The 72,089-nt window shown below is 42.9% G+C and overlaps 1 protein-coding gene across 1 annotated transcript; it reads right to left on the reverse strand.

The window, feature by feature from the left end:
* Positions 1–22,575: 22,575 nt before the first annotated feature.
* On the reverse strand, positions 22,576–38,852 carry rwdd3 (RWD domain containing 3). The gene is made up of 4 exons (XM_060829947.1): positions 38,770–38,852; positions 33,262–33,746; positions 23,009–23,124; positions 22,576–22,893 (listed from the first exon to the last, which is right to left on the reverse strand). Exons 1-4 carry the CDS (start codon positions 38,840–38,842, stop codon positions 22,770–22,772), a joined length of 798 nt encoding a protein of 265 aa, XP_060685930.1. The 5' UTR covers positions 38,843–38,852; the 3' UTR covers positions 22,576–22,769.
* Positions 38,853–72,089: the final 33,237 nt, after the last annotated feature.

Raw genomic sequence — 72,089 nt, forward strand, 5'->3', positions numbered from 1 at the left:
AGGCATAAGTTGGCAGCAAAATATTTTATTTCAGCCCTTTAGGTCAACTGAGGGGCAACTGAATGTATTTTCATGCATTGAGACCACCTCTTGTGAACAGCTGCCGTGGTAGAAACTGCTTTCTCTTTCGCTCCAGAGGGGAGAAGATATCCAGAAACATTGAACTTACAGTAAGAATAAAGACTCTTCCTGTCTTTGGAAGTGATGCCCAGCTCCAAAGGAAGTGATCAGCCTTGAAGGAAAATCAACTGTGAATCAAGATCCTCAAAAATGTGCCATGTACAACGAGAGCTACCAACTCAACATAAAGCAAGAACCTTTTGCTGATTTGAGGAGCATGGACCATTGTGAGGAAGTTGAGAAATATGGCAAAATAAATGTAAAAAATTACCATGTTGCATCGATGAAACACATTTCCAATTTCCTTTTAGGTTTAAACAATGAGTTCTGAGTCCCATTGAACTACCTATTTCCATGCATTATTAGATAAAGGTGACCCATTTCAATGCATCTTCCAATTCTCCTCTCCATCTCTGAATGGGCACCACTTGTTTGTGGCAGCTTGCCACTTGTTTGGTTGCACCTTCAGACAACTCTGTCTTCACCACAGTGTCCCTACGTACTCCATGGACACTGTTTTCCACCACTCTTCATCCACACACACGTGCATTACCAAACCATATCAACATTGCTGCTCTTGGACCAACCAACACACTATCTCAGTCTTTCAAGACACGGAGCTTAGGGCCACATAAGATTGCATGTTTCTGCCAAGACACTTTGGCCACAGGGATCAGCAAGCATAAGCAAGTCTCTTACTTACCTCCTCGACAGTCATCACTTTGCCCTTACTTATAGGTTGCCAGTCTCTGTGGTTTGCATCGTTTTTATAGTTCAGAGGGAGATGCAGGCAACTTATCAGAGCACTGAGCGGTTAAGGGGATGGACATGATGTTGGATGGCATCATGCTATGTCACTGTCAAACCTACCATATGTGTGGAGGGTGGAATTGAACCCAGGTCCCTGGTGCTATGAGGCAGCAGTGCTAACCACTAAGCCACCATGTCACCCATAGACCTCTGTTTTCCATTTTGTTTGTATCTTGTTGGTTTTGCTCTTAGCAGTGAGGACTCATGTCCTCCTTTTCATACCTAACATTTACCTCTATTTTCCATCTCCATTACCACCATTAGCACTCTTTTTGCCTTTTGCTCTGGACACCTACACTATCAGTTCCATATGATCCCCTTCCCCTTTTATCAACACAATTTTTCACTCCTTTTAGTTTTGAAGAAAAGTCATAGCAAACTCGAAACATTTACTCTGCTTTTCCCTCCATCAATGCTGCCAATCCTATTGAGCTTCTCCAGTATTTTCAGTTCTCATTTCAGATTTCCAGCATCTCAGATTAAGGGTTCACCAGTTTAAGACAGAGATGTGGAGGTAAATTTTCTCTCAGAATCTATGTAATTCTTTGCTGCAAAGAGGTATTGTGGAAGGATCTTTAAGTATATGCAAGGCTGAGATCGACAGATTTTTATTGAGTAAATGGAATCCAACGGTTATGGAAAAAAGTGAGGTTAAGGATTATCAGGTCATCCATGATCATGCTGAATGGTGGCACAGAGAACAGCCAACTTCTGCTCCTATGCCTACACAGAAATATAGAAAACAGGAGTAGGAATAGCCCTCTCGGCCCTTTGAATTTGCTCTGTCTTTCGTTATGACCATGGCTGATCATTCAACTCATCAGACAGTTCTGACTTTTTCCCATACTCTTCAAACCTTTTAGGCCCAAGTGCTTTATCTAACTCCTTCTGTAATATCTTATGATCTTATTGATCAGAATTTCCTGCGTTTTCTGTTTTCCAAGAAAGAAAGGAAAATGAATTGTCATTTTTCATTTGTTTACTTGTTTCTCATCTTGACTGAAATCACTTCTGATTTGTTTTCATTTTGTCCATCAAACAGCTGAAGAATAGCATAACAAAAATGTCTTCATTCTAGATTCCCAATGGGTGTACACCACTGTGAGGTGGGATATCCCTCAGGCTGAACCTCAGCAGAATTTCATTATCAACTGTAACCCATTGGATTCATTCTGAATGTGAAACGTTGATATATTGATAAACTAAACCAATCTTTACTGAATGATTGGAATATTTTAATGATAGACTCCAGATGAGTACAGGGCATATAACACATCTGAGTGAAGAGTGAAGTCTAATGGTCTATACTGCAAAATGCATTGCTCCTGCTAATTCCAACTCAATGGAGTTTAAATTTAAAAGTGTTAAGTTAAAATTCCTGATGAAGGGCTTTTGCCCAAAATGTCGATTTTCCTGCTCCTCGGATGCTGCCTGACCTATTGTGCGTTTCCAGCACCACATTCTCGACTCTAATCTCCAGCATCTGCAGTACTCACTTTCACCTTTAAGTTAAAATGGCTTGTCAATGATGTGTGCTTTCTGGATTCATAATATTGTTGGGAATACGGACTTGAAAATGTGTTGCTGGTTAAAGTACAGCAGGTCAGCCAGCATCCAAGGAACAGGAAATGCAACATTTCGGGCAAAAGCCCTTCATCAGGAATTTTAACTTAAGACTTTTTAATTTAAACTCCATTGAGTTGGAATTAGCAGGAGCAATGCATTTTGCAGTATAGACCATATCTCCAGCATCTGCAGACTTCACTTTTTACTCGGGAATACGGACTTCCCCATTTTGGGCTTAAAGTGTCAACATCAGGTGAAATTTAATGTGTCATGGATCCTTCCATTCTGTTGCACTTCTGTAACGTGTCTCAAAACAAAACTATTGATCAACCAACACCTTCCTAGGCAGAATGACTTTTCCATTGTTTTGATTAGATCTCACCATGCAAGGGTGCAAACCAGAATTCAATTTTACATTCTGGTGAGCAATGTCGCTGTTCAGGTGCTTTTCAAAGGAGGACAGGTTGAGAAACCTTGGGAGGAGATGCAAGAGGTTAGGAGCTAGACAGGTGAAGGCATGGATTGCAATGGTGTGGGTACAACCAAATTGTGAAGTGGTGAAGGGAACAAAATTAGAGTTGTTGGGAGGCTGCTGGAAGTTACAGGGGTAAGAAGCATTAGGAATTTGGAGGGAATGTAATACATGGGTGAGAAGATTAAAATTAAGAGTTTGGTTTTCTGGGAGTCAATACTGGTCAGTAAACATGGAGCTGATGATGAATGGGACACATTCCAAATTAAGATTCAGGCAGGAGGTTTTTATATGATTTTATGCTAAGGAATGTAAAAGGTGGTAGACCAATGGTGAGCGCATTGTAACAGCTGAATCTGGAGATAAAAAAAAAGCATAGAGTCATAGAGATGTACAGCATGGAAACAGATCCTTCGGTCCAACCTGCTGACCAGATATCCCAACGCAATCTAGTCCCACCTGCCAGCACCCGGCCCATATCCCTCCAAACCCTTCCTATTCATATACCCATCCAAATGCCTTTTAAATGTTGCAATTGTACCAGCCTCCACCACTTCCTCTGGCAGCTCATTCCATACACGTACCACCCTCTGCGCGAAAAAGTTGCCCCTTGAGTCACTTTTATATCTTTCCCCTCTCACCCTAAACCTACGTCCTCTAGTTCTGGACTCCCCGACGCCAGGAAAAAGACTGTGCCTATTTACCCTATCCATGCCCCTCATAATTTTGTAAACCTCTATAAGGTCACCCCTTAGCCTTCAACGTTCCAGGGAAAACAGCCCCAGCCTGTTCAGCATCTCCCTATAGCTCAAATCCTCCAACCCTGGCAACATCCTTGTAAATCTTTTCTGAACCCTTTCAAGTTTCACAACATCTTTCTGATAGAAAGGAGACCAGAACTGCACGCAATATTCCAACAGTGGCCTGACCAATGTCCTGTACAGCCACAACATGACCTCCCAACACCTGTACTTAATACTCTGATCAATAAAAGAAAGCATACAAACACCTTCTTCACTATCCTATCTACCTGCGACTCCACTTTCAAGGAGCTATGAACCTGCACTCCAAGGTCTCTTTGTTCAGCAACACTCCCTAGGACCTTACCATTAAGTGTGAATAAGAGTTTCAGCAGGAGATGGCCGCAGGCAATAGCAGAAGCAAACAATGTTACGAAGGTGAAAGTTGGTGGCCTTGCTGACAAAAATCAAATGTAATTAGAAAGTCAGCTGAAGCCTAAGTAGAGTGTTGAGCTTACAAATCACCTGGTTAAACCTGAGACCATTGCTTGGGAGGGGGGGATGGAACTAATAGCTAACTAATGGAAGTTGGGTTGGAACCGAAGACAATTGATTTGACCTTCATAATGCATAGTTTAAAAGTAATTTAGTGAGTTGAGGATCATTTTTTTCAAGTAAGGATGGTAAAGACCTGTATCTCAAAGTCTGAAAGAGCAAGAGATGTAGAATTATTCATCACATCTGATAAATGATTAGCCATGCAGTCAAAATGTGATAACTTGCAGGGCTGCAGACAATGAGCTGGACAAATTAAGCAGATTGACACTTTTGAGACAATAGAAACAGGAAGTGGTGAAAGGTTTCCTTCTAAGCCAATAATTTTCTATGTTTTTACAACCATTTGCATCATGCACTGTTACTAGTTGGTTCCGAACTCTCTACTCTGTCCAAAACTGAAACAGCAAAAGTCAGCAAAAGCAACAAATTCATTATCAAATCTGTGAATGTGCAAAATTGTTTGCCTTTTATCTTTTATGGGACATGAAGGTCATTGGCCATTCTCACTGTCTTTGACAAGGTGGGGGTGAGCTGCCTTCTTGAACCACTGCAGTCCTTGGGGGTGTAGGTACTCCAGTAGAGCAGTGAGGAAAGGAATTCCAGGACACTAAAAGGACTGTAATATAGTTTCAAGTCAGGATATTGTGTGGCTTAGAAGGAAACTGGTATGATTTGGAATTAAACTGAAGTAAAATCAGGAAACATGTAAGCTTTTCAACAGGGAGTGGGAAGTTGCATTTTTGCAAATATGGATTTTGCAATGGCCAAGGAATCACGTTAGTACTGACGGGATTTGGATTGACATTTAGGAGAAATGTACTCCACGACTGTGCAGTAAGTACTTTTTTTTGACTACCATCTACTAAGTAAATAAATAAAATGTTTTTGTTACCACTGCAGTTATGTAAAGATGAAAATTGTCCTTTCATGTACCATAATTACATAAATAATATGAATGTACTGTACTATGGTCACTTTTCAACTTTATCGGAAATAACTGACAGCAAAAATGATGCAACTACATTTAAGAGCTTTTTATGTAGTCTCGGTACACTGCATTCATGTTTATTTATTACAACAGTGTTACGTGACGAGAACAAATTCACTTCTGTATCTAACTGCAATGGGTAAAGAAATACTTTAGCTATTTACTTACCACAAGCAGTCAAAAGATACTTCATGATATAGATGTGAATCCTTTTCGAACTTCGATTTAAAGTCTCTCAGTGCCCAGGGGCCGTTGCCCAGCCTAACTCTCAACTTTACAATATCTGAGTCTCCCATAAACACAACCGCCTAGCAGAGTCTCCCATAATTAGCACTGCTGCCTCATAGCGCCAGGGACCCGGGTTCAATTCCACCTCCGGGTGACTGTCTGTGTGGAGTTTGCACATTCTCCCGGTGTCTCCATGGGTTTCCTCCAGGTGCTCCAGTTTCCTCCCACAATCCAAAGGTGCGCAGGTTAGGTGGATTACCCATGCTAAATTGACCATAATGTCTCGGGATGTGAAGGTTAGGCGGATTAGCCATGGGGAATGCAGGGCTACAGGGATAGGGTTGGGAGGGCGGGGGGGTGTAGTGGAATATTCTTTGGACAGTCATTGTGGACTTCATGGGCCAAATGATCTACTTCCACACTGTTAGGGATTTTAGGATTCAATATAATGCTATTGGAGACAACCAACCTCTCGAAGTGAAAATCAACAAGGCATTTTTCCAGTGCCATCCCGGCCATACTCCCAATGTCCCCCACCCACCCCCCCCCCCCTCCCCATTCAGTATAGCAGCATTTCGACATTCTGAGCTAGCGTCTCAATAGCTGTGTTCCTTTAAAAAAAGATGAAATGTTTAATTAAAGAGGCTAAATCAATCGTGCTGCATGTGCTCACTGCACAGTGTAATTTGTGTGTAATTTCAATTAGGAAGTAAGTTTGTGGTCAAGTGATACAGTTAATGTGCTTATATAAGAATGTAAAGAACAGCAGGAACAAGCTCGTCCTTCCTGACCTATAAAAGACCTCATTCTGATATTTTCATATGCAAATTCGTGCTTGCAGCTGGATTCCACTTCAAATGAAACAGGGGCAAGCACAGGTCCTTGTAATGATCAGTTATTCGACTGGTTGGCTGCCAAATGGTTGCTAAGCAGCCGCATTCTCTTCAGCCTGTGCGGCACTGGAGAGGTTTCCTTAGTTTCCTCAATTTTGTACATAAAGACTTTCATGAGCAACCCTGGATAATCATTTTCCATTGTTGAAAATCACAGCCCCGAGTTTTCGTGCTCTACTGGATGAAGGAATAAAAGCTGAAGGCTCAATCCATGTTAACCATTTTGTCCCCATTTAGAGTTTAGGTTTCAGGTTCAAGTAATCACTTCATTGGAAGCTCTTCCCAGTTAAGAGCATGGCCTACTACAACACATTATGCTACAAAGTAATCTGATTCAGTGCGACTCACATATTTAACCCACAAAGTACCAACTTTTATATCACAAGTGGGAACAGTCATTCAGCTATATGCTGGATGAAATGGAAGAATTTCAATTAGAAACAAGCCAATTCAGACAATAACAACTGTAGCTCATTACAGAGTCATAGAGTCATACAGCACACAAATAGACCCTCAGTCCAACCAGTCCATGCTGAACACAATCCCAAACTAAACTAGTCCCACCTGCCTGCTCCTGGCCCATTTCTCTCCAAACCTTTCATATCCATGTACTTATCCAAATGTCTTTTAAGTGTTGTAATTTGTGCCCACATCAACCACTCCCTCAGGAAGTTCATTCCACACATGAACCACCCTCTGTGTAAATGATTTGCCCCTGGTGACTATTCTAAATCTCTCTCTTCTCACCTTAAAAATGTGCCCCGTAGTCTTGAAAACCCCATCCTAGGCAAAAGATGCCTACCATTAATCCTTATCTACACCCGTTAAGATTTTATAAACTTCTATAAGGTCACCCCTCAGTCTCCTACTCTCCAGTGAAAAAGAGTCCCCATTCATACCCGGCAACGTTCTGGTAAATCTCTTCTGAACCCTCTCCAGCTTGATAATATCCTTCCAATAACTGGGCAACTAGAATTGGACATAATATTCCAGAAGAGACCTCACCAACGTCCTCTACAACTTCAACATGACTTCCCAACTCCTCTATTCAAAGGACTGAGCAATGAAGGCAAGTGTATTGAGAAAGTGGAGTTGAAGTTGAAAGTTATTTTTGATCTTACTGAATGGTAGAACCATATATATCTACTCTGCTGCCACTTCTATCTTCCTATGAATTGTTGGACAGTACCCTCCAACATATCTGAATGTTTAAAAGTATCAATGTTAAAAATTCAATTCAATGCACACTTTGAGCAATAGAGTCAAAGAGATGCACAGCATGGAAACAGACCTTTTGGTCTAACTCATCCATGCCGATCAGATATCCTAACCTAATCTAGTCCCATTTGTCAGCACTTGGCCCATATCCCTCTAAATCCTTCCTATTCATATACCCATCCCGATGCCATTTAAATGTAGTAATTACATTAGCCTCCATCACTTCCTCTGGCAACTTATTCCACACACGCATCAACCTTTGCATGATAAAGGTGCCCCTTAGGTCTCTTTTATATTTTTCCCCTCTCACCTAAACCTATGCCTCCAAGTTCTGAATTCCTCGACCACAGGGAAAAGACTTTGTCTATTTACCCTATCCATGCCCCTCATAATTTTGTAAACCTCTATAAAGTCACCCCTCAGCCTCTGACGCTCCAGGGAAAACAGCCCCAGTCTAATCAGCCTCTCCCTATAGCTCAAATCCTCCAACCCTGGCAACATCCTTGTAAATCGTTTCTGATCCCTTTCAGGTTTCACAACATCCTTCCGATAGGAAGGAGGCCAGAATTGCATGCAAATTCCAACAGTGGCTGAACCAATGTCCTGTACAGCCGCAACATGACCTCCCAACTCCTGTACTCAATACTCTGACCAATAAAGGAAAGCATACCAAACGCCTTCTTCACTATCCTTTCTACCTGCAACCCCACTTTCAAGGAACTGTGAACCTGCACTCAAAGGTCTCTCTGTTCAGCAACACTCCCCAGGACCTTACCATTAAGTGTATAAGTCCTGCTCTGATTTGCTTTTCCAAAATGCAGCACCTCACATTTATCTAATTCAACTCCGTCTGTCACTCCTCAGCCCACTGGTCCATCTGATCAAGATCCATAGTACTCTGAGGTAACCTTCTTCACTGTCCACTACATCTCCAATTTTGGTGTCATTTGCAAACTTACTAACACCTCTTATGTTCACGTCCAAATCATTTATATAAATGATGAGAAGTAGTGGGCCCAGCATCAATCTTTGTGGCACAGAACTGGTCACAGGCCTCCAGTCTGAAAAACAATCCTCCATCACCACCACCCTCTGTTTTCTATCTATGAGCCAGTTCTGTATCCAAATGGCTAGTTCTCTCTGTATTCCATCAGATCTAACCTTGCTAACCAGTTGCCCATGGGGAACCTTGTCAAATGACTTACTGAAGTTCATATAGATCACATCTACCACTCTGCCCTCATCAATCCTCTTTCTTACTTCTTCAAAATACTCAATCAAGTTTGTGAGACATGATTTCCCACGCACAAAGCTGTGTTGACTGTTCCCAATCAGTCCTTACCTTTCCAAATACATGTACATCCTGTCCCTCAGGATTCCCTCCAACAACTTGCCCACCACCGACCTCAGGCTCACTGGTCTATAGCTCTCTGGCTTGTCCTTACCACTCTTCTTAAACAGTGGTACCACGTTAACCGACCTCCAGTCTTCCGGCACCTCACCTGTGACTATCAATGATACAAATATCTCAGCAAAGGGCCAGCAATCACTTCCTGAGCTTCCCACAGAGTTCTCGGGTACACCTGATCAGGTCCTGGGGATTTATCCACTTGTATGCATTTCAAGACATCCAGCACCTCCTCCTCCATAATATGGACGTTTTTCAAGATGTCACCATCTATTTCATGATAGTCTATATCTTCCATGTCCTTTTCCACAGTAAACAGTGATGCAAAATACTCATTTAGTATCACCCCCATCTCCTGCGGCTCCATACAGAGACTGCCTTGTTGATCTTTGAGGGGCCCTATTCTCTCCCTAGTTACCCTTTTGTCCTTAATGTATTTATAAAAAACCCTTTGAATTCTCCTTAACCCTATTTGCCAAAGCTATCTCTTGTCCTTTTTTTTTCCTCCTGATTTCCCTCTTAAGGATACTCCTACTGCCTTTATACTCTTCTAGAGATTCACTCAATCTATCCTGATTATACCTGACATATGCTTCCTTCTTTTTCTTCACCAAAATCTCATTCCTCTTGTCATCCAACAAGAATATATTGTCTCTAGACTCTTGTTACCTCATTTCTGAAGGCTTTCCATTTTCCAGCCATCCCTTTACCTGTGAACATCTGCCCCCAATCAGCTTTTGAACGTTCTTGCCTAATACTGACAAAATTAGCCTTCCTCCAATTTAGAACTTCAACTTTTGGATCTGGTCTATCCTTTTCCATCACTATTTTAAATCTAATAGAATTATGGCCACTGGTCCCAAAGTGCTCACCCCCTGACACCTCAGTCACCTGCCCTGCCTTATTTCCCAAGAGCATGTCAAGTTTTGCACCTTCTCTAGTAGGTACATCCACATACTGAATCAGAAAATTGTCTTGTACATACTTAACAAATTCCTCTCCATCTAAACCCTTAAAACTTTGGCAGTCCCATTCTATGTTTGGAAAGTTAAAATCCCCTACTCTATTTTTCTTACAGATAACTGAAATTTCCTGACATATTTGTTTCTCAATTTCCTGCTGACTAATAGGGAGTCTATAGTATAATCTCAATGAGGTGATCATTCCTTTCTTATTTCTCAGTTCCACCCAAATAACTTCCCTGGATATATTCCTGGGAATATCCTTCCAAAGTACAGCAGTAATGTTATCCCTTATCAAAAACGTTATTCTCCCTTCTCTCTTGACCCTCTTTCTATCCTTCCTACAGCATATGCATCCTGGAACATTCCTGCAAGTATAACGATTACTTCCAGTGTACTTCTCAATCATTCTTAATTATTATCGAATGGAAATTATGCTAAACTAAATAAATTACATTAAACACACATCAAACCTCATTTAGACCATGCTTCCAGTTTTGTTTTCAGTTCAGGTTCCCATAATATAAAAAGGACATCAAAGCAAAGCAGAAGGTGTACAGATGATTGATAAGGATGATGCAAGAAGTGCCTGGGTATATACATCAAGAAAATATTGACAGACTGAGTCTCTTCACACTTGAAAAGGAAGTCTGGAGGGGTAATTTAATAAATGTCTCTGGCCATTTGACATTCGATATAGAGAAGAGGCACATCAATCTATGACAGTCACACAAAACAAAATCTAATTGGAAATACAAAAGAAATTTCCACCAAACAGTGGTGAGAGTGTAGATCTCCCTATCACAAGGAGTGGTTAAAATGAGGAATATACATGTATTTAAGAGATAAGGGGGAAGCACAAAAGGAATAAATGGTGGTTAGGAATAGTAGACTTAGATAAGAAAAATGGGAAAAGGCTCAAATGGATTAAAAATGGTAGAATGGACGTTCGAATTGAATTAACTGCTTCTGTGTCTTTATATAATTCGTTATCCTCTCCTATGTAATCCAATGCTATGGATTATAATTATCCCAAAATGTATTACTTATCACGAATTAACAGATTCAGATGCATGCTCGGAGTATCAGTTCTCATTTCCATTTTCACAGGAATATCAGCAGACTAAAATCAGAACATATACGGATTGATCCGCATGAAGCTGCTGTGCATGCTCATTTTTTTTTGCCGATATGTCTAATTAAGCTTCCTTTCTCTAAGGCCCAGCAACATTTCTTCAGAGTTCCTGGTGGAAAATCACATGGATTCACAGTCTCCAAAGTCAGATTTAAAGCCAAGAAGTTTTAGTGCAAGTTGGTGAGGGGCTTCTCACAGGACAATGGGATAGACTTGATAGTGGGGTGGTGAAAGATTGTTTCTTCTTCTGCTCCACCCCTCCACACATTTGGGATCAAAATAAGGAATCAAGGGAGACAATGGCCTCATGGGATTATCGCTTGATCGTTAATCCAGATACTCAGGTCATGTTCTAGGAACCCATATTCGATTCCCACCAAGAAGATGATAGAATTTGAATTCAATAAAATAAATTTGGAATCAAAAGTCTAATGATGACCATGAATCCATTGAGAGGAAAAACCCATCTGGTTCACTAATGTCCTTTAGGGAGGGAAATTGCCATCCTTGTCTGGTCTGGTCTGGCCTACATGTGACTCCAGACCCACAGCAACATGGTTGACTCTTAATTGCCCTCTCATCAATTGGGATGGGCAATAAATGCTGGTGTAGCCAGCGACACCCTTGTCCCATGAAAGAATAATTTTTAAAAAGCCAACTCACCTAACAAAAGCCTGCCCCACAACCTTAACACACTACAGGTAGATGAAGTAAGCAAAGGAGTGAGACTTTGTCAGTGCCCATGACAGCTGTTTGCCATCTTCTCAGTTAAGATTAGCCTTCTGATCCATCTGAGTGCAACAGTGGGAACTGCAAGGAGTCTCACAAAGAACTTCGGAGGTAGATTTGCCCTGAGCTTTTAGGTTGGCAAAGGATGTGGTAGCCAAGAGATGAGGGGCAAGCATTGGGTGATTAGCAAAGGTCTTTTCCCCAGGGTAGAGGAGTCCAAAGCTAGAGGGCATAGGTTAAAGATGAGAGGGGAAGATTTACAAGGGACCTAGGGGAAACCTTTTTCACACAGAAGGTAGTGTGTGTATGGAACAAGCTACCAAAAGAAGTGGTGGAGGCTGGTACAATTATAACATTTGAAAGGCATCTGGATGGATAGAAGAATAGGAAAGGCTTAGAGGAATGTGGGCCAAATGCTGGAAAATGGGACTGGATTAATTTAGGATATCTGGTTGATATGGACGGGTTGGACCAAAGAGTCTGTTTCCATGACAAAGAAACCTATGACTCTAGATGAGGCTAAGGGGGAATAGGGTGACAGTGGGGGAGCACCTGGTCTTGAAGGCCAGTTGGGATGCAATGAAGTTGGGATGACATCTTTTGGGATGTACCCAATGTGCACAGGAATGAACTGCATCCACCTCCCTCTGCCTTTTTACAACTTTTGCCCAAGTGGTGGATTTCTCACTCCTGACCTCCTACGCATGCCAATGGTATTGTGGTGCAGGTAATATACTATTCAACCATATAGCATGGATCACTTGCCCTTCAATTATTTATTGAAACATGGTTGGTAGGTGATGTTAATTTTGCAGCTGCCCCCATCTATTGCATTATGGAGGATAGCTCCATGAAGCAAGAAAGGTGGTGGGCTGTGGGTTCCTCGTACTTCGTGGTGAGGGGGCCTGAAAATACAATCCAATGGACTGATTAATCCTGCAGGCTTTGGAAACTTGACCTCAGGACCATTTGCAGGTGGTTCTATTTGTGACTGTTTTAACCTTATGGCTCAGTCATAGGTCCACTTATTGCCATGAGAAAATGGCCGTTAATTGCGACCTTGATTGCCTGATGACTGACCTCCATAGTGCCAACTCCCAATGCCAGCCCAGCCTGGGAAACGTGCCCTGAGATAAGACAGTATCAGGAAGCCATCCCAACAGAGTGTCCCATGTCTTAGCTAACACTCTCTGCCCCCATCTTCAAACACATCTCCATAGGATGGGGAAAACACAGTCCAATGTGTGCATCTAGCATGACATTCATGAGTCGTGTCTGAAATTTGCATTACAATAGTCAAATCAAGTCCTAAATTTATGAAATAAGATATTATACAAGTTAATGAACAGGAGGACTTGGCAAGTGAAATGATTGGCTCCTGCAAAGTGTTGACCCAGGTAGGTAAAGACCCAAAATGACAATAACATTGTGAGTTTAAGAAATAAGTGTGCAAATTAAAGTAGGAAGCATTAAATTTCGCATAATGTTAGTTCGATCACAGGTAGAACATTTTGCACCATCTGAATACCACACTGTAAAGGGACAATAAAGCCACAACGTATGCATGAATTCATCAAGAATATGCCGCAGATGGAGAGCGATGGTCATGGAAAACATATTGAGATACCAGTATAACAGTCACTGTAGCAATAAAAGGTTAAAATCAGATTAGATGAGCTCATTTGCACTAAACACATTATCTATTGGCTTTGGCACTGGCTGTTCCGCTCAGCTAAACAGCTGGAAAGTGTAGTCCTCTCTACAGAACATTTGAACAGGACAAACAACTCTGGATTTCCATCAGCAATCAGGCTGAAGAGTCATAAGATCCCTACAGTGTGGAAGCAGCCCATTCTGCCCACCAAGTGCACACTGACCCTCCAAATAACATTGAAACAAGACCCAACCTGTTACCCTATTCCTGTAACCCTGCAATTTTCATGGTCAATCCACCTAGCCTGCATACCCTTGGATACTGTGGGCAAGTTAGTATGGTCAATCCACCTAACCTGGACATCCCTGGATACTATGGGCAATTTAGCATGGTCAATCCATCTAGCCTGCACATATTTGGACCATGGGAGGAAACTGGAGCACCTGGAGGAAACCCACACAGACAGTCACATGAGGCTGGAATCGAACCCGGGTGTCTGGCGCTGTGAGGCAGCAGTGCTAACCATTGAGTCACTGTGCAACCCTAAAATTGAAACGTCGCGACAGCCAGGTATCAAACCCAGGTAAACTGCTTGGAAGACAACTATGTTTACCACTACCACAATGCACTATGTCATTAATGAGCAACACAGAGTATGAATTAGGAAGGTTAAGATAAAAATATTATATTCAATATCAAATCAGATATAGAAAGTGAATTTTAAAAATGGGTAGTAAAATGGATTAGAGAAATAGAACTTTTTTTTCCAGTTATGTACAATGTCCAACTATTAAGATCTGAATAAATGAAACTCCACATTTTTAAAAGTTAATATTCAGTGTCTGATAAAGTGCTTGACAGTAATCAAGACTACTCTTTTTCAGGTACCTTCCTCTTGATGAGTGTTAGATACAAAGAGCAGGAGCATTTCTGCATTTCTGCATTTTTCTCATTTAATTGTTAACAAAGGCATGACATTGGTTGTGGTCCCAATATTTTCCGAAGTGGCGAGTCATTTAGTTAGGGGAGTGCCCTCGATGCGTTACACATCTTCCAGCTGTCCACTGTCAAAGCTACTGCCAATTTACAAAGATCATCTGACTCTTCCATCACTCACTTTGAATGGATTTTAGAAAATAATCATTCCTGCAATATGGGAGTTGCTGGCTACGCCAGCAGTTATTATGCATCCCTACATGCCAAAAGGGCAGTTGAGTCAACCCCATTGCTTTTGGTCTGGAGTCACATGTAGGCCAGACCAGTTAAGGGTGACAGTTTCCTTCCCTGCATGGCGTTAGTGAACCACATGGGTTTTCTCAACATGGTCATCATTAGCCAGATTTTTATTGAATTCCAATTCCACTATCTGCCATGGCAGGATTTGAACCCAGGACTCAAGAACATTAGGTGGGTCTCTAGGTTAATCATACAGTGATACTACCACTAGGCCATCACTTCCCCATATCCTCTAACTGCACCAAACAAAGCTGACAATACAGGGTACAACCTCGATCATCCAAAACACATGGGTGGGGATAATTTTGTTCAGATAATTGAATATTTGAATAATTGAATGTTCAGATAATACAGTTTACCCAGCACTGAGACCTTGAGATCTTGTTTGGATAATCTGAAAGTCAGATAATCATGTTTGGATAATCAAGGTTGCCCTGTACTCTCAATTCATTTAGCACATTAGCTCGGGAGAAGTACCAGGGTATGCCCACTAGGGGGCATTACCATCTGCTAGGAGACAGAAGTAAGAACTTCGAACTTTCAGAGACCAATGAATCGCACCCATGTTTAAAACTGGAGTCAGAGGCTGGGCAATGGATCAGAGGTACTCGTCCTGTCACAGAAATCTCCCATCTATCCAAATGAAGACTGATTTAAAACTATACTTCAACTAGAATGAACAAGCCCATAGCTTTTCCTGGTAAGTTTACTGGATACCTGGTAGACCCGGCTACTGCAAAAAATACAGAGGTATGGCATTGAGGGTGCGTTAGAGGTTTGGATTAGGAATTGGCTGGCTGGAAGAAGACAGAGGGTAGTAGTTGATGGTAAAGGATCATCTTGGAGTGCAGTTACTAGCGGTGTTCTGCAAGGATCTGTTTTGGGACCATTGCTGTTTGTCATTTTTATAAATGACCTGGAGGAGGGGCTAGAAGTGAGCAAGTTTGCGGATGATATGAAAGTCGGTGGAGTTGTTGACAGTGAGGAAGGATGTGGCAGGTTACAGCGGGATATAGATAAGCTGCAGAGCTGGGCAGAAAGGTGGCAAATGGAGTTCAATGTAGGTAAGTGTGAAGTGATTCACTTTGGTAAGAGTAACAAGAAGATGGGGTACTGGGCTAATGGTCGGATACTTGGTAGGGTGGATGAGCAGAGGGATCTTGGTGTCCATGTACACAGATCTCTGAAAGTTGCTACCCAGGTAAGTAGTGCTGTGAAGAAGGCATATGGCGTACTGGCTTTTATTAAGAGAGGAATTGAGTTTCGGAGTCCTGAGGTCATGTTGCAGTTGTATAAGACTCTGGTGCGGCCGCATCTGGAGTATTGTGTGCAATTTTGGTTGCCATACTATAGGAAGGATGTGGAGGCACTGGAACGGGTGCAGAGGAGGTTTACCAGGATGTTGCCTGGTATGGTAGGAAGATCGTATGAGGAAAGGCTGAGGCACTTGGGGCTGTTTTCATTGGAGAAAAGAAGGTTTAGGGGTGACTTGATAGAGGTGTACAAGATGATTAGGGGTTTAGATGGGGTTGACCATGAGAACCTTTATTCCACGAATGGAGTCAGCTATTACAAGGGGGCATAGCTTTAAATTAAGGGGAGGTAGGTATAGGACAGATGTTAGGGGTAGATTCTTTACTCAGCGGGTCGTGAGTTCATGGAATGCCCTGCCAATAGCAGTGGTGGATTCTCCCTCTTTATGGGCATTTAATGGGCGTTGGATAGGCATATGGAGGATAGTGGGCTAGTGTAGATTAGGTGGGCTTAGGTCGGCGCAACATCGAGGGCCAAAGGGTCTGTACTGCGCTGTGTTTTTCTAGGTTTTCTATGTTCTATGTTCTATAACAACATTAACTTCAGGTTATGGAATGTGTTTGAATGGTGCGTCGATTGATGCGATTCTATCCAAAGCGTAACTTTTGAAGGAGCAAATAATCTCAAAAGTTTCCTGATTTCCACATTTAACTGTCCAATTTTCATAAAAATAAACCTATAGCCTCACCCCTTCTTCTACCACAAAACCTAGGCTGCTGTCTCTTCCAAATTAACATTTTAATATGATCAATCCTTAAAAAGAGGTAAGATTTTGATTGGGAAAAAAATAGACTATTTCCTCTGGTTAAACAATCACTGACCAGAATTCTCTTTTTTAAATTACCATTTGGTGGTGAGGAGAGGGGTGTGGAGAAAGGGCTTCACACAGACTTGTTGCAGTATGGAACATTTTGTCACATGGAGTATCTGTGATTAGGGCACAGGCCACTGTACAATTCTTTAACGGAAATGAGGTAAATAACTGAAGTAAAGGAATTTATGGGGCTATGGAGTGACGGCAACAATGAAGTTACTTGTGTATTGTTCTTGCAAAGAACTGGCAAAGACGTTATGGCCGAAACCTCCTACACTGTGAACATCAAAAGTCTATCCCCTTTCCATTTAACCAAAAATTAAACTACTCCCCAAACTTCATGAATGGCCAAGCTGCAAAAACAAGTTGGAGATCACACTGAATCAGACCTGATTCTAAGACTGGGAATTAGATAAGCGTAATTTAAGGGAAGGCTGTTGAAGCAGCGAATATGTACTCACATCATTCAACTTGACAGATAATGAAAGTTAAAAGGACAGCAAGTGTAATAGGAAAGCTAGATGGGCATTTCACCATCCAGAGAGATGTAATTTCCGCCAGGAACAAACTCCATAAAACTGCAGTACAGAAACATTCAGAGCAGACCTTTACAGTTTATCAGAAAACTGAGTGCCGACAAGATATGTCCAATGAAGAAATAATCATGTACTAACTAGTAGTGGGAATAGATGAGGTTTTGAGTGCCCAACTGCAGTTAAAGGTATTGTTGTCAATTGTGAACGTGTACAGAAAATTCCATGATCACATATGGATGTAGGGTCAAAGGAGAAACTAACTGCATATCACTTGAGAGTGACATGAAAAACATATTGTCTGTTGTGCCAGCTTGATTGAAGAGGATGCTCTTAAAACTCCAAAAGTTATTCCAAGGCTTTCTGACAGAAAGAAATCCCAAGGCATACAGCAAAAATGAGAGAGGATTGCAAACTAAACACATAAATGTTGCCTTCCTGGCAAGATGGCAAAATGACACTCAACTATAAGGCGACAGGTGGCTTCTGGGGGCTTCAGAAAAACATCACTTTGGTCTTTCCATATAATATAGGCTGGTCCATCTCAACAATGTTGGTTATCTAAAAAGGGTTTCAAGAATTAAGATCTGCTCTTCTTCTTCTTCAGCAGTGTAGAAGACTTGCTCCCACTTGGGGGGGGTTGGGTTTTGAGGCAGCTACGTTGTCTAATCTGGAGCCAAAGAGTCTGCTACAGGTGGGGCAGATTATGTTTGATAAGGCGGGTGTGTGGGACCTTCTGGATTGTGCTCGGCCTCTATGTGCTCCACCCTATAAATCTCAAAGTGGTTGACAACTTCACAGGTGTTTCTTCTCTAATTTGTGCATTCCAGGGCAAGAGATTTTTGTGTGCCAAAGGGGATGTTGCATATGTTTAGGAAAGCTTTTAGGGCGTCCTTAGACCATTTCCTCCGCCTTCCTAGTGATTGCTAACCATGTGGAGCTTGGACAGCAGTTGTTTTGGGAGTCCTGTATTTGGCATTTGGACAACAGGCCCGCTCATTGCAACTGGTGGTGTGGAACAAGTGTCTCTATATGAGGAAGAGTGGCCTGGGAGAGAATGCTCAGGTTGGTACACCCTGCCAGTGGATTTGCAGGATTTTACAAAGGCAGTGTTGGGCATAATCTTCTACAGTTTGAGGTATTTGCTACAGATGTCCATATTTCTGATGCATACAGGAGAGTGAGGACCATGGCTGCTCTGTACACAGATCTCGATGCTGGGTTTGAGGTCTCATAGTTTGTACACTCTGCTCTTCAGGCATCCGAAGGCTGCCCTGGTATATTGGAATTAATGTTGGATTTCATCATCAATGTCTGCTCATAGTGAGAGAAGATTCCCAAGGTATGGGGAAAAATCCACATTATCCAGGAATGTCATGGATTTTGATGGTTAGGGGCAGTTTTGAGTGGTAGGAGCGGGTTGGTAGAGAATCTTTGTTTTCCGAATGTTTAGTCTGAGGCCCATTCTCCCATACATCTACGTGAAAGCTATGGTAGTTTGTATCTTGGCCTCTTGAGGCTGTGTATGTGCAGGTGACATCTGCATATTGCAGCTCAATGATATGTTTGGGTGATCTTGGTTCTAGCCTGGAGGCAAGAGTTCCCCACATCCAAAGGTTAGCGTTACTCTGGCAGGGAGCTTCATGGAGACGAGATGCAGTGCTGTGGCAAGAAAGATAGAGAAGAGAATTTGTGTAATAACACAGCCCTATCTGACCCTAGTCTGCACTCATAATGGGTCTGTGAAGATCCATTGGTGAGAATCACAGTTTGCATGTCATCATGAAGCAGGTAGAATGGTGACAAATTTCTGCAGGCAGTTGGATTTGAGGAGGATATTCTATAATGCCTCATGGCTGACAGACTCAAAAACCTTTGAGTGACCAAAGAAGGCCAAGTACAGAACTTAGTACTGGTCCATGCACTTTTCTTGGCTTTGTCCATTGTGCATTTTGATGGGCAGAAATTACATTCAGATTTGATGAGGGGTTATTCAAGTACTTGGAAGAGGAGCTTGAGTCGGATTCTCATGATGACCTTTCCCATAGTGGGCAGTAGGGAAAGCCCATGTACGTTCCACAGTCAGACCTGTCTCCTTGCTTGAAGGGGTGACAATTATGGTGCCTGTGATCTCCCAGTTTGCTCCCCTCCATCCAGACAAGGACAATGAGGTTATGGATTCATGTCAAGAGTGCCTTTCCGCTGCAATTTTGTCCTCCCACTGTGATTGCGCTGAAAAGGCCTCGCACATTGTGGTTATTCGAGAGTTGCTGAGCTTCCTGCAGTCTTTCGACTCACTATCGACTCTTTAGGTCATGGGTTTGTTGTTACACCTCAGTCTTCAGTTGCCAATTGGCTTGTTTCCTGTCTCTCATGTTTCGGTGGAGTTGCCAGTTCAGGAACACCTTGTGTTTGTTCTCTGGGAAATCCTGGATCTCCTCATCACTCTTGTCAAATTAGTCTTGGCAAGACAACTAAATGTCACAACTACAATGTGAGAAATTGTCTAGAATGTCCCGTCCACGAAAAGCAACACAAATAAAACCTAGCCAATTCCTACTCTACTTTGTCTACTTCCAATTATCAGGAAAGATGTCATCAACAGTCACCCACCAAAAGGCAATCTAGCTGCCTCCTACTGAGTGACAATGCCATCACCAACTCTCCAGCCATTAATATCCTGGGGGTTACCGCGGATCTGGAACTGAACTGGTCCAGCCATAAAATACAACGAGCAGGGAATTCTGAAGTAACTCACTCCCTAACTCGTGCCTCTTTCCTGTACATACATTTTCAGCAACAACAGATTGAATTGATTTTCACTTCCTAACGTGAAAGCATTGTCATAAAATGAATCTAATATAATGCAGTGTCAGCGTAACACTGAGATGACGACTTTCTTCAGTTCGAGGGTGGTAAATCTTTGGAAACTTCTACCTCAGAAAGCTGTGGAAGTTCAATCACTGAACATTTCAAGACAGATATCAATAGATTTATAGTTAGCAAAGACATCGAGGGACTTGGGGATAGCGTGGGAAAGTGATATTAAGGTAGATGACTGATCATAGAACATAGAACACAGAACAATACAAGTAGAACAGGCCCTCTATGTCATGCCAACCTGTGAACTAATCTAAGTCCATCGCCCCTACACTAGTCCATCATCATCCATGTGCTTATCCAAGGATTGTTTAAATGCCCCTAATGTGGCTGAGTTAACTACATTGGCAGGTAGGGCATTCCACGCCCTTACTACTCTGTGAGTAAAGGACCTGCCTCTGACATCTGTCTTAAATCTATCACCCCTCAATCTGTAGCCATGCCCCTGTGTACAAGCTGACATCATCGTCCTAAGAAAAAGACTTTCACTGTCTGTCCTATCTAATCCTCTGATCATCTTGTATGTCTCTATCAAAACCCCTCTTAGCCTTCTTCTTTCAATGAGAACAGACAGAAGTCTCTCAGCCTTTCCTCATAAGAGATTCCCTCCAGACCAGGCAACATCCTGGTAAATCTCCTCTGCACCTTTTCCAATGCTTCCACATCCTTTCTGTAATGGGGCGACCAGAAATGTATACAATATTCCTACTGCGGCCGCACCAGTGTTTGTACAGTTGCAGCATGACAATATGGTTCCTGAACTCAATTCCTCTACCAATAAAACCTAATACCTTCTTAACAGCACTATCAACCTGGGTGGCAACTTTCAGGGATCTATGTACTTGGTCTCCAAGATCCCTCTGCACATCCATACTACCAAGAATCTTTCCATTGACCCAGTACTCTATCTTCCTGTTATTCTTCCCAAAGTGAATCACTTCACATTTAGCTGCATTGAACTCCATTTGCCACCTCTCAGCCCAATTCTGCAGTTTACCCAAATCCCCCTGCAACCTGTAACATTCTTCCACGTTGTCCACTACTCCACCAACTTTAGTGTCATCTGCAAATTTACTAATCCATCCACCTTTGCCTGTATCTAAGTCATTTATAAAAATGACAAACAGCAGTGGTCCCAAAACAGATCCTTGTGACACACCACTAGTAACCGGACACCAGGCACTCGCTGCCTTCTTACAAAAAGTCAGTTTCTAAGCCAAACTGCTAAATCACCCTCAATCTCATGCCTCTGCATTTTCTTCAACAGCCTACCATGTAGAACCTTATCAAAGGAATTACTGAAGTCCATGTACACCATGTTAACTGCCCTACCCTCATCCACAAACTTGGTCACCTTCTCAAAAAACTCAATGAGATTTGTGAGACACGACCTGCCCTTGACAAAACCAGGTTGACTATCTGCAATCAAATTGTTGTTGTGGTTCTGTTCGCCAAGCTGGAAGTTTTTGTTGCAAATGTTTCGTCCCCTGGCTAGGTGACATCATCAGTGCTCTGGAGCCTCCTGCGAAGCGCTTCTTTGATGTTTCTTCCGGTATATATAGTGGTCTATCCTTGCCGCTTCCGGGTGTCAGTTTTAGCTGTCCGCTGTAGTGGTTGGTATATTGGGTCCAGGTCGATGTGTTTGTTGATGGAGTTTGTGGATGAATGCCATGCCTCTAGGAATTCCCTAGACACCCGGAAGCGGCAAGGACAGACCACTATAAATACCGGAAGAAACATCAAAGAAGCGCTTCGCAGGAGGCTCCAGAGCACTGATGATGTCGCCTAGCCAGGGGACGAAACGTTTGCAACAAAAACTTCCAGCTCGGCGAACAGAACCACAACAACGAGCACCCGAGCTACAAATCTTCACACAAACCTTGAATCAAATTGTTGCTTGCGAGATGATTATAAATCCTATCTCTTATAATCCTTTCCAAAACTTTTCCTACAACAGAAGTAAGGCTCACTGGTCTATAATTGTCTGGGTCATCTCTACTGTCCTTCTTGAACAGGGCACAACATTTGCAATCCTCCAGTCCTCTGGTACTAAACCTACAGACAATGACGACTCAAAGATCAAAGCCAGATGTTGCTGAATGGTGGAGCACGCTCGATGGGCAGAATGGCGTACTCCTGCTCCCAGGTTTCTATCAAACATTTTCCAGAATTGTCAAATGCACTTCCTTTTCTGTGCAGGAGCAGTTTAATAATTGACCGAACTGCAATCTTAAAGCTAAACATTTCAGAATATCAATTCAATGTACATTACAGAATAGCCATACAAAGTACACATTTAAACCCATCATTTTATTAACAAATTCAAACAAAAAAACGCATTCAACATTTTTTGAAGATTTCTTGCAAAGATTTACCTGTCCATGTTTCATGGGTTTGAATGGTTGTCAAACATCACTTAAATATTGGTTGTATTCAGTGAGACTAAGTCCTATTGAAATTCTATTTGCCTCACAAAGTCACAGTTGTGTGCTTTTATACTCATCCATCAAGTCAGGTTGCAGGAATCTTTGAAAATCTTACAAACTTGTCATACAAGCCTGACAAGCCCAGCGCTTCAAATTCTTGATGCAACTCAGCCCCTGATGTAAACTCTTTCACAGCAAAGCTTGTAAGCCTGAAAGGGAAATAATTTTTTTTATTAAAATCAGTACTTCTCATCCAATATTCAGAATGAAACAATTAATCTACTCTGACATGCTGGAATGCGATGTCTATTTGATGAGCTTTACCTGAGCTGCCCTGCTTGAAGCTTTACTTCACACAGAACACTTAGCATCTTTTCTTTGCATTTCCTTCCACTGGAGTCCACATCCACCTTGGAGGTTTTCTGGAGCACTAGATAGTCCTTTCCATTTTAACATCAAAAGGACACACAAGTTAAGTGCACAAAGCTGATGATTTTTGAGCAATTCAATTTCAGAAACAGCTGGATTGTGGTGCATTGTCCCAACTCATGGCGTTCACCAGATAATTTTTAATTGAAAAGCAGATGGAACCACATCTAACAATCTTGAGTTGATCTTTATCGTGCATGCTCGTCTCTATCACCACTGAATTGAGAATTCGTTAAGGAAAAATATATCTTGTAAATTTTCCCTTAATTCAGCAACTTTAAGCAGGGTGCATAGCTTAATCTAAGATGCAAGGAAGTCTCCAACTTGATCCCTGATCTTTTCACGTGAACTGGTGCCAGCAGCAAAGGGATCTTTTTTTACAGCAGGGAGTGGTAGGGACTGGGCAGAGGTGAGGTCAGAGCAGGGAGGCTGTTGGGAAGGCAAGTGATTGCTATTTAAGTAGTTAGTTAAAAATCACACAACACCAAGGTTATAGTCCAATAGGTTTAATTGGAAGCACACCTGTTGGACTATAACCTTGGTGTTGTGTGATTTTTAACTTTGTACACCCCAATCCAACACCGGCATCTCCAAATCATGGCTATTTAAGTAGGTGTGTTCTAAGAAAGTTTGGGAAGTAAACACGTGGCTAAGGGATCGGTGTGGGAAAGAGGGATTCCATTTCATGAGGCATTGGCATCAATTTTGGAACCCACAGGGCTCTGTACCGTTGGGACGGGTCTCCACTTGAACTGATCTGGAACCAGTGTTCTAACGAAAAGGATAAATAAGGTGGTCAGTAGGACTTTAAAGTTCTGAGTCAAGCGGGGAAGGGAGAGGGAAAGCAATAGGGAATATGGAGATAGATGGAAAGATAAACAGCAGATTAGCAGGTGGTTTTAAGTTCGAGGCAGACTAGGAATGCAGCAAAAAGGAAGGATAACTTAGGACATCTTATGATTTCCAATATCTCTAATAATGATAAGAAAGTTAGCATTAAGGCACTCTACTTGAATGCTCGTAGTATTTGTAGCAAAGTTGATGAATTAACAGCACAAATCATCATGAATGATTATGATGTGGTGGGCATCACAGAGACGTGGCTGCAGGAGGTTCAGGACTGGCAGTTAAACATCCAAGGATTTATAACTTATTGAAAAGACAGGGAGGTGGGCAGAGGGAGCGAGGTTGTCTTGTTAGTTAAGAATGAAATTAAATCTATGGCATTGAATGACATAGGGTCAGAGGATGTGGATTATGTGTGGGTGGAGTTGAGGAACCACAAAGGCAAACAAACCATAATGGGAGTTATGTACAGAACTCCCAGCAGTGGGCAGGACCAGGGGTTCAAGATGTACCAGGAAATAGATAGGGCATGTCAGAAAGACAAGGTCATGGTGATCATGCGGGACTTCAACATGTAGGTGGACTGGGTGAATAATGTTGCCGGTAGATCCAAAGAAAGGGAATTTATGGAATGCTTACAGGATGGCTTTTTGGAACAACTTGTGATGGAGCCCACAAAGGAGCAGTTATGGACTTAGTGCTATGTAATGAGCCAGACTTTATAAAAGATCTGAAAGTAAGGGAAAACTTAGGAGGCAGCGATCATAATATGGTACAGTTCAGTCTGCAGTTCAAAAGAAAGAAGGTAAAATTGGATGTAATAGTGTTACAGTTAAATAAAGGTAATTACAGGGGCATGAGAGAGAAACTGACAAAAATCAACTGGAAGCAGAGCCTAGTGGGAAAGGGTTTCTGGCAGGAGTTTCTGGGTGTAATTGAGTACACAGTACAGAGGTTCATCCCAAAGAAAAGGAAGATTATCCAGTGTTGGCGGTGGGAGTGAAAAGCAGACAGCCATGGCTAACAAAGGAAGTCAGGAAATGCAACACGGAAAAACAGAGTCCCAATAAAGTGGTCAAGAGCACTGGGAAATCAGAAAATTGGCAAGACTACAAAAACAAACAGAGGATAACAAAGAGAGAAAGGAGAATCAAATATAAAGGTAAGCTAGCCAGTAATATTAGAAATGATAGTAAAAGTTTCTTTCAATACATAAGAAACAAACGAAAAGCAAAAATAGACATTGGGCTGCTCCAAATTGATGCAGGAAGGCTAGTAACAGGAGATAAGGAAATAGCTGATGAACTTAATAAGTACTTTGTATCAGTCTTCACAGTGGAAGACATGAGTAATATCCCAACAATTAAGGTGAGTCAGGGGGCAGAGTTGAGTGTGGTAGCCATTACAAAAGAGAAAGTGCTAGAAAAGCTAAAAGGTTTAAAAATTGATAATCTCCTGGCCTGGATGGGCTACATCCTAGAGTTCTGAGAGGGGTGGCTGAGGAAATAGTGGAGGCACTGACTGATCTTTCAAAAATATCTGGAGTCAGGGAAAGTCCCAGATGATTGGAAAATCACTGTTGTAACCCCGTAGTTCAAAAAAGGATCAAGACAAAAGATGGAAAATTACAGGCCGATTAACCTAACCTCGAGTGTAGGTAAAATTCTGGAATCCATTGTTAAGGATAAGATTCCTAAATTCTTGGAAGTGCAAAGTTGGATTAGAACAAGTCAGCATGGATTTAGTAAGGGGAGGTTGTTCCTGACAAACCTGTCAGAATTCTTTGAAGAGGTAACAAGTAGGTTAGATCAAGGAAACCCAGTGGATGTTATCTATCTAGATTTTGAAAAGGCCTTTGATAATATGCCTCACGGGAGGCTGCTGAATAAGGTGAGGGCCCATGATGTTCAAGATGAGCTACTGGCAAGGATTAAGGATTGGCTATCTGACAGAAGGCAGAGAGTTGGGATAAAAGGTTCTTTTTTTTGGAATGGCAGCCAGTGACAAATGATGTCCCACAAGGTTCAGTGTTGGGGCCACAGCTGTTCACTTTTTATATTAATAATCTGAATGAAGGGACCGGGGGCATTCTGGTGAAGTTTGCCGATTATATGGAGTTAGGTGGAGAGGATGCAGAAAAGTTTAGACAGTTTAGGAGAGTGGTCCAGGAAATGGCTGATGAAATTCAATGTGAGTAAATGCGAGGTCTTGCACTTTGGAAAAAAGAATATAGGCATGGACTATTTTGTAAGCGATGAGAAAATTCTTAAAGCCAAAGTACAAAGAGATCTGGGAGTGTTCGTCCAGGATTCTCTAAAGGTTAACTTGCAGGTTGAGTCCATGATTAAGAAAACGAATGTAATGTTGTCATTTATCTCAAGACTGTTGGAATATAAAAACAGCGATGTGCTTCTGGGACTTTATAACGCTCTAGTTAGGCCCCATTTAGAATACTGTGTCCAAATTTGGGCCCCACACCTTAGGAAGGGCATACTGGCACTGAGCATGTCCAGCAGAAATTCACTCGGAGGATCCCGGGAATGGTAGGCCTAACATACGATGAACGGCTCAGGATCCTGGGATTGTATTCATTTAGAGCTTAGAAGGTTGAGGAGAGATCTAATGGAAACTTACCAGATAATGCATGGCTTAGAAAGGGTGGACGCCGGGAAGTTGTTTCCATTATGCAGGGAGACTAGGACCTGTGGGCACAGCCTTAGAATTAGAGGGTGTCAATTTTGAACAGAAGTGAGGCATTTCTTCAGCCAGGGAGTGGTGGGCCTGTGGAATTCATTGACATGGAGCGCAATGGTGGCCAGAACATTAAATGTCTTCAAGGCAGAGATTGATAAATCCTTTATCTTGCAAGGAATTAAGGGTAGCGGGGAGAGTGTGGATAAGTGGAGTTGAAATGCCCATCAGCCATGATTGAATGGTGGAGTGGACTCGATGGGCCGAATGGCCTTACTTCCACTGCTATGTCTTATGATCGTAATGTCAGGCACCTTTGAGCTAAAGGAAGAGAGGCAGTCCAAGATAGATGCTTATCATCATATTAGTGAATCTTCTCAAAGTACAAAAAACGTTTTAGTGTTTGGAACCTATGGGACCAGGAATGTGCCGATTAATCAAATAATGGGATAATCAGGAGATCCACAACATAATATAAAAACACATGCTAAGTAATAGAAGTGTAATTCAGGGGGCATATACATCACTGTTAAACTTTAATTACAGCATAAATCACTGAAATAATAATGCAACTTTGCCTTAAATAAAACATACTGGTAGAGAGCCTTCTCATTCTCAATCTCAACTGACAATCCAGACTTGCAGAGATTGCGGTATTTGAGGAGAAATTGAATCAACTGTTGATATTTTGTGTAACCCTTCAATTGAACAATAAGTATATTTACGCTGAGGTAAATACATTTACAAACTATAATAATTGGACAGATTAATCCAGCAAACATCACAGGATTTGAGGGTTTTTTTTGTACTGATTCTTAAAGGACTTGTTAAAATAAAATTTGCCAAATCTGTTGGTCAACTTGTGCAAGGGATGCCAAGACCTGTACTCACTTCCACATGCTTGCACTGAACCAATGTTGGATCTGAGCTGAGGAACTGGAGTCAGGGATGCACACATTACATCATGCCAGGGAACGGGAAAGGGTCCTGGACTGGTAACTACAGTAAGTGGTCACACCCCTCAGCTGAGGCATTTGAGCTGGAGGGTGGGGGTGGGGAGAAAGTAGCATAGAGTACAACAGGTGAGTGGGGGAGGGGATGAAGGTGATAGGTCAAGGAGGAGGGTGGAGTGGATAGGTGGAAAAGAAGATAGGTTTGAGCTGGATATCAGTGTCAAGACCTGCCAGTGAGGCAGCTATGTAGAATTGAGGGGTAGCTTGCAAAGGGTCTCAGCATCTACAAATGTCCAACAGGTACCAAGTTCTTGCAAGCTGAGTGAATGAGAGTGAGGTGGATGAGCAAACTGACCACACACTTTTGTAACAGGAAGGCATTCAGCAATGGGGAGGGAACTGGGACTTAGTAGTTGTAAGGGACAGTGTATTTAGGGAGATAGATGCTATTTACAGTCGGCGTTTAAGTTGGTTATGGAAGTTGTGTTGCCACCTCTTCCCACCCTACCTCTTGCAACAATGCCATCCCATATTCCCAATTCCTCTGCTGCCGCCGTATCTGCTCCCAGGAGGACCAGTTCCACCAAAGAACACAGCAGATGGCCTCCTTCTTTAGAGACTGCAAATTCCCTTCCCACGTAGTTAAAGATGCCCTCCAACGCATCTCGTCCACATCCCTTACCTCCGCCCTCAGACCCCACCCCTCCAACCGTAACAAGGACAGAATGCCCCTGGTGCTCACCTTCCACCCTACCAACCTTCGCATAAACCAAATCATCCGCCGACATTTCCGCCACCTCCAAAAAGACCCCACCACCAGGGATATATTTCCCTCCCCACCCCTTTCCACCTTCCGCAAAGACCGTTCCTTCCGTGACTACCTGGTCAGGTCCACGCCCCTCTACAACCCACCCTCCCATCCTGGCACCTTCCCCTGCCACCATAGGAATTGCAAAACCTGCGCCCAACCTCCTCCCTCACCTCCATCCAAGGCCCTAAAGGAGCCTTCGACATCTATCAAAGTTTTACGTGCACATCCACCAATATCATTTATTGTATCCATTGCTCCCGATGCGGTCTCCTCTACATTGGGGAGACTGGACGCCTCCTAGCAGAGCGCTTTAGGGAACATCTCCGGGATACCCGCACCAATCAACCACACCGCCCTGGGCCCAACATGTCAACTCCCTCCCACTCTGCCGAGGACATGGAGGTCCTGGGTCTCCTTCACCGCCGCTCCCTCACCACCAGACGCCTGGAGGAAGAACGCCTCATCTTCCACCTTGGAACACTTCAACCCCATGGCATCAATGTGGACTTCAACAGTTTCCTCATTTCCCCTTCCCCCACCTCACCCTAGTTCCAAACTTCCAGCTCAGCACTGTCCCAACGACTTGTCCTACCAGCCTATCTTCTTTTCCACCTATCTACTCCACCCTCCTCCTTGACCTATCACCTTCATCCCCTCCCCCACTCACCTATTGTACTCTATGCTACTTTCTCCCCACCCCCACCCTCCTCTAGCTTATCTCTCCACGCTTCAGGCTCACTGCCTTTATTCCTGATGAAGGGCTTTTGCCCGAAACATCGATTTTACTGCTCCTCGGATTCTGCCTGAACTGCTATGCTCTTCCAGCACCACTAATCCAGAATCTGGTTTCCAGCATCTGCAGTCATTGTTTTTACCATGTTGTGTTGCCTGCCCAGAGGCATGGTTAAGGGCATCGCCTCAGGGTTGGACAGGAACTTGGAGAGGCAAGGGAGCGATCCAGTTGTCATCATCCCCATTGATACTAATGACATTTAGAGGACAAGTAGGTAGTTCTGAAAGACTTTGAACAGTTAGGAGCCAAACTAAACAGGACAGCCTCCAAAATAATGATCTCAGGCTAACTACCTGCGCCACAGGCAAACTGACATGTGGTAAATAAAGTCAAGAAATTTAGTGCATGGCTCAAAGATTGACGAGTGAGGAAATGATTTCAATTCATGGGGCACTGGCACCAGTACTGGATAGAAGGGAAATATTTTGGCATCATGGGTGTCACTTATATTGTAATGGGACCAGAGTCCTGGTGAAACGAATAACAAGGGCTGTATAGAGAGCTTTAAACTAAACAGAGATGGAAGTGAGAGTCCTGAAGAGGGGATTTGACAAAGCAAAAGATTTTGGCAGCAAAGGAGGACATTTGTTTCAGTAACTATAAGGGACAGAGTGCACAAATATAAATGATGCCCTATTTATAAACAGGATCAAAGTAGGAAAAAAATTAGTGAAAGGACTGTATTAAATGTAGTATTCAGGACAAAATAAATGAGTAAATGGCAGAAGTAAAAGTTAACAGGTATGATCTTATGGTCATTACTGAGACTTTTTTACGAGGCAATCAAATCTGGGAACTGAATATTTAGGGGTCTGTGAATTCTTGAAAATGCAGACAGGAAGAAAAGGGTGGTCGGGTGGCTTAGTTAGTACAGTACGGAATTAGTATAACAGCAAGAGATGATCTGGATTGAAAGTCAAGGGTTTACGGAAAGAAATAACAAGGGCGAGAGGCACTAGTGGGAGCAGTCTCTAGTAGTGTTCCCTCTAAGCTGCGTTGCTCTAATGTTCTGCACACAGGAATTAGAGACTACTTCCGGAAGTCGCTGCCATGCATGTGGCTCAGAGGTCCCTGTGGTCAGTAAGAAAATTAGAGGGAACACTGATCTATAGACCCCCTAACAGTAGCTAAATGTGGGACAGAGAATAAATCGGAGATAATGAGGCCATGTATTATTTTTAAAAACTCATTAATCATGTATGACTTTAATCTTCATATAGATTGGGAAAATCAAATTGGCAAAGGTAGCCACAAGGAAGAGTATTCAGGAAAACCTTATCGAACAATATGTTTTGAATAATCAGGGATTATGCTATTTTGGATCTACTGACATATAATAAAGCAGGCTTAATAAATAATCTCAGAGTAAAAGATGCTCAAGAAAACAATGATTATAATAAGATAGATTTGTGCATTCAGTTTGAGAGTGAGAAACTGGGGTCAAAAACAATTGTGCTAAACTTGAATAAGGGTAATCTCAAAAGAATGACGGCAGTCTTGGCTGGAATGGACTGGGAAAGAAGTTTAGCAGCAAAGACAGTTGACAAACAATGGTTGTGTTTAAGAAAACAGTTCACCTATTGCAATATACTTGCAGTTCATCCATTTCTCACTACATCCTAGTGAGAAAGAATTCGAGCAAGGGAATAAACAACCATGATTAACGAAGGAAGTTGCGGATAGTATTAAATTGAAAGAAAAAGCATACAATGTGACAAAGAGTAGTGGCAACATTGAGGACTGAGAAAATTATAAAAACCAACAAGGGATCATCATAAAAATAATAAAGTGGGAAAAAATAAACTAGGAGGGTAAACTAGCAAGTAATACAAAATGAATAATAGATGTTTTTAAAATACAAAAGGAACAGAGAGGCAAAGTGGACATAGGCCTCTTAGAGAGTGTGGCTGGGGAAATAAGAATGGGGAATCAAGAAATAGCAGGGCAGATGAATAAATATTGTGCATCAGTCATTGTGTTAGACACTTAGAGAATCCAAAAGGCTAAACAGTTAAGGGGAAAAAGCCAGGCTGGAAATAAGTGCAATAACTAACACTACACGGAAAATGAAACCAGGGAAACAAATAAGGCTAAAGCCAATAGTTTTCTTTCCGGCTATGTGGGCCTCCAAGATCCGTGCACAGCAGAAAATTCCAGAACCAAGATCGGGATGTCGAAGGCTGATTGTTATGCATGGAACCTTGGAGCAGCTGTAAGCGTAGTCATGCAGTGCAGGGGAATGTGCAGGGCTCCCTGGGCCTAATCCCAGGAGATCAAAGGAACTAGCTGCAGAGATGGTGGGTACAATGGCAATGATTTTCCGAAACTCGTTAGATTCTGGAAAATCGCAGAAGATTGAAAACTGCAAATGTAACACTGCTATTCAAAAAGAGAGATGAGAAACAAGTGGCTCTAGGTCAGTTAGCTTAGCGTCTGTCATAGGAAAATATTAGTGACTACTATAAATGATATTCTACCAAAGCATTTAGTAGGGCTTGGAATGCCCGACCTGCTAATGTAGTCAACTCAGCCACAGTAGGGAGATTTAAACAATCCTTAGATAAGCACATAGATGATTTTGGGAGAGTGTAGGGGGCCGAGCCTAGAATAGTTCACGGGTCGGCACAACATTAAGGGCTGAAGGGCCTGTTCTGCACTGTATTGTTCTATGTTCTAAATTCAAAACATAATCAAGCAGAGTCATAAACAGAAAATTATGACTGATAAATCTTTTAGAATTGTTCGAGATGTTAGAAAGCAGACTTTATCTTGGGAAACTAGTAAATCTAACCAGTTTGGATTTCCAAAATACTTTTGATAAGTTATCACACATAACACTACTTAACAAGGTAGGAACTGTTGGGAGCATTTTCCTAACTAATAAAAGACAAAGACTTGGGATAAGAGGGGCACTTTCAGGATGGCAACCTGTAACTAGTGAAGTGTTATAGGGATCACTCCCCAGGTTACAATTATTTACAACTTATATTCCTGACGTAGGTGATGGAAGTGAATGTAACCTAACCAAGTTTGCAGGTGATACCACAATAGATGGAGAAGCAAGTGGTGAGGAGACACAGAGAGTTTGTAGTCAGATAGAAATACATTAAGTGAGTGGAAAACAAATTGACAGGCTAAAGTCTAATGTAGAAAAATGTGCACATTTTAGGATGATTAGAGGAGTTAAATATTATGTAAATAAAGGAAGATTGCAGATAGCTATCCAACAGAGGCATTTTGGGGTCCTCATGCATGATATCAAAAAGCTAACGTTCAAGTTTAGCATATAATGGAGAAAGCAATTGGAATGTTGGCCCTTAGTTCAAAGAGGGTGGTATGTAAAAGCAGAGAAGCCTTGTAATATTATATAAGACATGATCAGCCAACACCTAGAACACTAAGTTTTGGTCCTGTTATCAAAGGAAAGATTTATTTGAGGCAATCCAGAAAAGCTCACAAGATTGATCGCATGTATGAGGGGCTTTTCTGATGATAAGAGGTGAAGTAAGTTGGGTCTGTACTCATTGGAGTCCAAAGGGAAAGACAGGCAACCTAATTGAAGCCAAGCAACATTCTAGAAGGCTCGAAGGGTAGATGCGGACAGGCTATTTCCCCTTGTGAGAGAGTCTAGGACCAGAATGCATAATTTCAGTGTAAGAAGTCTCCCATTTAAGACAGAGAGGAAAACAAATTTTATCTCGCTGAGGGTTGTGAATTTATGCAAGTGGAGTTAAGGATTATTAGATCAAGCATGATCTCACTGAACAGCTCAGCAGACTCGTTGGGCTGAATGACATATTTCTGGTCCCCTATTACTGATGTTGCTGTTGAATAATGGTCTTACACCTTGCTGTTGAATAATGGGCTCTTATGGCTCTTACCAAAGCATGCAAACTAAAACTACACTGCAGCACGGAGCCAAGAACTTTGGGAGAGCAGAGATAGAAGATTAACATGAAAAGAACATTTTTTAAAGACACAATACGTAACTTATTGAAATGGAAAAGGCACGATAGATTAATAAAATCACAATTCTGAGAAACAAGATAACTACCTTGATAGCTTTCCTCTCTCCCTGCAGAAGAATTAATATGAGTTTTCCCAGGAACATCAGTCTTCCAGTGAGTCTGAGGTCAGAAATCCACTTCTCTATGCTCTTTATGTACTTTGCTTTGGCTCTCATGTGATCTAAGTGCAAAAGTGCCATCCACACGCTACCATCTGCACTGCAAAGCTGCTGTGAACTATCACCTTCACTGGTCTGGTCCACTAAGACACGGTCAGCATCTTCCTTAAAGTTCTGCTGGAGCCACATCATCAACTCATAAACCATAGGCTGGCCAAGAAGAGAGCCTGCATATTGCATCAAACTTAGCTTCAAATCACAACACTGCTTGCGGTTGAGCTGATCTGAGCAGATGGAGATGTCTGGAAGGCACACAGGATACTCAGGGGATAAATGAAAAGTGACTTTTAACTGGATTTTCTTTGCATGGTGTTCACAGATGGTATGGATTTGGAAAGTAATCCCCTCGGATTCTGTAACACATCAAATAAATTCAACATTGCAGAGTTAGCATTGAGATTGTAACTTTTCCACAAACGCATCATAGTTTAGTGAATTAAAGTCAGCACTGAATCCTCAGTATAATAAACATTAAGTTGCTTTGCAAAATCTGTCTCAGGTCAGCTACTTCCTCCATTGCACTTGCTGATGGATTGCTAACGGAGTTTTTGTAATAATTAATCACGCAAGCAATCACGACAGCCTATCTTAGGATTCTGACAAAAAACAAGGCCAAAATAAATGTAACTTTTTAAAAGTTTACAACTTTTTCAGCACATCCTAAACCCAGACAGAAACACGTATCTTTAACCCACTGTCATAAACACGCTCAACTGCACAAAGACAGACCCAAATGATCAAAGATAGTCAACCTACAGCTCAAAGAAAATGTGGAGCCATAAACCCTCGATAATTCAAACCTAAAAGACCAGGCAACCTGTCATATTTGCAAATATATCACTGATTAACTGGGTTGTCCCAGTATTGATGTTTCACTGATGCATTTAAATTCTAAATTAGAATACAAAGATCTGTTAATATCACCAACTTGAAATATGTACTAATTATAGAATCCATAGAGTTAGGAAGCAGACCATTCAACCCACTGAATGACACTGACCCTCTGAAAAGCATCCCACCCTGACCCACCACATCCCCATAACTCTGCATTTCACATAGCTAAAGTACCTAGCCTTCACATCCTCACACACTAAGAGTAATTTAGAATGGCCAATCCACCCAACCTGCACATCTTTGGACTGTGGGAGGAAACCAGAGCACCAGAGGAGATCTACGCACACATGCGTGGATAATGTGCAAACCCCACACAGTCACCCGAGGCTGAGATTGAACCAGGGTCCCTGGCACTGTGAGGCAACAGTGCTAACACTGAGCCACTATGCCATCCTCAGAATAACTACTAACAGCTACCAACATGCCTTTTTAAAACATTTTTCATTACCTTCAGATGGATTACAAAAGTGTTTCATTGTCAAGGAAGTGCATTCAGTTTTAGTCACTATAGCATTGCAAGGAAATGCCGTGTGGGCATACACAATAAGATCCCAAAAACAAAATTTGTCTTATACGACCTCATTGTCTGCCTCTAGCCAAGCTGGCTGAGGGATACCTGGGTGCTAAGATTCCTAAATAACTTCAGACTGTGTCATGGGACCCACCCGAGAGAGCAATTTCACATCTTTTATTCAAAAGCCAGCACCTACAACAATATAGCACTTCCCACAGTATTGCAATGAAGTGCCATTTTCAACACTAGGCTCCGGCCTGAGGTCTGTGCGTTGACCTCAAATCTTATTTAATCAAAGATGAGAGTGCTATCACTGAGCCAAGACTCATACTAAATGCATTTGAAAGTTATCATTCCAGCCAGAAGGCACAAAGATGTGATTAATACTCTGAAATTGGTGATGCCATTGATCTCCCATGGCACTAATCTAGAAACACTGACACCAAATTAACTGTGCGAGTGAAGGAGGGCTAAAGCAACACCAGCACCAGAGATGGGTGATCTGAGGTGGTGGAAAGTGATACATAAACGCAAGTTCATTCCTGCTTAATTTTTGGATGAGGAATCCAACAGATGAATTTGCAATTAGTCAGCAATCCTGCAGATAATGTTCACAATTCTGAAGAAAATTGATGAGCATTTCCAGAATTTTGCTTTTATTTATTTATAACAAAAGAAGCAATGGTAACCTTTGGGAAAAAAATATTTTTCCGTGAGCGGTTATGATCTGGAAGATGCTGAGTCCCGGAAGCAGATTCAGTTGTGGCTTGGGAAAGAAAATTGGGTCGCTCTCAGAATCGAAACTGGAAAAGCGCAGCAGTTGTCAGGCAGCATCCTAGGAACAGGAGATTCGACGTTTCGGGCATTAGCCCTTCTTCAGGAAGGACTTCTGCTGCACTTTTCCAGCAACACATTTTCAGCTCTGACCTCCAGCATCTGCAGACCTCACTTTCTCCTCTTTTTAACTCTCAGAATCACAGACTTGTTACGATGCAGAAGGGGGCCATGCTTCCCATTGTAAAAAAAACCAAAAGAACTGCAGATGCTGAAAATCAGAAACAAAAACCGAAATTGCTAGAAAAGCTCAGCGGGTCTGGCAGCATCTGAAGAGAGAAATCAGAGTTAATATTTTGAGTGTGGTGCCCCTTCCTTTGAACTTGCCATGGTGTCCACACAGACTCTCCAATGAGGATTATCACTTAGTACCATATTTCTCTCTGCCTTTTCCCAAATTCTTTACAAATTGTTTCAAGCAAATAACCATCCAACGCCCTCTTAAATACCTCAATCGACTGCCTCCACCACATTACCAGGCTATATATTCCAGACCTGAACCACTTGTACGAAAAGGGTTTTTGCACCATATCATATTCACTACATTTGATAATCACTTTAACGCAAAGACAAAGGTATGTAACTAACTGAGTCACCCTTGCAGAAAATCAGTACCAACATGGCAGGCTGAATGGCCATCTGTATTTTACAACAATTCGATAATTCCATGTCCGAGCTGTAGGAAATACTGGAGTTTCACTGGGGGAGCAGGAGCTCCAGGATTTCCATGTCTGAGCGGCAGGAATCTCATTGAGAGATTAGGAGATCCAGTGTCTGTGTCTAAACTGCAGGAATCTCACTGAAGGGTCAGGAGATCCTGAAACCATGTGTCTGAGCTGAAGGAATATTACTTAAGGCATCAGATGATCTAGGGTCTGTGTCTGAGCTGCAAGAATTTCACTGAGGAATCAGCTGATCTAGGGTCTATGTGTCTGAGCAGGAATCTCACTGAGAGTCATAGAATCCCTACTGTGAGGAAACAGGCCCTTTGGCCCAACAGGTCCACACTGACCCTCAAAATATCAACCCACCCAGACCCATTCCCCTCCATTTACCCTTGACTAACGCACCTAACCTACATATCCCTGAACACTACGGGCAATTCAGCATTGCCAATTCACCTAACCTGCACATCTGTGGATTGTGGGAGGAAATCAGAGCACCCGGAGGAAACCCACGCAGACGCGGAGAGAATGTGCAAACTCCACACAGACAATTGCCCGAGGCTGGAATCAAACCCGGGTCCCTGGCACCGTGAGGCAGCGGCGCTAATCATTGAGCCACTGTGCCACCCCAAAGTATTTGAAATAATGAATGGTTTTGTTAAAGTAACTAACCAGAAGTTCAGTAGCCAGAGACCATATTTCAAGTTTCACGACACCCTTCCTCTCGGAGGGAGACCAGAATTACAGGCAATACTCCAAAAACGCCAAACCAATGATCTGTACAGCCACAACATGACCAACTCCAGTACTCAATGCACTGACCAATAATAGTAAGCATATCAAATGCCTTCTTCATTATCCTATCTACCTGTGACTCCACTTTTAAGGAACTATAAACCTGCACTCCAAGGTCTCTTTGTTCAGCAACACTCCCCAAGACCTTACCATTAAGTGTAAAGGTCATACCCTCATTTGCCTTTCCAAAATGCAGCAACTTGCATTTATCTAAATTAAACTCCATCTGCCACTCTTCAACCCATTGGCCCATCTGATCAAGATCCCAATGTACTCTGAGGTAACCTTCGTTACTGTATATTACACCTCCAATTTTAGTGTCATCTGCAAACTTACTAACTATACCTCTTATGTTTACATCGTACATGAACGACAAAAAGCACTGGACCCAGCACTGAGCCAGTGGCACACCGCTGGTCACAAGCCTCCAATCTGAAGAGCAACCCTCCACCACCACCCTCCTCTCCCAGACTTGTTGTGGATTGATGTCCTTTAAGTTATATAACCAAATGTACATGGGCTACAGTTTACTGCCTGCCTGAATCACCTTTCATTTCTTGTACACATTCAGTAACAACATCAAGTTCAACATGAATATTATCAAATCATATCTCTGTCGGCCTGTTCACTGTCACACTTCAGTTCGAGATGAAATGAAATTTTCATCAATTAATTGTTAAGAAGACTACAGCCATTGTTTTGATCCCCATCAAATCTCTCTAGGTCAATAGTAAGGGTCTTTTCCCTCAGGTGGGGGGAGGGGGGAGGGGAATTCGAAACTAGAGGGCATATTTGTAAGCTGAGAGTGGAAAGATTTAAAAGGAGAGGCCAGATGATCCAGGGTCTAAGTATCTGAGCTGCAGGAATCTCACTGAGGGATCAGGAGATCCAGGGTCTAAGTGTCCGAGCTGCAGGAATCTCACTGACGGATCAGGAGATCCAGGGTCTAAGTGTCTGAGCTGCAGGAATCTCGTTGAGGGATCAGGAGATCCGGGGTCTAAGTGTCCGAGCTGCAGGAATCTCACTGAGGGATCAGGAGATTCAGGATCTAAGGGTCTGAGCTGCAGGAATCTCACTGAGGGATCAGGAGATCCAGGGTCTAAGGGTCTGCGCTGCAGGAATCTCACTGAGGGATCAGGAGATTCAGGATCTAAGTATCTGAGCTGCAGGAATCTCACTGAGGGATCAGGAGATCCAGGGTCTAAGTGTCCGAGCTGCAGGAATCTCACTGACGGATCAGGAGATCCAGGGTCTAAGTGTCTGAGCTGCAGGAATCTCGTTGAGGGATCAGGAGATCCGGGGTCTAAGTGTCCGAGCTGCAGGAATCTCACTGAGGGATCAGGAGATTCAGGATCTAAGTGTCTGAGCTGCAGGAATCTCACTGAGGGATCAGGAGATCCAGGGTCTAAGGGTCTGCGCTGCAGGAATCTCACTGAGGGATCAGGAGATTCAGGATCTAAGTGTATGAGCTGCAGGAATCTCACTGAGGGATCAGGAGATCCAGGGTCTAAGTGTTTGAGCTGCAGGAATCTCACTGAGGGATCAGGAGATCCAGGGTCTAAGTGTCTGAGCTGCAGGAATCTCACTGAGGGATCAGGAGGTGCAGGCTCTGAGATATCACATCTGAGCTGCAGCAACTGAACCCCCAGATCCTGCAGAGCTGCAAATCTTCACCTGATTCAGACAACAGCTGGAAATCGTCGCTATAAATGGCTCCCAGAGCAGCCACTTCCTCCTGTGCAGCCATGGTGCATGAAGCGAGTTCCGGGGGTGGAGGTTTCAGCGTCCTTCCGCTGGCCGGGCTCCAGGCACTGACAGGCGGTGGGGCGGGGCAGCTGCAGCCGCTGTTTATACTGTGGGACTGGCCGGGGGGAGAGAGCAAGTATTGTCCATTAGGGGAACTCGAATCTAAATTTCATAAAAGGTAAAAAAAAACACAAAGCCTGGAATACTCCTTCACCAACAAGAGAAGTTTATTTGTGGGAAAAGGCAGCAAGATTGTATCAAACCTTTCAGAACGCTGCAGTAACATGTTTCCCGTGCAATGGGACATTCACACCCAGGAAAACAGAACTATCTTAGGGCTCCAACTGAGACCCCCTGCCCTCCAGCGATTGGTGTGAAATTGAATCTCTAGCTGCACTGTAAAGGAACTCTTAGGTGGATGTAACAATGCCACAGCAACAGGATTTCAAAGGAAAAAAAACAGGCATTTCTCAATGTTGTGGCCAATGTTTATTCTCTGATCAATGGGACAATGACAGTGAGGGGCACAGATCTCCATCTAAATCTGATAGTTGCCCTTTGAACTGTATATATTCTATTTTAGGTATGAACAGACCACAGTGTTCATTTAATTTGGAGTAATTATAAATGCTCTTGGTGTTTAGGCTGTACCCAATACCATCCACCTAGGTCTACGCTCAACAGGACAATTTACAAATCCAACAGATGGGAAACTAATGTACTAGTGTAAAATGTATCAAACAGTGGGTGACATTTTTAAACTATAATTAATTATTTTCACCCATGATGTGTTACACTGGGTGAGTCAGAATTTCTACAGCTGTGAAAGGGTTATCCTTATACTTTCACAAGTTGTGAGAGTGTTTGAGATAGAAATACAACACTATAGGTTCCTGGCTCCTTGAAAGTGGAGTTACAGGTAGATAGGATAGTGATGAAGACGTTTGGTATTCTGTCCTTTAGTGGTCAGAGTATTGAGTGCAGAATTTGGGAGGTCATGTTGCGACTGTACAGGACATTGGTTAGGTCACTGTTGGAATATTGAGTGCAATTCTGGTCTCCCTATCAGAGAGATGTTGTGAAACTTGAAAGGGTTCAGAAAAGATTGACAAAGATGTTGCCAAGGTTGGAGGACTGGAGCTACAGGGAGAGATTGAATAGGCTAGAGCTGTTTTCCCTGGAGCATCAGAGGCTGAGGGGTGACCTTATAGAAGTTTATAAAATCATGAGGGGCATGGATAGGATAAATAAATAAAGTCTTTTCCCTGGGGTGGGGGGGGAGTCCAGAACTAGAGGACATAGGTTTAAGATGAGAGGGGAAAGATGTAAAAGAGACCCAAGATGCAACTTTTTCACTCAGAAGGTGGTAAGTGTATGGAATGAGCTGCCAGAGGAAGTGGTGAAGTAGTACAATTGCAACATTTAAAAGGCATCTGGAAAGGTATATGAATAGGAAGGGTTTGGAGGGATTTGGGCAGGGTGCTGGCAGGTGGGATTAGATTGGGTTGCGATATTTGATCGGCATGGACGGGTTGGACCAAGGGGTCTGTTTCTGTGCTGTACATCTCTGTGAATGTATGACTCTACACTCAGGTGACACCAGCTTTCTGTAGACATGTGAAGTTTAATATGAGGTACACTCAATGCAGATATCCACTTTAGGGCCGGTTCAATAAATACTCATTGCAAGCAACATTGGTCTTGAGAGAACTTGTAACAGTGTCAGAATGAGCTGGGATTTCGAACTTTTTAAAAAATTACTTGAGTGTGCATTTGAAATGTCATAACATTCAAGTCTCTGGGCCTACTGCTGGAAAATAAGACTAGTGTAGATTTAGCATTATTTTGACTCAATGGGCCAAAAGGCCTCTTCTGTACTGCATGATCTGATGATTAACTTTCCAAACATAAACTGGGACTGCCATAGTGTTAAGGGCTTGGATGGAGAAGAATTTGTTAAGTGTGTACAAGAACATTTTCTGATGCAGGATGTGGATGCACCTACAAGAGAAGATGCAAAACTTGACTTCACCATTGGGAAATAAAACAGAGAGGTGACTGAGGTGTCAGTGGAGGAGCACAGTGACCATAATTCTATAAGTTTTAAAATAGAGATGGAAAAGGACAGACCAGATATAAAAGTTAACACCAATTTTGACAGTATTAGGCAAGAACTTTCAAAACTGAAAACGTGTTGCTGGAAAAGCGCAGCAGGTCAGGTAGCATCCAAGGAACAGGAGATTCGACATTTCGGGCATAAGCCCTTCTTCAGGAAGCCCATAAGCCCTTCTCCTGTTCCTTGGATGCTGCCTGACCTGCTGCGCTTTTCCAGCAACATATTTTTAGCTCTGATCTCCAGCATCTGCAGACCTCACTTTCTCCTCAAAGAACTTTCAAAAATTGATTGGGGCCAGATGTTCACAGGTAAAGGGATGACTAGAAAATGTGAATCTGTCAGAAATGAGATAACGAGAGTCCAGAGACAGTATGTTCCTTTTAGGGCTGGTAGGTATAGGGAATGCTGGATGACTAAAGAATTTGAGGTTTGGGTCAAGAATAAGAAGGAAGTAAATGTCAAGTGAATCCCTAGAAGGTAGTAAGAGTATATGTAAGAGGGAAATCAGGAGAGCAAAAAGGGGACACAGAGTAGCTTTGGCAAATAGGGTTAATGAGAATACAAAGAGTTTTTACAAATACATTAAGGACAAAAGGGCAACTAGGGAGAGAATAGGGCCCCTCAAAAAATCAGCAAAGCGGCCTTTGTGTGGAGCCGCAGAAAATGTGGGAGAGATACTAAACGAGTAATTTGCATCAGTATTTGCTGTGGAAAAGGACATGGGAGATATAGAATGTAGGGAAGTAGATGGTGACATCTTGAAAAATGTCCATATTACAGAGTAGAAAGTGCTAGATGTCTTGAATCGCATAAAGGTGGATAAATCCCCAGGACCTGATCAGGTGTACCCGAGAACTCTATGGGAACTTAGGGAAGTGATTGCTGGGCCTCTTGCTGATATATTTGTATCATCGATAGTCACAGGTGAGGTGCCGGAAGACTGGAGGTTGGCCAACGTGATGCCACTGTTTAAGAAGGGTGGTAACGCCAAGCCGGGGAACTATAGACCAGTGAGCCTGATGGCAGTGATAGGCAAATTGTTGGAGGGAATCCTGAGGGACAGGATGTACATGTATTTAGAAAAGCAAGGACTGATTAGGAATAGTCAACATGGCTTTGTGCGTGGGAAATCATGTCTCACAAACTTGATTGAGTTTTTTGAAGAAGTAATCAAAGAGGATTGATGAGTTCAAGCAGTGGACATGATCTATATAGACTTCAGTAAGGCGTTTGACAAGGTTCCCCATGGGAGTCTGGTTAGCAAGGTTAGATTTCATGGAATACAGGGAGAACTAGCCATTTGGATGCAGAACTGGCTGAAAGGTAGAAGACAGAGGGTGGTGGTGGAGGGTTGCTTTTCAGACTGGAGGCCTATGACCAGCAATGTGCCACAAGGATCAGTGCTGGGATCAATGCTTTTTGTTATTTATGTAAATGATTTGGACATAAACCTAGGAGGAGTAGTTAGTAAGTTTGCAGATGACACCAAAATTGGAGGTGTAGTGGACAACGAAGAAGGTTATCTCAAAATAGAACGGGATCTTGGGCTAATGTGCTGGGAAGTGCCAGATGGAGTTTAATTCAGATAAATGGGAGGTGCTGTATTTTGGAAAGGCAAATCAGGGCAGGACCTATTCACTTAATGGTAAAGTCCGAGGGAGTGTTGCTGAACAAAAAGACCTTGGAGTGCAGGTTCATAGCTCCTTGAAAGTGGAATCACAGGTAGAAGGATAGTGGAAAAGGCATTTGGTATGCTTGCCTTTATTGGTCAGAGTATTGAGTTTAAGAGTTGGGAGGCCATGTTGCAATTGTACAGGACATTGATTAGGCCACTTTTGGAATATTGTGAGCAATTCTGGTTTCCCTGCCATAGAAAGAATATTGTGAAACTTGAAGGGGTGCAGAAAAGATTTACAAGGATGTTGCCAGGGAAGGAGGATTTGAGCTATAGGGAGAGGCTGAATAGGCTGGGGCTATTTTCCCTGGAGTGTCAGAGGCTGAGAGGTGACCTTACAGAAGTTTATTAAATCATGAGGGGCATGCTCAGGGTGAATAGCCAAAGTCTTTTCCCCAGAATAGGGGAGTCTAAAACTAGAGGGCACAGGTTTAAGGAGAGATGAAAAAAATTTTAAAAAGACCTAAGGGGCAACTTTTTCAGACAGGGGGTGGTGTATGTCTGAAACAAGGTTCCAGAGGAAGTGGTGGAGGCTGGTACAATTACAATACTTAAAAGGTATCCGGATGGTTATATGAATAAGAAGGTTTAGAGAGATGTGAACCAAATGCTGGCAAATGAGACTAGATTAATTTAGGATATCTGGTCAGCATGAACGAGTTGGATCGAAGGATCTGTTTCTGTGCTGTACAACTTGACGGCTCTATGACTCTATGGAGGGCTGTCTAGAAGCATAGTTGCAAAAAGGCGAACACAGGAATGTTCAGATCTGCTGAAACATTGCTAAAACCCATCGGAAGTCAAAACCTGGACAAAGGGCAAGCCACAACTGAAAGACTGGGCAAGATACACTGGCTGCAACTTCTCCTCTCCCATGCCCGTTGAAATGAAAAATAATATGAAACAGGACTAACAATTTTATCAACAAAAATGCAATAGACTTACTTCGTAAGTCAGAGCAGATATGAGCAGTTAGATTTTATCAGCGTTGGGGAGAAAGTGATTTAAATGTGTTCCATACAAAATCTTTCCTCAGTAAAAAAAACCTGCAGAAAGTTTGAAAGCCTCAAAGGCACACACTGATCCCCAAATGGTACATGGCCAATATCAGGGCCTCTGATGAAAGAGGGGCCCATTGATCAATATGTGGCTGCATTAACACAATTCTTAGAATGCTGTGAACTTGTGCAATTAAAAGACATTCTTATTAAAGATTGGATTGCATTAGGCATGAGAGAGTCCACAGTAAAAGCACATCTACTGAGAGAGGAGAAACTTGATGGCACCTGAGGATCACCAACTTCGTGGGTGGTTAGCTCCAGCGCTGGCGACGGTGCAGCAGAGACGGAAGTGTATCACAGCAGCATCAAGGTGTGTCCACCGGTGAGAGAGGTGGCTCTGACACTGAAGAGTTCAGTACAGGGCAAGGCAGTGGTGGAGGAGAATTGGCTCAGCAAAGAAAGATGGCGCTTGAAGAGTGGTGACTTCAATGTTAGCCACGATGTGGAAGTGCCAGTGTTGGACATGGGGTGGACAAAGTCAGAAATCACATGACACCAGGTTATAGTCCCACAGGTTTATTTGAGATCACAAGCTTTCAGAGTAGTGCTGATAGACATTCCAAGCGAAAAGGGCAGAACAATACCAGTCAAAGGACAGGATGCAAGTACTGCAAATGATGTCATAGAAAGGCACAGAAGGCACATCCAGCGGGGGCAAACAGTGGGCTCATAGCAAGAAACTGAATAAGTGTATGGCCAGTTGGAAGCACATCAAGCAGGTCTAGATGAGGACTAGAGAGATATCGGCTGAAGACACTACACCATGAAACAGATTCGATCAGCTTGCTAGGTTATCAACTGTTTGTGATTGTTAGAATGACAGCTGCAGAAGGAGAATATAAGGTCAACATAAAGTGTTAGATAGAAACTCATGCGTCATGCAGTTTCATGGCCTTCACAGTGTGCAAAGTGGTTCATCCAAAAGGATTATCCAAAAATGAAGCCATCAAAAGCAAGGTAAAGGCTTTATGATAGCACTGAACGTTTACCAAAAGGACAGATTATTTTGTGAGCACAATATAATGGCAATAACAAAGATTTGGAATTTCACATCATAGATGGCAAGCAAAAGATATTCATCTTAGTCTAAAGCATGGGCCAGTAACCCTCAAGATGCCAAAAGAGATTTGAAATTTGTCACCGCACTACACCATTGAGCAGAGAACGGATCCTAGAGGAGTAGAATGCCTTTACAAGTTCAGGATGTCTTCCTGGAGAATATCATTGCAAAATAGAAGAGAGTGTGAGGCTAATTTAGCATCTGCCAAGGAGAGTTCCAGCTGCCCTCAAAGCCACCCTGAAAGGCAAGGTCGGTGAGATGTAAAAGAAGGGAATAATTCTGAAAGTGATAACTCATTCAGATTGGATTAGCAGCATGGTAGCCGTGCAACAAACTGGAAAGTTAGAAGAGTTAGGACAATAGCAATTTATTGTCAGGTGTATTTTTACAAAAAGTATAGTGCAAACTTTTATGCCTTTCCATTCCATGCTGCCTAAATTAATGACTGAAGAAGAAAAGTAACAGTTCATCACAGTTCAATTAACGGCTCCTGGGTTCAGGGTATGTTGGAAAACAAGGCCGAGACCACCACGCAGGGCCAGGCTGAGACTGCCCCACTGGGCTGAGACCACCACACCACGCACGGCCAGGCTGAGACTGCCCCACTGGGCTGAGACCACCACACCACACACGGCCAGGCTGAGACTGCCCCACTGGGCTGAGACCACCACACCACACACGGCCAGGCTGAGACTGCCCCACTGGGCTGAGACCACCACACCACGCACGGCCAGGCTGAGACTGCCCCACTGGGCTGAGACCACCACACCATGCAGGGCCGGGCTGAGACTGCCCCACTGGGCTGAGACCACCACGCAAGGCTAGGCTGAGACTGCCCCACTGGGCTGAGACCACCACACCACGCAAGGCCAGGCTGAGCCTGCCCCACTGGGCTGAGACCACCACACCACACAGAGCTGGGCTGAGACTGCCCCACTGGGCTGAGACCACCACACCACGCAGGGCTGGGCTTAGACTGCCCTACCGTCTGAGACCACCACAGACGGCCAGGCTGAGCCTGCCCCACTGGGCTGAGACCACCACACCACACAGAGCTGGGCTGAGACTGCCCCACTGGGCTGAGACCACCACACCACGCTGGGCCTGGACCACCATGCAGGGCCAAGCTGAGACTGGCACACCAGGCTGAGACCACCCCTCCTGGATGAGACCGCCCTGCCAGGTGCCATTCCAGGCTACTGGAAACTACCACATTGCTGAGCCTGGGCTGGGAAAAGACATCTTCCTCCAAAGTTGTTTAAAGGAGGAAAGGCACCATAATAAATTGAAATGTGAAAAAAAAGTTATGGTAAGCAAACAATAGTAAAGCAGACAGAGAAGACTGAAGTGCAGGCTCCTGGGCTGAGGAGTCTGCACATTGTGCTGCTACGTAGTCGCCATCTTGGAGAGTTTGCATTGATCTAACAAAAGAGATCTCACTGCCCGTGCCAACCATCAACGGAATGTCATCACAACTTTCAACAGCAAAGGTCTTCATTCTCCTAGACGTGATGATTGGTTAATGGTAAGTGAAGCTGAATGTAACCCACAGCTACTCTGGAAATGTGGGTCTGAATCCTACCATCAGATAGTGAAATCTGAATTCAACAAAAACCTGAAACTGAAACAAAAAAACTAATTTATTGGCCACTTTGTAACCACTATTGATTGGCGTAAAAACCTATCTGTCTCACTAATGTCCTAATGGTAAGGATGGCATATTTCTTTTCCTCGTCTGGCCCATATGTGACTCCAGATACCAATCAGTTCAAGGGAACCTAAAGATGACGACAGAGTCAGCCTTGCCAGTGACATTCACATCTCATATAAGAATGAAAGGAATCTCTCATGCAACGAGGTTAACTGGATACATTCATATCCAGACTCACAATGTAAATGGAATGTCAGTACACTCAGGTCAAGAAGGAGTGGCTGTATTTGTGAACTTTCTCATTAATACTTACTTGGAAAAGACAAAGTGACAGTCGGGTCTGACTACAAGCCTCTTCAAAGTATTTTTCTCAAACTGCTCCTGTCTACTCCAACACATCTGTAAAGAATGTTCCTCCAGTTACAGAAATATTATCTGGATGTGGCACACAAGCAAGGGGGATGGATATACACTGCTGAAATGGTATTTCAGAGCAGCACTCACGATAAAGGAAGTGAGGATGCCATAACGGAGTATGAAATCTTCCAGATCCAATGTGAAGCAGCAGCTTGATGAAGCCTAGAAGTCACCAACCCAGCAGTGACAGTAAATCTGACATCACCTCAACAAACGATCCTCCAAGTTCCACTCACAACCACGATCCAGTGATGGTCTCAAGGTCTGGGAGAGTATTGATATGGAACATGGTATTTCACCTGCCTCAGCCTGCACCAGGAGAAGGCCTGAGACAGGGTATCACACACCTACATTTTGGACGTGCTCTCCAAAATGGGCTTTGGGGAGGAAATCTGCAATTGGATCCGACTGCTCTGCACCAACATTGTTAGAGCAATCACAATCAATGGGTGTGAATCAGAAAGCTTCCCAATTGGATCTGGAGTCAGGAATGGCTGCCCACTCTCTCCTGTCTTGTTTGTGTGTTGTGTAGATCCTTTTCTGAGGCCATCAGGAAGGATGTGAGCCTGAGCCTGACTATTCCAGGCAGAGGAGACCTACAGGTCAAAGCCTCCCTGTACATGGATGATGTCACCATTTTCTGCTCAGATCCACTGTCAGTGCATAGATTCATAAGCATCAGCAAGCAGTGCAAACCGGTCTCTGGAGCCAAGATAACTTGAGGCAAAAGCAAGGCCTTTGGGAACTGGGCCGACCAATCCTTTATCCCCATCACCATCTGGACAGGTTACCTGAAGGTGCTGGGAACGTGGTTTGGAGGGGCCAGGGCATGTGCAAAGATATGGGAGAGGCACATTGTTAAGGTGAAGCAGAAACTGGGCTTTTGGGAACACCACTCCCTCTCTTTTGCAGGTAAAGGTATGAGGCACTCTGGTGTTGTATGTGGTACAGGTCTGGCTCATTCCCTGAAACTTGTTCCATTGCAGTCACCCAAGCCATCTTCCACTTCACCTGCAGGTCTAAGATGGACGGTGTCTGCAGGGACATCTTGGATAAAACTCTGGATAAGGTAAGGGGAAGAATGTCCCCAACACTGCCCTCATCCTGATGGCCATCTTTGTGTGTGGCTGCATTATAATGGCCTGGTGCAGCAACTGCTCTGCCCAGGACCATAAAAAAACACAGAAAGTTGGATGCACAGCCCAGACCATCACAGAAATCAACCTCCCATCCATGGACTCCATTTACACTTCACTTTGCCACAGAAAAGCTGCCAAAATCATCAAAGACCCCCTCCCATCCTAGTAATGCACTCTTCCAACCTCTTCCGTCAGGCAGAAGATGCAGAGGTTTGAACACGCACACACACACACACACACACACACACCAACAAGTTCAAGAACAGCTTATTCCCTGCCAATATTAGACTGATGAATGACCCTTTCTAACTTCAAATAATGTTGATCTTGCTAATGTTGATCTTGCTTTGTGTACTTCCTGTGCAGCCTTGTTGGCTATGATCTGCTTCTACTGCTTGAAAAACAAAGCTTTTCACTATACTTAGGTACATGTGACCAGAATAAACCAAATCAAATCAAATCAAATCAAACTCTGCATAGACCCTCGATACTCAAACACCAAGTTCTACTTGTCCCCAGTGTTGCTAAGGATGGGTCTGACATCGCCAAGGTCTGTTCTGAGACTTGCAAAGGAAAACATCTTTGACCACAAGTTTATCAGGAAGTAGTCAGCACTTAGTGTCCTCAAGAACCTGTGTGTAAAGGAGGGATAGATCCTGTCGAGTTGTTCCCTAACTGCCTAACTGCCTCATCACCAGAACTTTCCAACAAGCACCAAAACATTGGTTGACTTGTGGTGAGAAAGGCACTATCTGTGAGATCCTTCATATACGCCCGGACTGTTTGCACCACCACACGCTGCCCACGAAGCAGGGGTAGAGACTTCACACTCACCTCCTTCTGGAATGTGCCTGTGTAAGGGAAGTCTGCAGAGAGATGCAATGGTTTTTATCGAGGTTCATCCGGACTAGCTCCATGACGCAGGACTCCACAGAATACACGCTGAAACAAACATTGACTGCACCTGGAGCACCACCAACTCAGTGGGAGGCGCTCTTTGGTCTGCCTGAAACCTGTTGGTTTTCCAGCACAAGGGGTTGACCTTGACAGCGTGTTGCAGACTGGCACATTTCAAGGTCCAGGCCTATACATTGAGGGATGCACTAAAGCTAGGAGTAGCTAACGCTCAAACACAATGGGGAAAGATCACTCTAAAGTCTTTCTGCTGAAGTTAAATGAGGGACCATTCAGTTATTGGACCCCCAGTGCCTCAAATATATGTAAAAATATTCTTATATAAGTAAGAAATGCCTTTGGTTTTTTTGCTGCCTTGTGCTCATCCTGTGTGGTGTGACCTTGATGCCTTACTCTGTCCATGCTTTTTTTTCTGTATGTTCTTCCTTACTAAGATTTGCCTGTACAAAGCTTTTCACTGTACTTAGGTATGCGTGACAATAAATCAAATCAATCAATTCTCTGTTTCTTTCTTCATGATGTGGAGATGCCAATGTTGGACTTGGGTGGACAAAATCAAAAGTCACATAACATCAGGTTATAGTCCAACAGGTTTACCAGAAATCAGAAATTTTCAGAGCGCTGCTTCTTCATCAGGTGAAGACTTCACCAATGGCAGCACAGTGGTTAGCACTGTTGCCTCACAGCACCAGGGACTCGGGTTCAATTCCAGCCTTGGGTGACTGACCATGTGGAGTTTGCACATTCTCCCACTGTCTGCCCAGGTTTGCTCCCATTCCCTCCCACAGTCCAAAGATGTGCAGGTTAGGTAGATTTGGCATGGCAAATTGGCAATAGCTTTTGCCACAATAAGTACAGTGATGGGGCTGGATGGGATGCCCTTTTGAGTTGGAGAAGGCTGAACAGTCTGCTTCTACACTATAGGGATTCTATGATATTTTTCTTAATCTGCTACGATACCGAATTGATTTACGGACTATGTACATAAGTTCTTTTATAAATAAAGTATATTTTTGAAATAAAAATAATCCAGAGGACGAGAAGTTTGATCATTTCAGATTGTAAATTGGCAAAGGGGCTGATGCCAGTAAAGTTGGCCAAGAACTGTTAGATAGTTGTAAAAGTACAACTAATTTAATATCTTCCCAGCTAAATTTAAAGAAAGAAAACTGTTGTCTTTACCTGGTTTGATATAGACAAGCTGACCCAAATGATTTCATCCTGTGCTATAAATATTTGTATGTGATTCTAATCTCACACCAATGTGGCTCTTATGTACCCTCAGAACTGATGTAATTAAGCACTTTTAGCAACTAAGGATGGACAATAATTTACCATCCTTGCCAGTGAAATCAACATCCAAAAAATAAATTTAAAAGGTGAGATCCATGTGTTTAGCTACTAAGTACAGTGATTGTACCAAGGTCAGCCAGGTAGACCGCATAGAATATGAGTTGCCTGATTGGGACAGTTAATCTGTTCCCATCAGGGAGCCCTGGCTGACAAATATAAACAGGAGGGTCAGAATTTCTGTTCAACTGGATCACTGCTAAGGACTCTTCACGTAAATAAAGGGTGACTTGGTGCTGGGATACCAGACTCAATGGAGTTATTTCACAGAGTAATGATTACAACCTTGGGTCTACATGCGCTCAGGAACAGATAAATGTATCTACTTCAAAAAGGACAAAGATATAGAGTGAATCTTCTCAGAGTTCGTCCATAGAAAGTGTCTAAGAGAAACTTTGTAGCCTTTTGTGTACACTATGAAGTATGAGGTCTAGTAACCTGGCAAGCTAATAGAAGGTGTAAAGAAAGCATAACTTACAGAATAAAATCTTTGTGAAAGAAATATGTGTTTTGCCACTCTACATGAATGTGACTCTCTGGGTCTGCATTATTGAAATAATTTGTTGCCATCAACCCTCCTTTCTATGTTTCGTCTAAGGGCCTGTTTACTCCTCAAGGTACAGGATAGACCACAGCAGCATCTGAACAGAAGAGGCACTTTCTTGCAAAACAAGGTAGTTTATTGTATGACAATAATATATGCAAGTGACATGAGTTCTTTTGGCATAATTACTTCAGACTGTCAGGAGCTACAGGAGACACATTTTCTCCCAACAGGAGCTCATACATATCTCTTGATTTTCTCCACCCAAAGACTGAGCGACATCAACAGAGTAAGAGGAGCTGACTGTAGTTCAACATTAACCTGTTCAGAATCATTACCTTACACAACAAGATAAAGGTTTCAAAGGAACACGAAAAATAATTTCACAAAGTCAAAAGCATGTACGTTCACTTAAAAATAGAGAGTATTTGCTGAATACTGAAGTGCAGACCCAGCTACCTGAATGGAAAGGCTGGGAGATAACTGTTCCAAAATAGATACATGTAACAATTGGCCATTAAATGGATACCTGAGTTTTGGTTGCTGTTTTGACAACAATTCAGGTTAAACCAATTAATTTAAATTATGCCAGAAGCAAATGGAATTTGAATTTTATTGTTTTGACACCTGGAAACCAATCAATTTATAAGAATTTAATGCACCACAGGGACATATATAAACCTGGCATTTTGAAAATTAGGGGAGAGCAACTGTCATCAATCCATAGAGCCAGAGAGCTAACTGCCCATCTAACATCTTGCTCTTAACGAAATTAAATGACGCTCGCTGTCAAAAAATACCTTCTCACGTAAAACATACTCACAGTGAAAAGAAAGAAAAAGACCGAGAGAGGTCAGCAACTGGAAGATTGAAGACAGCGCAGCAGACAGAGACTGTGTGGACTTGAGATAAGTTAGTGTAATGTTTAATAAGTGTATTATGGAACAATATGTTGATAGGCTTTTGATCAAAGGAAACAGTGTTCCATTTGTTCATTGTTGAGTATTCACTATTAGCGTTAGGAAAATAAATTGTTATTTTTCCTTAAATAGTGGGAATTAGGAGTTCTCTGTCACTCACACACTCACATTTTAACAGATATCAAGGCAAGGTGAGATTTTCTGCGTGTTTTAGTTAACAGACGGGTTCACCCTCCACATCGAAACAATAGTTATTAGGATTTTTAAAAACAATTTAAATGTTATTAAAGCACATTTTGTTCTCAAAATCCAAAATCCCTGGATACATAGATCAAGAGACTTCAATTCTTGGGCCGTGCAGAAAACATCAATTAAAATGTGTTTATTTATTTATTCTTTTATCGAATGTGAGTTTTGCTGGCAAGTCCAGCATTTGTTGCCTATCTCTGATAGCCCTTGAACTGTGTGGTTAACTAAGTAATTTCAACAGGGCGGTTAAGAATCGACGACACTGTCACGGTTCTGGAATCACGTGGAACAGATTTCCTTCCATAAAGCATATTAGTGAAACAGAGCCATTCTTATGAGAAGTAATGATAGTTATTTCACTGACCTCATACTGACTAGCTATAGGGAGGGGGTCAATTTACTCAATGGCTGTTTGTCTTGCAGGGTGTCACCAATAGCTGAAGTCACCATGAAGGTTCTCCCTTGTGCCTGAGGGGTGTGACCCTCAGGTTAGACCACTGCCAGGTTAAACCAGTAGACTACAGAGACTCCACTGACAAGTTTTAAATTCTGGCTTTTATTAATTGAAATGAAATCCCAGTAGCTGCAATGTGATTTGAACCCAGGTCGCCTTGATTAATAAGCTAGTCACATTGTCACTACACCACAGTCTTCCCTTACCAAATTACATAAAATGGAAAGCAGACTTGAAATACAGGACATCTTGATGATGTTATCAAAACTACATGTGGATAAAGCACTGCAGGAAAATCCATGAGAACCAGTAAGACTTATGTGAGATAGTGAATAAGATTTGTGAACTTCATATAATTTTTTTTCACAAAACTTGTCAGGTCTATACAGAGCTCAGCATAAAACTATCAGAGATATATATAGATTGCCATCCATGCCTATGAGCACCATGTGTTAGTGTGTGAAGGATGAATTTGAAAACACTGAAGGTATTGAAAGAACAAAAGCATATTTCCAAAACGTAAAAGCAAGGCTATTAAACTCATCATTCTATTCTCTAAGGTACTATTGGATTTTATTCTGGTTCTATGAAAATCATTCTGACTTGTTGAATTGCAGAGTTCACATTGAAAGACTGTACCAACACACGACTATCCCAATAAACTGCAGAATGTGAGAAGAGGGAAATTTATTAATAATGGAACAATTAAACAAAATTAAACAAAAAGACAGTTAGCTATTTGTCTGCAAGTGAGAAACTTCAAAAGTTAATAAATTGGTTAAATTTCCTGTAAGAGCTCTTGACACACAAAAGTGAAAGCTACTGTGACAGACAAGATAAAGCTTGTGTTAATCTTTGCAGCATTATGATTGTGATGCACTAAAACTGATATAAAAATTAACCTGTATGCAATTTGTAAACTACATGCAAACAAACATAGAGGATGTGTTTTATTTTGTTCATCAGATGCGGTGACACTTGGATAGCTACAATGTTACTATCCTTCTAGCGTTCTTCTGAAAAAGAGGGGATGTGTTTCCTGTTTAAACAACTGAAATAATTGTACATATGATACTTCTTTGGTAATTGAAAAGGAATTCATAGATCTGAGCCAGGAAAAGTGAATAGTTGATGGTGCATGTGCAAGTAAGCATGATGTGTGAATGGAGGCAATAGCGTTCCTTTTAGATTTTCAGCCTTGACCTTGGTGCTATACAATTATAGGTTGTTGGTGGTGGCAGAAGTTACAGGGATGGGTAGTTCTATCAATATAAGTTGGAGGTGTTGCTAACCTGTAACAAGTACCTGCTTCAGCCACAGTATTTTACTGATGGGTATTGAGTTCAGCTGTAGCAATTGCAAACAAGTAAATGACTGAATAGTGGTCACGTCCCAGTTTCAGAGAACCTGGGTGCGTCAAGACCAACACATAGTAGATGTAAAAACATTTGTGGACAAACGTCCAGCGTCTGTGGAGAGAGAACCAGAATTAACATTTTAGGGCAGTGACTTTTTGTCCAAGGTAGAGAGCTTGGAGATGTCACAGTTTTTAGATCCGTTCCGGAAAAGAGGAATGAAGAAGAGAACAAACAGAAGGGTCAGTGATAGGGTGAAAGGCAGGGGGAAAGTAAATGACAAAAAGAATGATATTGAAAGATAAAAAGAGATAGACATGAGACAATGTGAAGAAACAAAACTTGTGTTGAGAGGAAATTTAATGTAAGAATTCAGTCATTACTATACAAACACTATTTAGTCATTTACTTGTTTGCAATTGCTACAGCTGAACTCAATACCCATCAGTAAAATACTGTGGCTGAAGCAGGTACTGGTTACAGGTTAGCAACACCTCCAACTTACATTGACAGAACTACCCATCCCTGTAACTTCTGCCACCACCAACAATCTATATTTGTATAGCACCAAGGTCAAGGCTGAAGATCTATAAGGAACGCTATGGCCTCCATTCACACACCATGCTTTGGGGTGTTACATTAGTTTAAATGTCCTGTATAAATATAGGCTCCTGTTGATAATGAGTAGTTTCAAGGGTGGGGAATGTGCAGAGATTAGAGAAACTGAAGTTGTTGTCTTCAGAGAAAAGAAGGTTGAAAGGAGAGTTGTCAGCAGTGTTAGAAATCCTGAGGGATCTGGACATATTAGCTAGTGAGAAACTGTGAGAAAATGGCAGAAGTATCAACAACTGAAGGTCACAAAGTGACCGGCAATCTAATAATGAAGAGTCAGGTGAAGCTACAACACTGGATTACTTACATGCCACACAGTGGAATGGAAAGAAATTGACAGGACAAAGCAATCCCACAACCAATGAATCAGATGTAAACTCTACAATACTGCTACACCCAGTGGTGAATGATGGTGGACAATTAAACAACTCACCAGAGGAGGAGACCAGCAAGTATCCCCATCCTCGATGATTGAAGAGCCCAGCATATCAGTGCAAAAGATATTCACAACAATCTTCAGCCTGAAGACTCAGATGGATGATCCGATTCAACCTCCTCCAGTGATCTCCAGCATCACAAATGCCAGTCTTCAGCCAATTCAATTCATTCCATGTGAAATCAGGAAATGGCTGAAGACACTGGATTCTGCAGAGGCTATGGGCCATGATAACATTCCAGTTATAGTACTGAACATTAACCTCTAAAACTAGCCACTGTTTCAGTACAGCTATAATACTGGTATCTACCCAGGAATGTGGAAAATTACCCAGGTATGCCCTGGACACAAAAAGCAGGAGAAATCCAATGGGCCAATAACCGTCCCATCAGTCTACTCTCAATCATCAGCAAAGTGAAGAAGGAGTCATCAACAGTGCTATCAAGCAACATTTCCTCCACAATAAGTTACTTACTCAGTTTTATTTCCAGCAGAGTTTATCAGCACCTGACCTCATTGGGGCCTTGGTCCAAACATGACGTTGATTGAGACCTGAATATTGAAGGCTAAAAGATATTTACAAAGGTCAAAGGGTAAGAAGAATTAGAAGGGATGCACTAGAACAATAGAAAGGAATGAAATAGATTTAGGAAACCAGAATACAGCAATAGTTCCGGTAGATTTGCAAAATTATAAAGGTAAGGAGTCACTTGTACAGCACCCCCCTGAACAGTATCCTCAAAGTCGAAAGGATTACAGAGGAAGGAACAATAGGAAATTGTGAGAAATAGGATAATTAAGGGGGATATTAATCTGCATGTAGACTGGAAAAATCAGATGACCAAATGTAGACGAGAAAATGAGTTCATAGAATTTCTTTGGGATAGCTTCTAAGAATAACAGATTGAGAGCTATATTGACACCAGGCGATATTGGATCTTGTATTGTACAATGAGATAGAATGAATTAATGACCTCATGGTAATGTTGCACCTAGATAATAGCAACACAATGTGGTGCACTTTGAGGAAGAGGAGAATGGATTCAAGACCAGTATTTTTAATTTAAATAAAGGTAATACTGAGGACAGCAAGCTAAAGTGAACTGGAAAATTAGATTCAGGGATAGGTTAATAGAGACGCAATGGCAGACATTTAGGGGGTTGTTTCAGAATACACAGAATAGAAACATTTCAATGAGAAAACACTTGCAGATTTTTTTGGTTAACTTAAAAAGCATATCGGGTAGGCAAAAATACAGAATGCAAATGCTGGAAACCAGAGTGGTGCTGGAAAATCACTGCAGGTCAGGCAGCATCCAGGGAGCAGGAAAATCAATGTTTCAGGCAAAAGCCCTTCATCAGGAGTGGAGGCCCCTTAATCTCTCCACCCAGTGTCATAGGTGGTTCTGTCGGTGGTGTTCAGGTGAGTGGCGTCAGTGGGGGTGGAAGTGGTTGTGATGGCGGCAGCTACGGGGGTAGAAGTAGTGGAATGAGTGGCGTAGGTGATGACGTTGGGGGCTGAAGTGGCTGTGGAAGTAGCAACAACGGGGGCAGAAATAATGTTCTGGTCAGGCCTTGTGTTGGTTTTGGCTTATTCACAATTCCTCTGCCTCCGCTATATCTGCTCCCAGGAGGGCCAGTTCCACCATAGAACACACCAGATGGCCTCCTTCTTCAAAGATCGCAATTTCCCCTCCCACGTGGTCGATGATGCCCTTCAGCATCTCATCCACATCCTGCACTTCTGCCCTCCCACCCCACCCTTCCAACCGCAGCAAGGATGGAACCCCCCTGGTCCTCACCTTCTACCCCACCAACCTCCATGTATATTGCACCATCCTCTGCCATTTCTGCCACCTACAAACAGACCTCCCCACCAGAGATATATTTCCCTCCCCACCCCTATCTGCTTTCTGTAAAGACCATTCCCTCCATGACTCTCTTGTCAGGTCCATGCATCCCCCCAGCATCCAACCCTCCCCTCCTGGCACCTTCTCCTGCCACCACAGTAATTGCAAAACCTGCACCCACATCTCTCCCTCACCTCTATCCAAGGCCCCAAAGGAGCCTTCCACATCCATCAGAGTTTTACTGCACTGCCACACATGTCATTTACTGTATCCATTGCTCCCAATGCGGTTGCCTCTACATTGGGGAGACAGGACAGCTACTTCCAGAGCGGTTCAAAGAGCATCTCTGGGACACCCACACCAAACAATCCCACTGCCTTGTGGCCGAACACTTCAACACCTCTCTCACTTCGCCAAGGACATTCAGGTCCTGGGCCTCCTCCATCGCCCAACCATAACCACCCAATGCCTAGAGGAAGAACGCATCACCTTCTGCCCTGGTACCCTCCAACCACATGATATCAATGTGGATTTCACCAGTTTCCTCATTTTCCCTCCCCCAACCTTATCCCAGATCCAACCTCCCAGCTCAGCACCGCCCTCATGACCTGTCCTACCTGTCCATCTTCTTTCCCACTTACCTGCTCCACTCTCCTCTCCAACTTATCACCATTAACCCCACCTCCATCCACCTATTGCACTCTCAGCTCCCTTTCCCCCAGCCCAATCCCCTCCCATTTATCTCTCCACCTCCTCGGCTCACAAGCCTCTGGATGAAGGACTTTTGCCCGAAACGTCGCTTCTCTTGCTCCTCGGATGCTGCCTGACCTTCTGTGCTTTTCCAGCACCACACTCTCAAAAGGAATAAGCAAAGGCCAGCCTGGGAGACTATTACTGGCTGACATTAGCTGACATTGTGGGTGGCAGCAGCCAATGTGATGACAGGGCCTGGTGCGTGGGATTGGGGTAGGGACATGGGAGAAGGTGCTCAGACACTAACATTATTGAACTCGATATTGAGTCCTGAAGGGTGCAGGGTTCTCAGGTGGAAAATGAGATGCTGTTCTTCTAGCTTGCTGGAGAACTACAGCAAGCCAGTGACAAGAGATGTAGGCCAAGGAACTCGGCGGTGTGTTGAAGTGGCAGGCAACATGACACTCAGGGTCACTTTTGTGGAAATAACGAACAATCACCCAGTCTGCATTCCATCCCCCCAGTATGCAGCAGACCACATCGTGAGCAGCAAATGTACTAGATTAGACTGAGTGAAGTGCAGTTAAGTAGCTGCTTCACCTGGAAGGTGTGTTTAGGCGCTCAGATACTGAGGAAGGAGAAAGTAAATGGGCACGTGCTACACCTTTTGCATTTGCAGAGGAAGGTACCGTGGAGCTGTGGGACGTGGGGGTTGGGGGTGTGTTGTTGGGAGTGGATGAGGAATGGATCAGGATGTCCTGAAGGAAATGATCCTTGCTGAAGGCTGAGGAGAGGACAATGTGTGTCTGCCATTCTGTTGGAAGTGGTGAAAATGGACGCTAATGGTCCTCTGGATAGAGATGCTAGTGGGATGGTAAATGCAGACCAGGAGTCCCTATCACTGCTGTGAGAGGGAATAGGGGGGGGGGAGCGCCAAAGTGCAGGAGATAGGTCACACACACCTGAGGACCCTGTCAACTATGGTGGTGGGGATTCCTCAGTTGAAGGAGAAGGTGGACATTTCAGAGGCCCCTTGTAGAAACGCATCATCCAAACAGATGCAATGGAGATGGAGGAACTGGAAGAATGAAATAGAGTTTTTCCAGGATGTATAGTCAAGGTAACTGTGAGAGTTGGTGGGTTTGCAGTGGATGTTGGTGGTCAGCCCTATCCTTAGAAATGGACACAGATTTGAGGAAGAGAAGGGGGGAATCAAAGATGGACCAGGTGAAGGTGAGAGCAGGTTGGAAGTTGGAAGCAAAATTGTTCATCTTTTCCAATTCTGGACAAGAGAGGAAGCAGCATCAATGATGTCATTGATGTATTGGAGAAAGAGTTGTGGCTAGGGGCCCAAGATGGGCTTGAACCAAGGAATGTTCCATGTACCTCACAAAGAGAAAGGTGTAACTAGGTTCAATACCCATGCCCACCCCCTTGACCTGAAGATAGTGAGAGGAGTTAAAGCAGAAGTTGTTCAAAGCAAGGTATTTGCTACTTCTCTTCATTAGACAGCATACAAATAACATCACAAGAATAACTTAAATCAGGAAATGAAAGGCAGGGAGAAACTCAAAACAATTACAATCACTAGGGAAGTGAGAAAATCATTGGAGCTGCAGGCTGAGAGGTCTCTGAGTCTTAATTGACTTCATGCTAGAACCATAAGAGAACTGGGTAGTGAGAGAATCGAAACTTGAGGTTTTCTTTTAAGAAGTCCTGAGATTTGGGGATGGTTTTATTAGAATTCAAAACAAAAATGAATGTAGCCCCTCTATTCAAAAAATGAGCTAGATAGTCAACAGAAAACCACAGGCCAATTTGTTTAAATTTGTCATAAGAGACATGTTAGAAGCTATTATTAAAGACGTTATCACAGGGCACTTAAAAAGGTTCATGATAATCAGGCAAAACATCAATATGGTTTTGTGTGAAGGAAATCATGTTTAACCAATTTATAAGATTACTTTCAGAAAATGAAGTGGGCTGTGGATAAAGGTTAATTAGTGGATGTACTGTACTTGGGATTTCCAGAAGGCATATAATCCACATTTAAGTTTGTTGGGGAACACAAAGTCTGATGGTATAGGCAGTAACATATGAGCATGGATAGGAGGATGGTTGACTAACAGGAAGCAGACAGTAGTCATAAATGGGTCATTTTCTGTTTGGCAAGATGTAACGAATAGTGTACCACAGGGATCAGTACTGAGGTCTCAGCTTTTCACAAGTTATATTAATGACTTGGATGAAAGGACCAAAGGTATGTTTGCTAAAGTTCTTGGTGGCACCATGATAGGTCAGAAAGGAAGTTGTGAAGAGGGAATGAGGAAGCTACAAATACACAGGATAAGTAAGTTACAAAAATTTGGCAAATGGAGTATAATTGTCCATTTTAGGTGCAAAAATGATCATGAAACATAATGGTGAAAGATTTCAGAGCTCTGATATGCAGGAGTGGGGAGGTAGTGAGGATCTGGGTGCCCTTAGGTAAGAACCACAAAAGGTTAGTATGTAGGAGCAGCAAGTTATTAGAAAAGCTGATAAAATGATATTGTCAACTGTGAGGGGAATTAGACCCAAAATTAGGAAAGTTTTGTTTCAATTATGCAGGGCATTGATGGCACCACATCTGGAGTATTGTGTATAGTATTGGGCTCCTTATTTGAAGATTGATCTAAATGCATTGGGAAGCAGTTCAAAGAAGATTTACTCGACAAATGTTCTGCTTTTCACTCTGACAGGTTTTCTGCTCAGCATCATTATCTCTCCTGTACTGCTATTAGCACTCCCTTTGTTGTCTTGCTGTGAGCACCTTCACCGTCTGTTCCACTTGCTCCTCCTCTCCATTTAACAACAGCAGAAAACCATCATTTTCCATCCCCCTTCAAGAGTATTTGACAGATTGAGCGAGTGGAGAATTACACAGCAGTTAAAATGTGGATATGCGGGAGGTTATCCATTTTCGTCGAAAGAACAGAGGTCCAGCTTATTCCTCACGTGGTGAGAGGTTAGGAAAAATTAATGCCCAAAAGGACCTGAGTGTCCATGTTCATAAAAAAACCTTAACATCCAGTTTCAGCAAGTGATTAGGATGACTAATAACATGTTGTCCTTTCATGAGAGGATTTGAATATGCAAATAAAAGTGTGTTGCTTCAATTACTTCGAACCTTGATGAGACTCTTGGAGTATTGTGTGCAGTTTCAGTCTTACTATCTAAGAAATGGGATGTATTTTATTGAGGGAGTGCAGCAAAATAGGCCTTGCCTGACTCCTTATCTGATTTTCCCATAATCCCGTCATAATATATGTCACCCAGACACCAAGAATATTCCACCCTACACTTCTACATTGCATTATTAGCAAAGTGGGGTTTCACTGAAATATTTTCAAGGAAAGTACAACACTGAGCCTTCTCAGATGAAATGAGGGCAGATGGTCAAGGAGTAGGTTTGCAGAAATGCTTTGAAAAATGAAAGAAAGGGGGAGAGGCAGAGCTTAGGTAGGAAATTCCAGACCTTAGGCAACTGTGGTTCAACAGTTTAAAACACGGATGCTCTGGAGGCCAGAATTAGATGAATGTGGAAGTGAACAGGAAAAGCAAGGGATGAGACTGTGCAGGGAAACGGAAAAACCAGGGTGAAGACTTTAAAATCAAAGTGTTGCTTAACCTGAAACCAGTTTAAGACAGTACAAACAACAGAGAAAAGACTTGGTGTGGGAAAGGATAGCAGCAACAAAACAAAAGTGATGATGAAACCTACATTAAAGACCATACACTGGAACAATATGGCAGGTCCTCAAACATGTAATAATAACATATTTATAATTATTTTAATCAAAATCTTTGAACATGTTATGAAATGCCTTTGATGAGATTTGAACCTGGGTCTTTTGGCCCAGACATAGGGACAATAGCACTGCAACTCGATATACATTCTGTTATGACACAGGGTAAACCCCCCATGCTAATTTAAACCAGCAACACAGAAAGGATTCACCCCGTGCTGTAATCTGTTAAAATTTGAGAGGCAAAGAACGATCCCAAAAGTCACTATTTAAAGTAAAAATTAACAACTTTATTCTTTAACTTTAACAGAGAATATTAATAAACAACTATTTACAACTCCCTTTCTCTTAAATCTATCTTTTACCTTCCACTCTACAATACTAGCCCGATAAAAAAATCCTGATTACGTTTTCCGAAAAAATAATCACATGTCAAAACCAATCAGTTTTGCTGAGTCTCCTTTGTAGATTCTCTCTGGGTCAGTTTCTATGTCCTGCTATGTTCTATTGTTCTATGTCAACTTCTTCCACAGACAGGTGCCACTCAGAGAGCTCTTAAACTAGTAGCCTACATCTATTGGTCTTTTGGCAGTTCTCTCACAATAGTTCAAAAATGTCTGGTTTTGTACCCCAAAACATCAGATCATTTCATTGGTTTTAATAATATCAAAATACAAAATTCAAACTTGATTGGAGTTTGGCATCTTGGGCATAATTTAAACTGATTGGCCGAATTTGAATTTGTTTTTGTCTCATGACAACCCAGCTACTGTTAGCTATTTCAAACAAATATTACATTGTTATCTTGTTCAGAACACTTTGTGCTGCATCAAGCAGGCCTTGCTAACTTTTTAACTCTCTTGAGGTACAGGACCTTAAAGACAGAAACTAACTAAAGAAGAAATACTTACAGAACACAACACCATGGAATGCCATTCTCAGAACCAGTGATCTCTGTGTGCACATGCGCAAAATACAACCAGTGATCTCTGCCTGTGCATGTGCAAAACACAATCAGTGATCTTTGCGCGCACGCACAGACACAAGAAACCATCTTTCACGGGCTTTCGTTGTACATGTCATCCAGACTATAAAAACCACTGTACATGTTGTTTGGGGAGAGACGCTGTGCTCAAGTCCCGTGGTTCTGGTCAGAATCATGCTGCCTCTCCCAAAAGCTTTTGATTTAATAAATTTGATTGATTCGCTTCTAAATTTGATTGGCTTGCTCCTAAATTTGAGTTTTACTACAACAAATTGGCACGGCGAGCAAGTCTTGTTCATGGTCCCGGGTAGGGTGGCCACCTCACGGGAGTCAGGGCAGGATATCAGACAAAAACAGGTCAAACTACAGAAGCTGTTGATCTGGTAAAAGTGAATGAGAAAGTGTCTGTTATGTGGCCTCTGAGTTGAGTCATACTCAGATGTCGGTGTGATTGTTCCTGCCTGCGATAAAGGTCTAGATTAAATAAGCGGGGTACGGGAAAATGATCACTCCCTAACACAGGTATTACTGGACTACGATAGCAATGATTCTGGGTGAGACACGGCCAGTGGGAAAACATGCAGCAGTTGTGGCTGGTGGGTAAACGCGATCGACCGACAGAGGATCTGTGAGTATAAACCTTATCAGTGTTATGGCGCGTCAGGGAGATCAATGGAGACATTCAGTCATTAGACAGATGAGAAAGATCCTAGATCGACAGCAAAATTGGCTCATGGGCGAAAAGAATGATAAGACCAAGAAAACATGTGTCCTTTTGGTCCATCAATTGGCTGGCCTCATAGGTCAGACTTTGGAATCCACAAAGACATGGACCGAGGAACAACAAATGCTTCAATCCTGACTAAGGAAATTGGAAAAGAAAAATCAGTTCCTAGAGGATAGTCAGTGGGGATCATTGCCACGTTATAATGCTCGGAACAGCACAGGCGCATCACCTGAACCATTGGACGACCCTCCTGAGGAAATTACCTCAGCCCCGGTAACTCACAATGGGGAAGGAGCTAACGTAAATGCAAAATATAAGCCAGGTGAATTGCAGCAGATCATAGTTTCCCTGAGTCGCTTACAGCCCTGCAATAATAACTCAAAGGTTTGGGCTGAATTAGATACCATCTGGGTGGGCCACCAACTACATTTAAGGGATATCCACCAACTGGTCAGGGCTGCATGCCCTCCAGACAAGTGGCGTCTAGTATCTGACGGGTCTGACCGAGCCGATGCCACACAACAACCAAGTCAAGGTTATGGGAGAGACAGGTGGACCCAGGGCACCCCTATTAAAGCAGATATAGAGGATCAGCAGGAGCCCTTTGGAAGATTTAAGGCCGAAATCCAGCGTGTTCTGAGGAAACCGCCCACCAATTGGGCAAAAATAACAAACAGCAAACAGCAGAAGGGGAGGGCACCTCCAAATATGGGGAACGACTTTTTAGGGTCGAACAAGAATGCTCAGGGATTCCCTCAGACAGACCGCTCTGACCGGCCATTCATTCAGGCTTTCAAGGACGGGCTGTCTCCCGTGCATTAGGCAGTCCTAAAAAATGGGGGATGTCATTGTCCAAGACTATAAGGCCCTGGAAGAATGGGCAACAGGCGTCCAGGAGGACACTGGAGGAAAACCCCCCAAGTGCGTAAAGCAGGAAAACCTAGGCACCACCACAAAAACAAGATCCAGATCCATGTGTCACAATTGTGGCAAGACAGGCCACATTGCCCGGGATTGTAGGGGGAGGAAACAGAAAGATGGGAAGCCCACATGAATCTGTCAGTGGCAAAAGGGGACCCTCTGTGTGAAAATGTTGCATTCTGATCCCTTTTAAATCTTTCCCCTCTCACTTTGGTCACCCCTAACCTTGTAGAAAGATCTTGTCTATTTACCCTATCCATGCTCCTCATGATTTTACAAACCTCTATAAGGTCACCCCTCAGCCTCCGACATTCCGGGAGAAAAAAGTCCCAGCCTCTCCTGATAACACAAACTCTCCAGTGTTGGTGACATCCTTGTAAATCTTTTTTACATCCTTTTCAGTTTCATAACATTCTTCCTCTAGCAGGACAAACAGAATTGTATGCATTACTCTAAATGTGGCCTTACCGAGGTCTTGTAAGATGATGTCCCCAACTCCTGTACTCAATGCTCCGATTGATGAAGGCAAGTGTGCCAAATACCTTCTTAATCACCTTGCCTACCTGTGATGCCATTTTCAAGGAACTATTTGCCTGCACCCCTAGGTTTCTCTGTTCAACAACACCCCCTGGGGCCCTGACCAATAACTGTATAAGTCCTGCCCTGCTTTGTAAAGCTTAGGGCAAGTGAGCCATTTACCTGCAATACATGGGTGAGGATTAACTTTGACCTTCAAAGCACACTAACACTTGAACTCAGACTAGTACGCACGAGCACCTCAGCTCACTAGCATGCTTTCTTCCACTAGTGTACACAGACCAGGGTTGAACTGGCTTTCAACCCTGTTCTTGTATATTCTTGAAAAGGCAGCACACAGAACCTGTCTCTCACCTAAATGGGTTCGCACAGCTGCAGTCAGAAATAACTCCCAGGATATTACTACTCAGTTTGTAGGACATTTCTCCCTTTTAAGTCCATCTATTTGAAGCTTTCTTGACATGTCATCAGGTGTGAGAGCCACTGAATTTCCATCTGCTGTCATTTTGACTGTATGCTTTCTTCAAATTACTAACATGGGTTTGGAGTTAACGTTTAAGACGCCCACCAGCAATGCAGCACATGATCCATGGTCATGAGAAGCAGAGGAAGATGCATTTGATGGTAGCATCAGACTGCAGTGATGGAAGTGGCAGAAGATAATCTGTTGAAGGTTGAGGCTTTGGGATGGAAAGTGCGGGGAAAGACAACCCCATCATGGATCTGGCAAAGATCAGAGGAATGAGAACAGAAATGCAGAAGTGGCAAGGTCTGGATGATTGTGCTGAATATCAGGGTGGGTTATATCATCAGAAAATGGGGTAGAGTCCATACAGAAAACAGGATGAGAGGAAATAGAGTCACTGATGGAACCAGTGGGTTTACAATGGATCTCGGTTGAGAGCCCATCATCAAAAATTGAGATGAGAAAACGAGGAAGGAAAAAGTAGTGTCAGAAATAGACTATGTGCAGATGAGGGAGCTTGAAGCCAAGCCGGTAAAATTTTGCAGTTCAGATTGTGAGGAAAATGTGGCCCACATCAGATACAGATATATATTTGTGCACTTTTAAAATTAAAACTCATTATTATGGATGATGATTGTGCAATTTCTTACATTGACGAAATGGCCACGTGTCAAATGTCTGTTAAATAACAGTTCGAAAGCAGAGAAAACAGGACTTGACAACAGCAATTCATTTTACTCTCAGGTATGGACATTCACATGCACCAGGTTAATATGTAAAAAGAAGAGAGATTATTATGCAGCAAGGTAATTATCTGTTTCACTTAAACATCTGATATTTGTCAGAAAAAAAACCCTTTTTAATTACTTTCCTGCCACTTTGTGAAGCGTCATTTACAGCACAGTTAACAGGACTAGGCTTTTGAAATACAAAGTTGACACATTTTTCACTGTGGGAGAAAGTGAGGACTGCAGATAATGGAGATCAGAGTCAAGGAATTCCTGATGAAGGGCTGATGCTTGCAACGTTGATTATCCTGCTCCTCGGACGCTGCCTGACCTGCTGTGCTTTTCCAGCATCACACTCTCGACATTTTGAACAGTCTTCAGGGAGTGCTGCACTGTGAGAGGTACCTTCATTTAAGTGGAACATTAAACTGAAGTCTGTCCGTCTACTTGTGAGAATGCAAAAGGTCTCCTGCCCATTATTTCGCTGGTGAGCTGTTCGTTAGTGTTCCAGTCGTTGTTTATTTCTCATTGGGCATCACCAATCACCAAATTGCTGTTATGTGTGAGAGAGTTGGCTGCATGCATGATTCCTGATGAAGGGATCCTGCCCAAAAAGTCAATTATCCCGCTCCTCGGATGCTGCCTGACCTGCTGTGCTTTTCCAGCACCACTCTAAACTTGACTCTAATCTCCAGCATCTGCAGTCCTCACTTTCGCCTGCATGCAAATTGTCTTCTATGTTTCCTACATTACAGAGATGTTTATCTTCAAAGAGTAATTTGTTAGCTGCAAAGTATCTTTGTCTAGTGGTCATGAAAGGTGCTATATAAATGCAAGATTTTTTCCCCCTTCTAGTTAAGACCTGACACCAGCCACAGGTTGAGTAACTTTTGTTGAATAATGATTCAAAACATCTTTTTATACTAAACCTGCATTTAATTTTCAAACTGACTGGCAGCTTCAGGTCTGAGAAAGGTGATTTTATTTGAGTTACCCTCTGCTGACCTCCCAAATGTCAATGTGTATGACATAAAGGAAGCAATTAAATTAAGGGCTTAAACAGGTGAGATTTAACATTTAGACAGGAGACCTAAAAGGTGAGAACGGCCATAATCCACACAGGGATGTTCTTCTTGAGGATTACTTCAGTGAAACAGGGACCATGAAACACGCAGTTACATAAAACATGCTGCAATTATAGTAAGGTTTTAAATGACTTTACTGCCACCTAGAGTTTCAACTTTTTCCTCAGATTATTTCACACCATGAGGTTTTGGCATCCCCTAGTGATGGACTGGATAATTGCACCTAATAAATATGATATGGCCCAAGATGAACCCGATTGAATTATTGTTTTTATTGATGGATTTTTCCATCACAGTCGATTTCAATATTTCTAAGATGCAAATAACCATTTTGTGATTCAGAACTTTGAGTATTGCTGAAAAATAGACACCTTTTTAAGCTTTATTGTCATCAGTCATCAGAAAAACTCAAAAGAATATTAATTTGAGAGGAGTATAAATGTTGGTATCCCCCTTGAAATGATACTTCTGTAAATTATCCTGATGAGTACAAGACAAAAAGCTTTGACAAAATGTGACATTTACAACAATACTCTATAACATCACATCTCAGCCTCCGACCTTCCAGGTAAAATAGCCCCAGCCTATTCAGCCTCTCCCAGTAGCTCAAACCCTCCAAACCCAGCAACATCCTTGTAAATCTTTTCTGCACTCTTTCAAGTTACACAACATTTTTTCCTGTAGCCAGGAAATCTTGTATATTAATGAGAAACCTCAACGGTTGGGCTTATTTTTGATGGTGTTATGATGGAGTAAGCTCACCTGCACAAGAGTGCACACAAAATGTTACTGAGAGAATATAAGATACTGAGAATGGTGGAAATGTGAAATAAGGTCAAAAGGCCATTGACCTCTATTTTTCTCTCTCCACAAGGTATATAAAGGAGGAGGGATGGTAATAATCTCCATCCACCATTAGGTGTTTGTATAATACATACAACATGGTGATCAGCAGTGGGATTGTTGTTTGAAACCTCAAGGTAAAAATGGTAAAACACAATCAATTTGACACAGGAGGAAAAAAAAGATCAAAGCACAAGCAAGTTTACCTCTTTGAGAACATTACTAATTTAAGAATGCTCAGAGCATCAGTCAGCAACTGCAAGCACTTGAACAAAGGGATAATCAAACGCAAGGATGGAAAGGCAGGCTATACTTTTTACCTCAAAGCCAGGAAAAGGAGCAGGCAAAATAATATACCTGGTAAGAAACAAAATCAAGACAATGTGGGAAGTTAATAGAGTACTTAGCAATCTGTGAGGCCGGTCCTGATTCAAGGTTTGATCAGACAGTAACTGTTGCAGAGCTTAATAATTTACTTAGATACATATATAAGTGGAATGAATGAATGAATTAATTAATTAATTGAATGAAAGAATGAAAGGAAAGAAGTGATAAAAGAATGAATGAATGAATGACAAGCAGCCATTTAAATTTTTTTAAAAACATGTAGAGAGAAACAGATGAGGTCCAATGTCCGGAATACTAGATCGAAGTTTAGGACTAGGGCCAAGTTAATCAGCTGGATTTAACCAACATCAATCTTGGCTCACTTCTGCTGGTGCACATGCTGACTGGCCTTTGTTTAATTCATGTGGAAGTGGAACTCAGAAACAGATTGTTGACTAACCTGGAGATTCCATTCCCACAGCTCAGCTCATCTCTGAGAGACGGGAATGTTTGCAACCCCGAGCAATGTGGGCAATGGCAAATCATTTGGGAGAACACGCTGAGATCGGAAAAATAAGATTCTTGACATCAAGGAATTGTCAGATTCTGCTATCAGGGTGTTAACGGTGAGTTGACAAATATGAAATCTGGAGGGAGTATCCGGTGGCTAAATCTCACCATCTGCAGTCTCCTGTTCTCCCTCACTCCAGATAAAACTGGATGTTATTGATTCTGACATGAAATTCAGAGCAGCTATCTGGCAGCGCCAAGTTCACTATTTCATTCTCTGGGCTTTGATCTTGGATAGCAGGCCTCAACACTTCTGGATCTGATTCACAGGCAGTGACTGCCTGTACCCTCACACAGTTTGGCATCAGACACACACCAGCCTCACCACCTCCTTACAGTAACATTTCCATTCACTTTGCATGTTACCACCTCATTCAGGCCTTAAAGGTTTGCAGTACTTCCATGTTGCCTTATTTTTGGGTGCAGACGCAAAGCCAGGCAGCTTGTCATAATCAGTCAAAGGGCTGGGCGTGTTGTGGCACAGCTATGTCAATGTCACATCTACACCATGTGTCAGCAACCTACAGGCAAACACACAGAACAAACTTCAACCACAGTCTACAGGAAGTAGAGGGCAGTCTGGTCAAAAAAGACAGCCTTCTGTCAGGCAAATCAGCCCAGAAAGACTGATGAATTATCCAGTATCAAACCAGGAGCTTGGAAATGGCCACTTAGAATCATAGAATCCCTGCAGTGTGGATGCAGGCCATTCAGCCCACCTCACCCACATCGACCCTCTAAACAGCATCCCCCCCAAGAGCCACCCCCTGCCTTATCCCTGTAACCCCGCTTTCTCCACAGCTAATCCACCTACCCTGCACACCCTTGAACACTGTAGGCAATTTAGCATGGCCAATCCACATAACCTACACTTCGTTGCACTGTGGGAGGAAACCAGAGCACCCAGGGAAAACCCACGCAGACACAGGGAGAATGTGCAAACTCCACACAGACAGTTGCCCAAGGGTGGAGTCAGACCTGGGTCCCTGGTGCTGTGAGGCAGCAGTGCTAACAACTGAGCCACCGTGCTACCCCACTCGTGAGGTAGCCAGGGTCAGAGGAGGCATAACTCTACAGTCCAGGAAGTGAGCTATGGTCAGCCCTGCAGGTTGAGTCCGGAGAGTCATGGTATATCAGTCGGGGAGTCGCACAGAGATCAGTCAAGGGGCCCAGTTACTCATGCATCAGGGCCAACTGCCAAATTCAATCAGGAGACTGGGCCACAGTCAGTGCAGGGTGTCTATCCACTGAAATTCAAGGGTGGTTATGGAGGACTGGTGCTATCTTGGGAACACTGGAGAAATCAACTATGGGTATCGGAGGCAATATGCTGGGATACAAAAGACATAAAAATTGTAATGGGATTGATTCAATGATGAGAGACAGTGGGATGCCAAAGTGTATACTGTTTTAGGATAAGAGGTCATCAACAGTTACCATCATCCTTGCTTTAGTTGGAGTGGCGATATGGTGCATTACTATGTTTCCAATGACAAAGCTTTGTGCCAGAGGCTCAGTGAGTAATGTAGGGAGACAAAAGTTAAATAATCTAGTTGGGTGGGACTGTGGGGAAGATCAAAGCTGATGAGATGAAGAAGGAGGATTAGGAAGAAAGAAAAATGAAGGTTATGGGGAAATCATCTGGACTAAGAGACTGAGCCTGAGACCTATTCTATAAGATGATGACAGTATTGCTTCCAACCTCACCCAAACTGCAACGGCGCGATGGAAATTAAAAATGGCAGCCAACACATCTGAAGTGAGTGGAGTTAGTGTTTCACTCTGCAAGGGAGGCAGTCCACCTTTGTCTGATGTGAGACCTTTCAAAGGACAGAAGCCCACACAGTACAGGTGAAGGCAGGTACAGGTTTACAGGAGGCGATGGCCTTGTGGTATTATTGCTAAACTAGTCATCCAGAGACCCATATGATGTTCTGGGGACCTGGGTTCGAATCCCGCCATGGTTGATGGTGAAATTTGAACTCAATAAAAATCTGAAATTAAAAGTCTAACAAAATCACTGTTGATTGTCAGGAAAAACACATCTGGTTCACTAACGGTCTTTAGTGCTGAATGTTGACCTAGCCAGACACACCAATATCTTAGAACATAGAACATAGAACAATACAGCACAGAACAGGCCCTTTGGCCCACGATGTTGTGCCGAACATCTATCCTGGATTAAGCACCCATCCATGTACCTATCCAATTGCCGCTTAAAGGTCGTCAATGATTCTGACTCTACCACTGCCACGGGCAGCGCATTCCATGCCCCCACCACTCTCTGGGTAAAGAACCCACCCCTGACATCTCCCCTATACCTTCCACCCTTCACCTTAAATTTATGTCCCCTTGTAATACTCTGTTGTACCTGGGGAAAAAGTTTCTGACTGTCTACTCTATCTATTCCTCTGATCATCTTATAAACCTCTATCAAGTCACCCCTCATCCTTCGCCGTTCCAATGAGAAAAGGCCGAGAACTCTCAACCTGTCCTCGTACGACCTATTCTCCATTCCAGGCAACATCCTGGTAAATCTTCTCTGCACCCTCTCCAAAGCTTCCACATCTTTCCTAAAGTGAGGCGACCAGAACTGCACACAGTACTCCAAATGTGGCCTAACCAAAGTCCTGTACAGCTGCAACATCACTTCACGACTCTTGAATTCAATCCCTCTGCTAATGAACGCTAGTACACCATAGGCCTTCTTACAAGCTCTATCCACCTGAGTGGCAACTTTCAAAGATCTATGTACATAGACCCCAAGATCCCTCTGTTCCTCCACCTGACTAAGAACTCTACCGTTAACCCTGTATTCCGCATTCTTATTTGTTCTTCCAAAATGGACAACCTCACACTTGGCAGGGTTGAACTCCATCTGCCACTCCTCAGCCCAGCTCTGCGTCATACCTAAGTCCCTTTGCAGCCGACAACAGCCCTCCTCACTATCCACAACTCCACCAATCTTCGTATCATCTGCAAATTTACTGATCCACCCTTCGACTCCCTCATCCAAGTCATTAATAAAAATTACAAACAGCAGAGGACCAAAACTGATCCCTGCGGAACTCCACTTGTAACTGGGCTCCAGGCTGAATATTTACCATCTACCACCACTCTCTGACTTCGACTGGTTAGCCAGTTTTCAATCCAATTGGCCAAGTTTCCCTCTATCCCATGCCTCCTGACTTTCCGCATAAGCCTACCATGGGGAACCTTATCAAATGCCTTACTAAAATCCATGTACACTACATCCACTGCTCTACCCTCATCCACATGCTTGGTCACCTCCTCAAAGAATTCAAAAGACTTGTAAGGCAAGACCTACCCTTCACAAATCCGTGCTGGCTGTCCCTAATCAAGCAGTGTCTTTCCAGATACTCATAAATCCTATCCCTCAGTACCCTTTCCATTACTTTGCCTACCACAGAAGTAAGACTAACTGGCCTGTAATTCCCAGGGTTATCCCTATTCCCTTTTTTGAACAGGGGCACAACATTCGCTACTCTCCAGTCCCCTGGTACCACCCCCGTTGACGGTGAAGATGAAAAGATCATTGCCAACGGTACTGCAATTTCCTCTCTTGCTTCCCACATAATCCTCGGGATATATCCCGTCAGGCCCGGGGGACTTGTCTATCCTCAAGTTGTTCAAAATGTCCAACACATCTTCCTTCCTAACAAGTATCTCTTCTAGCTTACCAGTCCGTTTCACACTCTCCTCTTCAACAATACGGTCCCTCTCGTTCGTAAATACTGAAGAAAAGTACTTGTT

The sequence above is a fragment of the Hemiscyllium ocellatum genome, chromosome 9 (assembly GCF_020745735.1).
Source record: "Hemiscyllium ocellatum isolate sHemOce1 chromosome 9, sHemOce1.pat.X.cur, whole genome shotgun sequence".
Classification (NCBI taxonomy): Eukaryota; Metazoa; Chordata; class Chondrichthyes; order Orectolobiformes; family Hemiscylliidae; genus Hemiscyllium; species Hemiscyllium ocellatum.

Coding starts and splice junctions, on each gene's coding strand:
- rwdd3 (XM_060829947.1), bottom strand. CDS start 38,842: ATGGCTGCACAGGAGGAAGTGGCTGCTCTGGGAGCCATTTATAGCGAC. Junction 33,747..38,769: donor CCAGCTGTTGTCTGAATCAG/GTGAAGATTTGC, acceptor GATGTGTTACAG/AATCCGAGGGGATTACTTTC. Junction 22,894..23,008: donor CTTCAAGCAGGGCAGCTCAG/GTAAAGCTCATC, acceptor TTTCCCTTTCAG/GCTTACAAGCTTTGCTGTGA.